Here is a 71,382-nt window from a genome sequence, read left to right on the forward strand (position 1 = left end):
GCTTGCCCGTTGCTTTGTGGGTGGCAAACTGCCGAGTAGGCTAAGTGTATGCCGAACTGTTTGCACCATTTTTACAACGGGGTGTTGTCGAACTGTTTCCCGTGGTCGAAGACCATCAGTCTTGGTATGCCGAACCTTGTGATGATGTTCTGCCATATGAACTTGCGGACCTGAGGTTCAGTGATGGAGGAGACAGCTTCAGCTTCGATCCATTTGCTAAAATAGTCTACTCCTACAATCAACCACTTCTTCTGGTTCGTAGCTGAGGGGAAGGGACCAATGATGTCTAACCCCCACTGTGCGAATGGTAAGGGGTACAGTGTTGATTGTAGGGTTTGAGCTGGTTGATGGATGGCTGGTGCGAACTTTTGGCATTTCTCGCATTTCCTTGCCATCTGCTTTGCCTCGGAAACCATAGTGGGCCACCAGTATCCGGCCCGAAGGGCTTTATGTGCCAATGTCCTGCCTCCGATGTGGTTTCCGCATATCCCGAGGTGGATTTCTCTTAGGATGTAGTCAGCGTCTGTTGGACCCACACATTTTAGCAGCGGAGCGGAGAATGATTTCCTCATGAGCTCTCCTTCGGCGCTGATGATGAACCACTTGTTGAATCTTTTCAGTTTTCTCGCCTGCAGCTTATCCTCGGGAAGTTCTCCCCTTTCTTTGTATGCAACTACTGCGTCCATCCAGCTGGGTTCGGTACGTAAGCTGCATACTGTGGTGGATAGCAAGTCAATGCTTCTCTCTTGGTGAACTTCCACGTGGACCGACCTGTTTAGGTCGATGAGTGTTGAGCTTGCGAGTTTTGACAATGCGTCTGCTTGCGTGTTTTGTCCTCGGGGGATGAGAATGACTTCAAAGGATCTTAACTTTGACGTTAAGGATTTAATTTTTGCTAAGTAAGCTGTCATGCTGGGCCATTTGGCCTCATACTCCCCTCGGATCTGGTTGGCTACAAGCTGGGAATCAGTTTTGAGGCAAACATGCTCGGCCTCCAGGGATAAGCAAAGCTCTATCCCTGCGATTGCGGCCTCATATTCGGCCTCGTTGTTAGTTGCTTTGAAGCCGAACTTCAATGCATACTCTATGCTTTTCCCCGTCGGGGGGATTAGTACAACTCCTGCTCCTGAGCCGTTTACTGTGGAAGATCCGTCAGTGAAGACCTCCCAAGTGCTTTTCGTATCATCCAGCATTTCCTGGTATGAGCACTCGGCCAAGAAGTCTGCCAACGCTTGTGCTTTGATTGTTGTCCTCGGCTGATATTTGATGCCGAACTCTGATAGTTCGAAGGCCCAGGCAGCCAATCTTCCTGACCTCTCTATTTTGTCGAGTACTTTCTCGAGCGGTTGGTCAGTTAGTACTGTGATCTGGTGGGAGTCGAAGTATGGCCTCAGTTTTCGTGCAGCTACCACTACTGCATATGCGACTTTCTCGATGAGCGGGTACCGGGTTTCGGCCCCTGTGAGTGTTCGGCTGGTGAAGTAGATTGGCTGTTGCTTCTTCTCTTCTTCCCGAAGAAGCACTGCGCTGACGGTTCCAGGGCTAACTGCGACATATAGGTACAGGGTTTCCCCCTCCTTTGGTCTGGCCAGTGTCGGCAGTTGAGCTTGGTGGGCTCTGAGTTGTTGAAAAGCTTCTTTTTGCTCCTGTTCCCATATCAGTTCGGGATCCACCTTCCTCGGGACCCCTTTTTTCTTGGCTGGTTCTGCTTCTCCTCCGGGGGGGTTCTTTGGTTTCAGTGCTTTGAAGAAGGGGGCTCCTTTGTCCGAAGCTTTTGATATGAACCTTGTTAGTGCGGCTAACCTGCCGGCTAGCCTCTGCACATCTCTTTTGGTCTTCGGCTCGGGTAAATCCAATGCCGCTTGGACTTTGTCTGGGTTCGCGTCAATTCCTCTTTCGCTCACCATGAATCCAAGGAACTTCCCTGACTTCACCCCGAAGACGCATTTTTTCGGGTTCAGCTTCATGCTGTATTTCCTCAGATTTCCGAAGGTCTCTGCCAAGTCTTTGACATGGTCTTCCTCCTTGATGCTTTTTACGATGGAGTCATCCACATAGACCTCCACATTCCTCCCTTTCTGGTCGGCGAAGACATGATCAACTAGCCTCTGGTAGGTGGCTCCGGCATTTTTCAAGCCGAAAGGCATCATTTTGTAGTTGAACACTCCTGCACTTGTGATGAATGCTGTCTTTGCCCTGTCGTCGGGGTGCATGAACACTTGGTGGTAGCCTGAAAAGGCATCCATGAAGCTGAGCAGTGCATGGCCGCTGGTGGAGTCCACCAATTGATCTATCCTTGGCAGGGGATAGCAGTCTTTGGGGCAGGCTCGGTTCAGATCTGTGAAATCCACGCACATTCGCCATGAGCCGTTCGCTTTTTTGACCATCACCACGTTGGCCAGCCACTTCGGATACATGCATGGTTCGATGAATCCGGCCTCTTGCAACTTTTTCACCTCCTCAGCGATGGCTTTGTTTTTCTCCGAGGAGTAATTCCTCTTTTTTTGCTTGATTGGCCGAGCTTCAGCGTTGACGTCCAGCTTGTGACAAATCAGCTTCGGATTTATCCCTGGCATATCTGCTGCTGACCATGCAAAGATGTCTTTGTGATCCCTGAGTAGTCGGATCAAATCGATTCGGAGCCCCGAGCTTAGGCCCTTGCCTATTCGGACGCTACTGTCTGAATCTTCTTCGAGGAAGATATCCTCCATTTCTTGATCTGGTTCGGGAGATAGGGTTTCGGGGCGGGCATCAACTTCTGCGGGAGATAAGCTGCTCGTGCTTGCTCTTCTCCTTTTTGCCTCGCTTTCCTCTCCCGTAGCTCCTTTTTCTTCCTCGGGGCCGTCCCCTAGTTTGGGCTTTCGGACAGCAGTGTGGCAGGTTCTTCTTGCCACTTCTTGATCACCTCTGATTCGTTCGGCGAATCCTGCATCCGAGACGTATATCATCAGCTGATGGTATGTGGAGGGGACTGCTTGCATTTTGTGAATCATGGTTCTTCCCATGATTACGTTGTATACGGAATCGCAATCCATCACCAAAAATTCGTCCCGAAGGGTTTTTGCTGCTTGGCCTTCACCCACCGTGACTGGCAGGGTGATCTTTCCTCGAGGGATAGCAACGGATCCGTTGAATCCGATCAGAGGATAACTGACTTTCGTCAGTGCTTCCTCTGGTTCTTCGAGGATCAGCTGCTCGAAGCAGTTTCTGAAGATGATATTGACGGCACTTCCTCCGTCGACTAACACTCGATGTACGTTGTGGTTATTGAGGTCCATGGAAATGACTAGAGGATCGTCATGTTTGTACTGGACTCCGAAGCAATCATCAGCAGTGAAGGTCATGTTCGGGGGGTGTGGCTGGTTGTCTCCCACCGCGCTGAAGTTGACCCGATGGGAGAGGGCTCTTAGGTGTTTCTTGCTGGCTTGGCCAGACTTCTGTCCCCCGAACACCACTAGGATGTCATTCTTCTTGTGCCCTGTTGCTTCGTAGACCCTTTTCTGGGGTTGCTCGTGTTGTTTGCCACTTGCGGCCTTTTCTTTTTCCTCCCTTCGGTCTAACAAGTACTGTTTCAGGTAGCCTCGGCGAACGAGGTCCTCAATGTTGTCTTTCAGCGAGTTGCATTCTTCGGTGTGGTGACCGAAGTCATCATGAAACTCGCACCATTTGTTCTTGTTTCTCCGAGCTGGGTTGGACTTGAGCTTCCCAGGTAGTTTCCACTTTTCATCATTTCTGTTGAGGCTAAAGATTTCTTTTCGGGGCAGAGTCAGTGGAGTGTAGTTAGTGTATCTGGGTTGAAGTTCACCCCTTCTCCCGTCTTTCTTCGGGCTCATCTCTCTAGCTCCTACTTTCTCCTTCCCTTTCCTTGAGCCGCCCTCGGGCTTGCTCTGGGTATTCTTTGTGTCTCTCGGATCCGACGATCCTTTCAATCTTGCAGCGGCCTTGTTGAACTCTTCGGTTCTGATGAACGCATCAGCCATTTGGAGCACGTCAGCTATTCTGGAGGGGTTCTTCATTGAGAGTTCGTCACGGAATTTCCCTTCCTGGAGCGCGTGATTCAAGGCGAAGATGGCCACGTCTGGCTGCAAGTTTGGTATGTTTGTTGATTCCTTCATGAATCTGGCCATGAATTCTCTTAGACTTTCGTCTCTTTCTTGTTGGATTGAGGTCAGTTCTGCTGTGGTTCGCTCGGGGCGATTGTTGCTCACGAACTGTGTGCAGAATCTCTTTTTCAGCTTTTTCCAGCTCTTGATCGATCCCTTCGGCAGCGATCTAAACCACTCTCCCGCCACTCCGGTTAGCGTGGTTGGAAAATATTTACACCAACATGCTTCGGAGTAGGGACTCAAGAACATTTGCTGCTCGTAGGAGATGACATGATCCCTCGGATCTGTGATTCCGCTATAGGTTAGGTGTGCTGGCAGTCTTACCTTCGGTATTTCTTCCATGATCAGCTCGTCCGAGAAAGGGGATGACGTGGGAGTCATGATTCTTTTCCCGAGTCTAGCCCTGATGCCTTCGTTTGCCGAGGTTCTGTGATTAGAACGTTCGGGCGTACGATGGGGACTAGGGGTTCGATCATGCCTCCTGTCTCTTCTTCTTTCTCGGCTACTGACCTCGGGTCGTTCGCCAGATCTGCTTGACTCACCTACCCCGAGTCTCGTATGGATCGAAGGTCTTAACCTTGAGTGGACCGAGGGCCTCAACCTGCTGAGCACCGAGCTTCGGATCCGAGTGTTACGAGTAGTCGATTCGCTTTGGAGAGCTGTTGGAGTAGGCGATGGTCTTGCAAACCAATCTGGCTGTTGTTGTGCCCTTTTTTGGGTGTCCCACGTGCTTTCCATCCATCTCGACGTCAAGTGTGTTCCTGTCAAGGGGAGGAGCTCTCTTTCGGGTCTGGACACTTCTACACTGGGCTGTTCGTTCAGCCTTCGCCTGGAACTCCTCTCTTCTCTGCGGTCCTTTGCCAATCCTTGCTGCTTCTCATTGAAGAGGAAGTTTTGCATGATGGTCATGGCCGCAGTGAGCTCTTCCCTAGTTGGAATCGGAGGTCCTGCGTTTGTGGCGGTCGTAGCTCTGCTTGGCTGTGACCTCGCCATCGATTGAGGGTGCTCCTCTTGGTCAGATTCTGAATCTGACCGCACCATCATATCGTCATCATTGTTGTTAATAACATCATTAACCATTTTCGCGGAAAGAGGTGATTGATGTCTTTCAAAGGCTTTGAAGTGTTCTTCCCCACAGACGGCGCCAAATTGTTCCGGTGTTGTAAAGATGGAAACAATGGGCTTCGAATGAAGGCCCTTTCGTATGTGTTGAAGATCTTGCTTGTTTGAATGAGTAGAGTCCGAATTCACCTGCACAAGAGCAAAGTCACTAGCCTCGGGGGTGTTTCCGAGGAAAGCCCATCCGATGCCTAAGTAAGAACGATGCTCGGATTCTAAAGAGAAGTTCTCTAGAAGAGTAGTCTTAAGGCGGTAAATTGGACGTACCTTGAGGTGTGAGCCTTGGCGGCCTATTTATAGTGTTTGCATAATAAATGCCCATAGGTCATTTATTGCTTTTGGGCCTTGGGCCTTGATGGATGGCTGACTAGCCATTGGTAGGTTTGATGCTGTTTGTTTAGAGCCATTGGGCTTTGGACTTAGTGGGCACAATTGGGAATCAATTGGGAGCCCAAACAGACTATATGAGTCAATCATATATCCGATATTAAATTACACAATTATAAGTCATGTAAGACTAGGATATGGAGGATGTTTAATTATGGGGCATACAAATTAGCTGTTTTTAGATTTGATGTTTGAAAAAATTGGCTCCCCAACAAAATCTAAAACAAAATTTTGATTTTGATATTTGTCATTCATGATCATGCATGAACTTGTATTATTGATTAGAGGGGTGAAGCCAAATGGTCCCTATAATTAAATGACCACTTTTGCATGTTTTATTAAATCATGCCCAACCTTCTTTAGGAGAAGTTATTAGCAGTAAGTGTAGTTGAAAGTAAGAAATTAAGATGAAAGAATATTCCATTTTGGATGCAATAAATGTAAAAATTAAAGCACCTTAATTACTGAGTTTTTCTTCAGGTTGACTTGATAAAATATCCTTTGGTCAGTATGTAAATGGAATCAAACATAGACCACGACATATTATGATCGATAGACAAGTGTACACAAGTGGTTTATAAATATATTTGTCGTGGGAGTACGGGCTAAGCCTCGTGAGATTGACCCTATCAATTGCAAGGAAGTAAAAACTCAATGCTGTGATGTTTTTGTAAAAACGTAACAGTAAAAAAAAGTAATGAAATGGTACATTTTTTTAACGAAACGGTACTCTTTTTAAAGAAATGGTAACTCTTTTTAAACAAAATAGTACAAATAGTCATTTTTTAATGAAATGGTACATGTTTTTAGTAACCATTTTTATAAGAATTCCACGACCACGTGTGTAGCTGAGTTGGCGGGTATATAATCCCGATTATATATGAATTACCAATAATATAATGTACTACTCCGTACTACGTATGATTGATGACACCAAAAACGTTTATAAAGAAGCAAGCTAGGGGTTTATAAATTCATGATGAAAAGGGCAAATGAAATATGTATGGGCTTGTTTTTACTTTGTTTTAAAGATTCGATCACATTTCTGATTTCTCACATGCAATGTCAGGCACCTAGTTAACAGTTACTAAAAACAAGTTGGTGGACAAAGTTTCATGGTTTGACAGATGGAGCTACATATATTTTTTGATTAGCATCCAGGACAATAATCATACGGAGGAGTATGTAACTTGATTCATTTTCTTGCTGCAATTTAAAGATTATTCTAGCTGAAGCTGACCATGCATGCACTATTGCACTTAATTTGCTTGCTAGCTACCTAGAATATCATTTAGCGCACCACTACTTTATCGGCCATACCCTTTTGCATCATATCATTGTCGCTTTAGGATTCATGGTTACTCAACCATCCATATATTATGATACGGAGTATGCAGTACGCGTATGTGTTAGCTAGTTTATAGGCTCGCCCTCTAACCACCCCTTACACATTTCCCACTAACTATATTAAAAAAAACACCCACTATCAACTAACACCTATTAAATTAATAAGTCAATTGGGGTTTCCTTTTCTTCAACCAATTCGGTCTACACCGATGCGAGTATTAAGGGACCGAGGGAGTACTCTGTAATTTCTATACACGAAGCATATGATTTCGTATGTCATTTATTATACGTAGTACATGGTTTCGTATAAGATTGTACCAGCTATTCCACATGTAATATATTTATTGTTATATTGATTTTGTAGGTACTAATGCGATGAAAATGTACACAAAATGAATTAACCATACAAGTAATTCCAATTGGATACACTTTTTTGGTACGATATCTAGGGGGACCAAATCAATAATAATCTAATTCACGAAGCAAATGCCAAGTGTAACTTCGCATAGGGTCCTTTAATTTGCCCACTTGACCAAAAGTTTGTACCAACAATAATTATAGTTTAATTAAAGGATCAGATCATTTTAGTATTTTGTAATTGAGTTTTGAGGCTGCTCATTTTAACCCTTAAATTAATGACTGAATAACGTGAAAGTCACTCCTAATGTTGGACCAGTGTCATTCTATATATACTTCCTCCGTTCCGCAATAGATACATCGTTTTTCTTTTGGACACTATTCATTAACTAACTTTGACAATTATTCTTTCACATTATGTAAAAACAAATATAGTCAAGTGAGATCTTGTTAAATTCGTATCAATGTGAGGATTCCAAATATCATTTTTTTATATAATTTTTATTTATACGCAATTAGAGATATTAATGTTCAAAGAAACATGTTTGGATACGTGAAAAAAGAAATGATGCAAGTATTGTGAAACGGAGGTAATAGTAGTATGTACGTATATTGTATTACTCTCTTTGAACTATGGGCGTTGTTTGGTAAATGACTTATCGTACGTATATGTGCAATACCAAGAGTGTGATCGAGAGGTAGAAATAGACATTGTCTCCTTCACTTTCTTAAGCAATATGAATAGTTCAATGAGTATATATATAATATCCCGATTTATTAGTTGTTCTATTGGGTGTTGTTTTTTTTGTGAATTCTTGTATTTCTAGGCCAGATTACATTTTCAAAGTGATAATAGTTCAAGACATAATACATATCGGAATTTATAGAAAATAAAAGGAACAATTAATGAATACTATACGCGTTTTATTAACCAATATGAATATGTGATTATTATTTCAAGGAATATTAATGTTACAATTGAAAAAAGAAAAAGACAATGAGTAGTACACATTGACCATAATTGCTGTTTACATTGACCATAATTGATGTTTGAATAGGAAGTAAATAGAAGCAATAATGTAGCTGCTTAAACAAACATGAAATTCAATTCAGGGGTAATTAAACAGAGAAATCAAGGGCACTTGGGCCTTCCGCCACGGGTGGTTAAGCTTCCGTAGCAAGGACAAGCTTCGTAGTTGCCGTAAGTACCCGGTGGCACGCAGTGGCACCTTTTACAACAACTTCCACACGCCCTTTGGCATAAGTTTGGCCTCTTCGACTTGCTGCACCTTACTAAACATGACGCGTCACAATCTGCCAAATTATTCACGGTTAAATTAAGTTGGGGCCGTACGTAGTAGGACATGAACAAGTAACTAATTAAGGAGTAGTAGAAATGTTACGTGTTGAAGCTAGTAACATAGACGAGATGTATCACTTTATCTTGAATTTCCAATTTAATAACGTAAAATGTGTTACGTTGTTAATTTAAATTTGTAATTCATCGGTACTAATTCGAGGAAAATAGCATGCATGAAATAAATGGTGTGCGTTTTGACCCAAACAAATTCAACTGGGAAACGTACGTTAAGGGAGGGACGGAGTAATATTTCTAGGAGAGGCGTAAGGAAAATAAATTACCTATCGGTCCAGCGGGTGCGGGACTTACCGCGCCACCAGCAGGCTGCATGGTTAAACAAATGGTTAAATCAGTCAATTAATTAAGGTTATAAAGTGGAAAAAAAATGCAATAGTAACTCATTTACAAACGATATCACTTCTTGATACTTTGCCCCTTAATTTCATCCTTGGCGTACGCGCGTGTAAAATATTTTAATCGATAAGGTTCTGTTTGGTAGGGCGTAAAAACGTTTTCATGGAAAATAATTTTCCCCTTTTCAATCATTTTACGTTGTTTGGTTGGGTAAGAGATGAAAAACAAATTTTCACGACTCCCTCAAAGATGGAAAACGCTTTTACATTTGAAAGGGAGGGAAACCACTTTTCCTTATTTCCTCCTTACCTCCCCCTCCTTTCTTCCCCTCAATCTTCACCATCTTATCATATTTTCCTTTAAGGTACCAAACAAAGGAAAACTAGTTTGGAATTGTGTTTCCCTTGAAAAATATTTTCAATGAAAATTCATTTTCCAATGAAAATGTTTTATGCCTTACCAAACGGAGCCTAAGTGTAAGTGTGATCGTTAAAAATCAGTTTTAATCGGTACAAAATAGCCGGTCAAGAAAAACAAGGCCGCATGTAAAAGCATGGAGAGGCAAATAACTCATGCTTAAGGGCTGGGCGGGCCTTTTCTTGACAAAATCACTAGCATGTTTTAAATATTAAAAAATAAAGATGTTTGATTGGAACTCTTTTAAATGAGCAAATGGTGCAAAATATTTAAACCCTTTAACTTGGAGTTTGAATTTATTATACATCTGGGTGTATACTTGTAGAATACACATATGTGTACGTCGTACTTACCGGAGGTAGAGCATGGACAAATTGGACAAGAAGAGCTGAGAGAAGAAAGATGGCAATTAGAGCCTTTGAGGTTGCCATTGCAATAATTCTTAACAATTGAACAAGAATAAAGAGTATTTTCCAATTTGTGTTTGATACAAAAACTGACCAAAACCATGCTTATTTATAGGCCATTTTGATGATTGTACTACTTAGGAAAGGACGAAAGGTAGCAGGTGACGTACTCAAGTTGCATTTTGGTACGACTTTATATTATTTTTAGTTGTTACAAGTAATTAAGTCACTAATCACTAGTTTCATTATTAAATTACTCCGTAGTTCGATCCGTACTTATCTGGATTTCAGTGTTCACATAATAGTGTGTACCTTTACAGCATTAACATTTGAGTACTTAATTGGACTGCTAGAGACTTCAATTTTCGATTATTTTTACTCAAAACTCGAGCCACTTCGTCTTGTTTCAATTTTCAACAACTTTGTTCAGGAAGATGTTAGTTGTACTTTGTGAATCTTTAACATTAATTTTTGGTTTATTAGATCTACATTCTTATGTGAAACGTACTTTAAAACGGAATTTGGAAGGAGACGGTGGTTTGTTTTCTTTAAAGTAAGGAAAATAATCCTGATTAGTTCTCATCGGTCACATAATTTTTAGTTCAATATTTGAGGATCAGACACTTAAGAGTAGGGGGGAAGTAAGGGAATACTACCTCCAATTACTCTCACCGGGTAGGAATTGAATCTTAAACTTCTAGGATCCATAGTAAGAATCTTACCAAGAGGGTCGGACCTTGTTTGGTAGGAGTTGGTGGATTATAGAGCTACATGGCTACGTACACTGAAACTCATCTAAAAATTAGATGAATCCATAATATTTCTCTCCTCTCTTTAAATTAATAGTGAAAATTAAGATCTTAATTTATAGTTATTGCAACAAGTTTTTAAGCAAATCCCCTTCTCATACAATAACAAAAATTGAGAGTAAAGGTTATGTATATACAATTATCAATCTCTATTAATGTTTCTTTGTTGTACCAGCCGGTTCACCCTAAGTGTTAATCCGGATTCGGGGCGAGTTCTGAGTTCAATTGTTGTTGCGGGGGATCGAACACGGGTCCTCCCTACCAAGTTCAGCCTCAATCTCTATTAATGTGTCTACCTATTAAAGTCACGGTGCTTGATTGATGTCATATTCGATATGTTTATATTTAGTTGTTACGTTATTAATTCAAATTATATTATCAATAAAGAGAAATAAAGAAGTATTCGGGACGAATCCAGCATAGGGTGTTCCATACTCAATTAAACACTTCGCTCATTACTCATTAGTAGTAGTTGGTGTAACTCTTAAAATACTCAAATGTAAAATGACGACTAAAGCCAATAAACAAAAGGCGGCCAAAAATAGATTCTTTGAACACTAGTAAAAGTCAAAGAAAGTAGAAACCAATCCAGCTATGTACTTAATGATATTGCAACTTGGTTGGATCGAGTATAATATACGCTTGGATACTTGTACGATATTCATGTCTTTTTCTTGTCCAGGTTACTGAGGACAGAATGTAGATCAATTATCTTGGTTTTCACCATTTTAATATCTTCTCTAGAAGTTGTTCAACCCGTCACCTTGCTACTATAGGGGTCTAGCGGTCTAGGGTATTACGGAGTACTATCGATTCGAATCCTCTATTACGCTAGCTATTGTATCTCGGTTTTTTATACTTCTTCTTTTTATTGCCCCGATCAGATTGTTAAATTGATTTTTTCTTACTTTATTTTCTGATAGCATAATTATTGTGATATGAGTTGGATTAATAGGATTGTCAAATGACCAACTCAATCAAAAGTTTAAGCTGATGGCCGGTTGAAGCCCCAAGATTAGTTTTATACTCTATCAAGGATGAAGTTTGATCAATCAAGATTTATTTTCAATGGACAAAATGTATTCCGAGAATTTCCGGTCAGGTAGCCTTTGAGATTTTATTTCGTGGTTATAAATTTATAATGTTTTGTCGGAGCTAAGCAAAACTTGTATATACACGGCGAGCGTGATTTATTGTATTTAAATAATTTATGTGTAGCTATCTCAAAGTATAAGCTTCATCCTACCTAGTGAAACATCCTCATCGACGTTACAAGTCAAACCCTGCCTAGTGAAACATCCTCATCGTCGCTAGAGGTCAATCCAAAGAAATATAAGTCAATTGATCTCTTGAGTGTAAAACCTTAATTAATGTTATGTAGCAAAGCAAAAAAAACGCATATACGACGAGTGTATAGATGTATTGTATTCAATATGTGTAATCATCTCAAAGCAAAAGTTCCACCCTACCTATTGAAACATCCTCATCGCCACTACAACTAGCTTTTGATTTTGAGTTTTCTTAGTGGCCTCCACTTTATAGTTTATACTTTGATTTGGTATTTGAAACACTCCATCTTAACTCCTTAATTACTAGCATTAGCCAATTAATTAGGCTATGTTCACGTCACCTGTTATGATCTATTCTGAATTTTTCTGATATGATCTGGTCTAATTTGGTCTAATTTTAAGAGTGAAAAAAAAGTAATAAAACAATAAGAATAAGGGAAACAAAGCCTATTAGTCTTTAGTTTCCCAAACATGCATTTGGAATATATTGCAAGTAAAAACTTTAATCAGTTTGAATCAAAATGGACCCAACAACAACCATTAAATTAGGCCATAAATTAATAGATTACGCAGTAGTATGCCACAAAATAAACTAAAAGTTGGTGCAATAAAAATAAATAACCGAAAATATCCTAATACGACAAAACCTCAACCAAGTACGGAGTAGTGTGTAAAAAACAAAAACAAAATTATACCAACAAATTCGTATCAATAAAGTAGTTTATTGACATCTAATCAGTACCAACTAAGCACTCTTAATTTTACTCAAACCAAAAACTCGAAAAAGAATTGCGCTAGTCCGAAATAGGTGTCAAAGATTGTGGTTATGATTTTTTCTTATCTGGTCACAGAAGGCAATACAAAATACAAATGGGAAAGGAGAATTCGCATTCTAGACCTAACATACACCAAACCCTTAGTAATATTAACTATTGGGGGTGCGTACTCTTCACCTTTTAAAAAAGTTTCAGGTCTAACAAGTTCGGATAAGTTGCAATCAGGTTTTATCAAGTCAATAAGTTTCAATCAGGTCATAAAAATTGGCTCTCTTCAGTATACACTCTTAACAATCAGGTCTAATCAGATGTAATAAGTATCAATTATTTTTGATTAGGTTCTATCAGATCACTCAAGTTTAATCAGTTTCAATAAATTCATCCGGCGAAAAAAATGCAATCTAGGTCATGAGGAGCTCATTATGATGGGATGACTAGGAAGGAAGAACCCTCCTACAAAGACAAGCATTATGGAAGTTTTGAATTTGGTGAAAATGATACTACTCGATATTGAGGTAGGAGGAGTTTCCAGGAATGTTGCAAGCTGGCAAAAGCAAGGATGGATTACCTGGAGTTTAGCTGGATATTGTTATTCGAGTACCAACAAACAAATACTAATGAAAATAGTACTCCTCCTCATATGTTTTCATTTTATTATTCCTACTCACTACTGCCCAACTGATCCACCTACTCATCCACTTTTTTATTTATTAATTATTGCCACTCAAATCATCACTACGTTACTCTCACCAATACCTTGTGTCAACACAATTTCACACAAGCTTAATATCTATGAATGTTCGGGGATCTATGAAACATTAAGGGTATCATCTACATGTGAGTATTGGACTAGTTATCTCATATTGGAGAAATAGAGAGATATTGACTAAGCATATAAGATTGGTAGGCTACTTCATCTATCACCAACTGGTTTTAGGATAGAACCCCATCAAACTTACATGTGGTCAATCTCTTCTCTTGTACGGGCTTGTGTTAGGCCCAGTGAGTTTATCAGGACCCAGGTTTGTTGGGCCTTTCATAACTGGGCATTTCTAAGCCACTGGTTAAGGGACCACATGTGAGTTGTCCCACATTGGAGAAAGATGAGAGAAAATACCACCTTATAAGCTTGTGGAGTCACTCTCACTATTGCCAATTCATTTTAGTGTGGAACCTCCATTGAACTTATAAGTGGACCGAACTCTACTTTATTCAGATGTGAGTTATTCCACATTTGTGAGTTATTTTCTAAAGAACTCACCTATGAATGAGGTGTTTGTTTTTTGTTTACCTTTAACAAAAAAAAAATACTTCGTATAATTGTTTAAGGCTGGATAATCAATGCCATAGTTTACTTAATTATTTACTTTGACCATGGGAATCCAAGTACTTAAAAATAATGAAGAATCAAGTACAGTACTTAAGTTGTTACAATAAGTAAGTACATGCAACTATGCAAGGGTCAGCTAGAGCTGATATCAACGTTGACCAATGAAAATGAGGAGTAAAATTGAACTACTCCGTAAGTCCGTAGTACATTCACGTTTCACTTTAATTTGAATTCCGTAAGCGAAATGACTCGTTTTTTTTTTTCTGGTGGGATGACATTATACTACGTAGCACGTACATACTTCATTTGAGTTACACCTAAAACAGGTGACAAATATTCGGATCATATGTTAAGTATGAGTCACTTTAGGTTGGCAACATCTAGTTAATAAATAAATCAAATTGGAATGTACGTTCAATCCGGTATTTCGGTTAATATGATCGCATTTGCATCATCTTCAAATCTTTAATCAATTAATCAATATATGCTACATGGAGTATTATTGAGGAACAACTACGGAGTAATGTTATTTGGAGTATTTTTCCATACTTCACATTGTTTTATTTTAATCAATATTTAGTAACGTTATTCAAATAAAATTCAGATATGGATTAGATTTTTTTTCTACACAAGAAAGTTTTACCAAGTCTTATATATATGTTAATATATGTTTCCCCCTTATTAATACTTATTACGCTTACGCATTATTAAAAAAGATTATGATATTTTTTAATTTGTACTTCGTTTTTAAGAACTTTATAAGGTACTCTACATTTTGTTGTACTCTGTATAGTATAATAGTGAATGGGCCTTTTTTTTTATCTATGTAGTGCGAAGTATTATAAAGATAAATCAACTAATCACAACCTACAAGTAAAAACCAAGGTCACAATGTGATAGATCACAGGCCGGATTGATTCCTCCCTTCCAGTTTTGTAAGTTGTAAACCTTGTAGCTAAATTAGTTATAAAAAAAAAACACATGTTTTGGCAACTAGCTTAGTGATTGTGGTAGCTAATTGGCATACAACTCATATTGGCACTAATCTATCAATATCATGATCAAATTGCAAATAGATGAGTTTCTTGGCTAAGCTACGTACAATACAAAATTTACGATGGCATGCATTATTCTTATATATCATCAATATCTTTAATTCGATTGACCTAGCTATTTATGAAACATGCATGTCTATTTCCAGTAAAGGCTAGCTACTCACTAAGCTAAGGTCCAAATTAACTAAGGCAAGGAAACATTGATAATAACAGTGCACAAACTAACAGACAAACTCTAGATAAGGGATGAGACTAAAAATCTTTCATTTTTGGACCATATATACGTCTCTAAGCTAGGTCGATCGTCCCGCGCTAATATGTTTCCACTTTTAAACCTCATCTATAGCCTAATATCAACAATATTTCTTACTACGTACAACACTAAGGTTTAAAAGCTAGCTACTAGCTAGCAGTTACTTCAATTCAATGGTAATTAACTATTACTACCTCCGTTTCATTATAACTTTCACACTTACCAAGTATTATTTTCACATATATTATTAAGATAAAATTAAAGAAGAAAATTTTGTTAAAAGGTGGTTGAATATATATAATAAAATATGGATTATGGATCAAGTAAGATATAAGGTGCAGTGTAAAAAGTTGATGAGTGTGTATAAGAAGGAAATGATCTCAGTGAAAAGTTGTAAATGTTATGGGTAAAGGGGGTAAGATAGTAAAATTTCATATCTAAAAATAGTACTAGCTTCGTACTTCCTCCAATTTTTAATACTCGCAACGTTTCAACTTTTTACACTATTCACATATTCTACTTTGACTATTATTGATTATTTTTAAGTAAGATAAAATATAATCATGTAAGATCTTGTTGGATTCATCTCAATGTGTACTTCCAAAATATCAATTTTTTGTATTTTTTACTTAAAGAGAATTAAAGATATTAATGATCAAAGCTGTGCATTGGCATTCGTGAAAATGATAAACGTTGCGAGTATTAAAAATCGGAGGAAGTATAAACCTAGAACAAAGTAAAGAACGTTATGAATAGATTAAAACGGAAAATATGATCATTTTAAAACGGATGTAGTACACATTACGAAATACTATGTACGAACTACGAAGTAATGGTATTATGTCGATTCGATCACTAGAAGCTACTGTGGTTAACAAATAACAATACGTACGTACATGTTGATGTTGGCCAAAAGTTGTCCCATGAATGACCATTAAATTTTACAACCGTAACACCAAATTAATTACGGAGTAGAACAAAATTAAATCCATATTTCACCAACTCAACTTTCCTCCTATAAATAGAGTCCACTTCTCAACTCTAGCTAGCTCATTATAAATTCTTACTCCTCATTTACTACTATAAGAAGCAATTAAATTTGTTCTGCAATTAGAAATGGCAATTTCCAAAACTTTAATTGCTTCTCTTCTTCTTTCTCTTCTTGTTCTTCAGCTTGTGCATGCCTTGGAATCACAATCATCCTCTAATCAACTGGTATTACTATTATTGCCTTCAATTTTGATGGTTTATTCTATAATTCTTTTTTAATTGTTACAAATTTGTTGGGGCTTCTTTCCTTTTTGGAGTATAATTAATTTTATTTTTAAACATGGTTTTAATTTGTTAATTAATTAACACAAGAATTTTCATGTACAATTTTGCAGAGTAGCAACAGTGGAAACGTCTCTGAAAGTAAAGTGGGTGAGTTTTTTTTTTTGTTTTTTTTTTACTATCTCTGATTTGATCTTCATATGGTTATTTTAGGCAATATTTCATGTAATTGAAGTTTATTTTTTTGTCCGAATGAGCAACATGACATTACAAATTACAAATTACAAATTACAAATTACAAATTAAATGAGGAAGGGATGATTTGAAACGGTGACCTATCGTACTATACACAAGGCCTCGATCAAGAAATGGAAGTTTATGTTAATTTGTCGAGTACATCAATTCTTGCATGTTATTTCAAAACTAGTATTGTTATTTTTATGGATCACCTTGAAAATAAATTATGTGTAGATCCAGGGTCGCCCAATAGGCAATTTCTAAGAAAACATAATAGTGAGACTAACGAGGAAAATGATTTTAGCACACCTTATTGCGAGTAAAGCACAAAAATTGTCTCTAAATGACACCTTATTGCGAGTAAAGCACGAAAAATTGTCTCTAAATAACACCTTATTGTGAGTAAAGCACGTAAAATTGTCTCTAAATGATGTGCTAAAATCAATTTTTTAGTGTGCTAAAATTAACCACAAATTCGTATTTACATGGGGTGTACAATAAATATTGTACATCGAAGTTAAAGTTAACGTAAAATGCTTAAAAGTTACCCTTATATATGTAAAAGTTATCTATTTTTAGTAATAATTTTTTTCATTTTAATATAAAAAGTTTCTTAAAATCACTAATAATGTATAAAATTAATTATTTAACCCTTTAAAAATGCTTATCTATCATTTTTTTTTAATAATATAAAAGTTAAAAAAATTGGGTAAAAGTTAGAGAAAACTGGGTAAAAGTTATGTTAGTGTACAATAAATTTATTGTACAATAAATTTATTGTACACCTTGTGTATGCAAGACCTTATGAAAATTAACATGTTGTGTGCTAAAATCATTTCCTTACTAATGACCATACTCCGTGTGTTTTAAGGAATATTCTAAATTTTGAGAAAATATTTTGTTGTAAATTTTTAAGGATATACTTGTTTCATGTAATTTACTAAGGAGTACGTATGTAAAGGGTGAAATTGGCATGAGAAGAGAATACTCCGTAGAAGGCAAGTGCAGGGGGGATATTAATTATTAAGGGCATGTTAGGTATAAACTTAGGAAAGGAAATGAAAAGGAAATAAATAAGGAGGGGAAAGGGTAGAATTAGCTATTGACAATACTAAATTAGGTCTCATGCACGTATGAATATTCGAAAATTATTACTCTTTTCGTATTTTATTAAAGAATACACCTTTCATAAACAACCATATTTTATTAAAGGATACACTTTTATTTTTTGGCATGTCATGACTTTCATTCCAATTATATTAATATTTCTCTCTTTCTTGTGGTCCCTACACTTATTCACATCAATAAATAATTCACTCATTACCCCACTTTAATCTTATTTTAATAAATTCAATACACTCTTCAAAAAAATACATGCCGGTCAAAGTGTATCATTTAATAAAATACGGAGGGAGTATTTGTCCTTTTTTGTTATAAAATATTTATCCCTTAAATCTAATTTGTAATTAATAAATCTCGAACGTACTCATTTTATGATCTAATACTTGGTATGCAATTTCCGCCCTAATATATACTAATATTTGAAAACACAACTTGCAAGTGAATGAGCAATTTAGGTCAACCAAATAATTGATAATTAACAATGACGGGATGTCTCGCCTAAAGAATAAATAAGTTGTATACTCCCTCCGTATTTTTTTAAGAGATACACTTGGTTGGGCACGGGTCTTAAGAAGAATAAAAGAAGTGGGGTTGGGGTAGATATTTTAATAAATAAGTACATTGGGGACCATGTCCTTTTGAACAAGTGGAGGTGGGGGTGGGGTGGGGTGGGTGTAGTTGTAAAATTATTTTTTAATTGGATGGTGGGTCATAAAGTGTAGTAGATATATTATTTAATTAGGTGGTGGGGTTAATAAGTTACCAAAAAGGGCAAGTGTATCTCTTAAAAAAATACGACCGGAAAAGGCAAGTGTATCTCTTAAAAAAATACGAAGGGAGTATTAAGTAATGGGTAAATGGTACTCCGTACGTGCAGATTGTGATGCAGCATGTGGAGTTCGGTGCAGCGCGACAAAGAGGCCAAACCTGTGCAAGAGGGCGTGCGGGAGTTGCTGCAGCAAATGCAATTGCGTACCACCAGGCACCTTTGGCAACTATGAATCCTGTCCTTGTTATGCCAGCTTAACCACCAAAAATCAAATGCACAAGTGCCCTTAATTTCATTCTCACCACTTGTCTGCTCCACTCCGATCCGATCTGATCCGATCCTTTTTTTTTAGTAACACTCAAATTCATAGTATATAGCTAGTGGTACGGTACGTATATCGGTATATGTTTAGTGTCTTATTGTTGTACGAGACTAGTATTTTGTTTTATTTTATTTTATTTTATTCTGTCTGGACGGAGTATGTACTACTCCGCATTTTGTATGATAGTGGAGTGGTGTTCAATAATGTGCCATTTGTATTTATTATCTCTATTTGGACCCTTATTTTTAAGGGGAATTTTAATGTTATGTAATGTACCACTGTTTCGGAGCTAGCATGAAATTATTTCTTTGAGGTTGTATCATTGTTTCATTTGGTTTTTTTGGTATTTTTCTCTAACTTTGAGCCTTAAATCTAAAACTCTCCCATCAAAACTTTGGTAGTGTTCATCGCCTTTCTTTAACAATCAATTTTATTAGCAATGTTAATTAATTAACTTAGTTAATAAATTATCCGCATCTGAGGCCGATATTCGTAACGTGTCAACCTAAGTTAGATATATGAGGCTGATATTCGTCATGTGTCAACCTTAGATAGATACACAAACTAACGTGGTAAGGACTAAGGAGTAAGGAGTAAGGAGTAAGAACCTAACACACTAGTCATCAAAGAACTCCTGAGTTCTTTGAACTTTTGGTGTCCCAGTTACACATCTTATTGCATCTTTACTAATGTGTTTTATAAAATTAACTCATACATTTTTTGAAAATGATACATGTATATCAAACAGAAACTATTAAATATTTCTATTAATCTAACCAACTACGTAATCCGTATAAACACATTTTATAAAATTACAATATTCATATAAAATATCACGCATTATGGGTAAACGGTAAACCTCCTTTCATTGAAGGCCAAAAAATATCAAATTTTGCACCCACCAAGCCTTGATGCGAGCTCTCAAGCAATATTGCTCAAGGCAATTGTTTCTTCTTCCCTTCCCTCCAAATTTGATATTCAACCAAACCACCCAAAATCAACCATTCTCCACTCTATCTTCTCTCATAAATCTCTGCAATAAACCTAATCTTCTCAAGCAATTCCATGCAAGGTGTATCCTCCATGGCCATCACCAAAACCTCTCTCTCTCCTCTGAACTCATTGAATCCTACGCTAATCTTGGCCTCCATAGCCTCTCTTTACATGTTTTTAATTCAATTTCCAACCCAAATTCGGAAATTTACAACAGGGTTCTTCAAATTCTTGTAAAATCTGGTGAATTTAGACAAACCCTTTTGTTATATGGCAAGATGGTGTCAAATTCAATGTACCCAGATGAATTTTCATACGACTCTGTTCTAAGGTCTTGTAAGCGTGTAACCGATGTTCATTGCGGTAGAAGGGTACATGGGCGTTTGTTGAAACTTGGGTTTGATGTAAATGAGCAAGTGAAAGAGGGTTTAGCTGAGTTTTATTGTGAATTTGGTGAGTTTGAAAATGCACGTAAAGTGTTCGATGAAATGCCTGGTAGAGAATTGGATAACTGGAATTCTCTGATAGTTGAGAGTTTACAGAATGGGAATCCTAGGAATTGTTTTGGGGTGTTAAAGAAAATGATGGAGGAGAATATTTGGCCGAATTCGGTTTCTTTGATCAATCTGCTTAGAGCTAGCACAGAACTGAAATCTTTGAAATTAGGGATGTTGGTTCATGGTGTAATTGTTGTTAGCGGCCTTATTCCAGATTTAGCTGTAAGCACCGCATTGTTGACTATGTATTCCAAACTAGGTAGCTTAAAGAATGCGAGTTTGATGTTTGAGGTAATGCCCGAAAAGGATCGTGTCGTGTGGAACTTGATGATTTCAGCATATTTTCGACATGGGCATCCGAGAAAATCCATGGAGTTATTGGTGAAAATGAGTAATGAAGGAATAAGAATGGACCTGTACACTGCACTTGCAGTCTTACCGTCAACTATTGAGTTGAAATCACTTGAATGGGGGAAGCAAATCCATGCCCATGGCATCAGAAATGGCTTAGATAATCAAGTTTCAGTTCAGAATTCTTTGATAGATATGTATAGTAAATGTGATAGTCTGGAAGCTGCCAAAAAGGTTTTTGATTTGGTAGTGGAGAAGACTGAGGTTTCCTGGAGTTCAATGATTAAAGGATTTGTAATCCATGAACGATATTTCGATGCTCTGTGTCTATTTGCCAGAATGAAATATGATGGATTTTCGGCTGATTCTGCAACAGTTGTGAGTGTCTTGCCTGCTTGTGTGAATGCTGGTGCATTGGAACAGGTGAAATATATTCATGGGTGCACCATCAAATACGGTCTGCTCTCTGTACCTTCTGTTAATACAGAACTTCTAGTGAGTTATGCTAAATGTGGATGCATAGACATGGCAAGAAGGTTATTTGATGAGGAAGAGGTTGATTATAAGGACACAATTACTTGGAATTCGATGATAAGTGCATATTCTAAACACGGAGAGTGGCAACTATGTTTTGATCTTTACGAGCAGATGAAAAAATCATATTTCAGACCAGACTCTGTGACATTTCTTGGATTACTAACAGCTTGTGTTAATTCAGGTCAAGTTAATGAAGGGTGGAGAATATTCAAGGAGATGACAGAAACCTATGGTTTTCAACCTAGCCAAGAACACTATGCTTGTATGGTGGATCTGTTGGGTAAGGCTGGACATATTAGTAAAGCTAAAGAGTTAATAAACTCGATGCCCATCAAACCAGATGCACGTGTATGGGGTCCGTTGTTAAGTGCTTGTAAAATGCACTCTGAGACTGCAGTTGCTGAGTTAGCTGCTGAGAAGCTGGTTGAAATTGAACCAACAAATGCTGGGAACTATATATTGATGTCTAACATATACGCTGCATCTGGAAAATGGGACAAAGTAGCAAAGATGAGAAGTTTTCTTAAAAGTAAAGGGCTGAAGAAGACTCCTGGGTGTAGTTGGTTGGAGGTTCATGGAAAAGTGCATGAGTTTCGAGTTGCTGATAGATCTCACCCGAGATCAAATGATATATATTCCATTTTGCAGTATATAGAACTCGATATTGAGGACATCATAAAGGAAGGCCTACAAAAGCCATGGGTTGTTGCAGATATTGAACATTAGACAAGAGAAAGACAGTTGTGTTTGTGTGTAATTTAGGGAGGAACTCTTGTCCAATTTTCGGGATTGCATGTTTTGACTCAATCTCAAGTGCTTTTATTCTAAAATTGCCGCTTATTTAGTTAGGAAATGCAAGGTAGAAGAAATGAATTTTTTTTCAGCAGATGCTTGACTGCCTGATCTTGTTGTGCAATTTGTTGATCAATCTAGCATTCCACAATGTTGCAAGGTGCAAAAATATCATATTGAATATACATACATGTTGAAGTTTCTTCTAAGGAACCATTTCTTGTAATAGCCAGAAAAAAAAAATCAGGGATAACCCCCTGTGTTTCTTTATCTAAATATCACATATTCTTCTTCTTTTCTTGCCATTCCAAAATTTCATCATTTTCCTCAAAATTGGATAATTGTGCATAATCTATTAATCTGTACAAGAGCTGCATGTAAAAGTTGCACTAGACATTTTTAGGGTGCATTGGGGAGCAGTACTCGCAGAGTCGCAGATGATGTCAAACTTCAAAAAAAAGACACAAAATGTAGATTCATTCTTCCCCTTTGAACTGTTGCAACATCATTTTGGAGAATATACTTTCAAGCGAATAACCATACAGGTTCTTCTAGCAAGTAAGATCACTACTTCAAATTACCTGCAAAAGGAAGAAAGGAGATTCATTGCCATTACTCTGTATTTGGTTGTTTTTTATGTTTTCAAATATAAAAATTAAAACACAAACCTTTTGTACAAAGCTTTTACATCTTTCCTTAGCTGTGGATTCTGCAGGAAGATATCACAACAGTCATCCAAATCAACGGATTCAAGTTCCAAATCCTCCTTTTTGGTAAATTCATCCCATTCAAACCACATTTTTGCTATAATCTCTTTCTTGAAACAAGTCTTGTGGTCGTCCTCTTCAGGAGAATCAGCTGCAACCAGTCTGTAAGTAAACACCTTTTTCAGCTGTCCTGGCCTGAATGCCCGGCATACTGCTTGCCAAGACACAGAAGGATTTGGAGGAACATCAAGTATTAAAATACGCGATGCTCCAACAAGTGATATTCCTTCCCCACAAGCTTTAATCGATCCAAAAAACACCTTAGCATTAGGCGAGCTGTTAAACTGTTCCATGGACCATTCTCGGTGTTCTGCAGTTGTTTCACCTGTTATCATGAATATCTCCTTACTGATATTCCAACCCATCTGATGCACTGCTAATCTTTCTAAGAACTTCAATGGCAGAAGATACTGACTGAAAACTAACAACTTCTCTTTCGCAATTTCACATAAACGTACCACATTAAGGAAGAACATGGCTTTAACCCCATCGATTAGATTCATTTTACTGATCATTTGATCCAGTTTCTCATCACTTAAAATCTTACTTTCATTTGTACTATCATTGTTGCTTCCTGAGAACTTCTTCAGCTGCGGATGCAAATATATAGCACTCCCTAAAGAACTACTTCTGAACTTTCTTTCCTTCAATTTCTTCATCTCATCAACTTCAGTCTTTTGCTTAGGACTAAGATTGAGCAAGACCGTAAAGTCCACCAGTCCTGGTAATTCATCAAAAGAATCCCCTTTATAATAGTGAAGAACATGGCTTGTCATCTCACGTAAATCTTTTATGATCCCAACTTTTCTTTGTTCATTATCATCATTAGTTAGTGTATTCTCCACCAGGTCATAAAATGAAGAATCCCCTGTTCCTGTCAACTGTTTTCTGACCCCAGAAATCTTAACTTTGCTCATAATCCGCCTAACTATTGCACGACTACGTTCTAACTTCAGAAATTTTGGCTGAACTAGGTTAAGAATGTTGAAGACTTCTATGACATGATTCTGATAAAGCGTGCCAGAAAGTACAACTTTCCGAGGTGTCTGAACTTGGGTAAGTGACTGCAACATGTCAGTATTTTTATTCCTCGGTGTGTGGCCTTCATCCAATATCAGAACTGTAGGAACTCTCACTAATATCTCTTTACAAGCAGCCTTTTCTTTGCTAGTAACATCACCTGTGACAATGGAAGAGAACTGCTGATACCCTAAAAAGAGAATGCTCTTCTGTTGTGCCCATTGCTTCAAAACATTCAGCTGCTGTGAACGATTGGCTGCCTTCATAGAGTAGAAATCATGCAAGGGAATATCATCGAGTTTCCACCTATGAAATTCTTTTTTCCATGTGCCCAGAATTCCTTTGGGGAGGATTACTAATGGTCTAGCAGAAGGGTACTTAGCGAGATAGCTTTGCATGAAACATATCATCATGAATGTTTTTCCGGAGCCAGGAGCATGAGCCAGAATGCAACCATGCGGATTCTCAGTTACCAAATTTCTAAGCAGAAAATTGAAGCCTTCTATTTGATGTGGCTTCATCTGTTTAATGTGATCTGCGTGAGCTAAAACTTCAGTTACAGCAAGATCCATGTTCAGTAGCTTACACCAGTCAGGAAGAGCGTCATCTAGCTTGTTATCTTCGATGTTCTGGGATTCATTTCGGTAACAAGACTTTGTTCTTGTTCGCTGTATCAGGAAGAAAACTAGATCAGACAGTAACAATTTCAAAAATACATGTAAATACAGAAGAAAACATGAAGATGTTTGTCATTACCTTTGGGTAAAGGAACTCAAACATATCCTGTATTCCCTTTTGCACAAGTCCACACACACGGCAAACATAACCAATATCATCCTTCAAGATAAAAGAATGGTCACAGTCATCTTCCTCTTCCTTTTCATCTTCATCAGAAAGATGATTCTCAGGAAATTCCTAGTGACATAAGAAACTGGAATCTTCAGACACAAATAAATGGTCTTATCCTCTTACCTAGAACGATATTAGTTCCAGACACTTAATACTCAGGGTTAAATTCTCACATTGATGTACTTAACAAAAGCACAGGAATCAAATACCTTGCAAGATTCCATTGCAAATTCCATCTTCTTCCATATAGTGGCTGCATCATCTTCATCATCAATTTCGGATTCATCTTGAGTTGCAGTATCTTCTTCAACCCCTATGTATGTTCCTTTGGTGACTTCAGGAGAAGCATGTTTGACTTCTGCCTGGCTGGATGTTATGGGGCCTAAATAACCAAGGGGACTGTCAAAGGGAATACATTTGCCTCTACATTGAAGTTCAAAGAAACAACAACATGAAATCTGTGTGTGCATTGTATGTTTGTCAACTAAGCCTATGCATTGAAGTTTCTTAACCTGATAACTGACACTGATTGCATCACCTGTAGAGAACAAGAAATTCACACCACGCAAACTACATAGACATTAGACACGGGAAAATATACATCTTGAAAATGCGAAGTACTAACTTAAGCATTGTCTGTAAGGGCTACATGCATTTCAGTTTCTTTCTACAATAACTTCTTCGACAGAGATGCAAAACCTTATTTTATAGTGATAATATGCCAAGTCTATTCTGTATGAAGTGTAAACCACCTAAAAAACTTCTGAAAAGGATTCAGACGAGAGCATCAAAGAAACTGAGCACTTCACAAGATGCATCAGACCATGCCTTTTGTCTCAGAAGACGACAGTGAACAGATAAGAAAATGGAGTTGTTCTTAAGTCATGGTAGAAGAAAATAAAGCAAGGTAGTACTATTGTGCATAATGCCATGTTCAGAAATCTATATGAATGCAGACAGTATATGCATCACGGCACTCAAGCACAACCTTGACACAATAGGAAGATTTCATAACATATTTTCTGTACTATCAGCAATAATTTTGAATAGATACATATGGCTTGGAATAGAATGCCTACTTGGGTTTCTACCTCCTGTTTCTTCTCCAGTGATCAATTTGTTTCTGTCAACGAACAATGGATAACTAATTTGCTGACTGCTTCCAATCCTGGAATCAGTACGAGGATGCAAACCCATCCGTTTTTCACGTAGAACTGACATTCTCAGAAGCCTGGAATGTTTTTGCATTGCTGTAATCGGATCACTAAATTCAGTAGTTCCATGATTGACAACTGCCTGAACATGACCCAAAGTCATCAACCTTGAAGGTTGCATTTGCTTCATCTTCTTCCCACGAATTATTGTCGCTCTCAAAACTCTAACACTTCTGTGACATCTTGACTTTAAGACTTCAGATTCAATATTCTCACCGCCCATCCTGCTATGCATGATTTAATACTTACTGTGAACCTACCATCATATAAGTATTATCTTCAGTTACATTTAAGTCATACAAGTATCATATGATATATACACAAAGATTACTTCAAAGTATAAACAAAGGGAAGAACACAACTAAAGAGTGGAACTGATAATCTGATATCTGAATTTCTATCAGCCAAATTCAGTAAAAAATCTTTATCGGTACATTGGTCAACGTAATCGGTTCTCCCATATCTTATAACTACTCCAACCTTCTTTTGAGTTACAGAATTCTTTTCTTTACGTGTTCCCGCAAATCCTTCTCAAAATACGCATCTCTGCTACACCAGTGTATCTGGTATGATCTTTCTAAATCCCAACTCTTGGACCTTATAAACAACGCCGGATGTCCTACTCTACATTTAAACCAACCAGACTTTATCTTGTGAGGCACATCTTGGTCCTTAACTCTATTCCTCTTTTTAACAGACACAAGAGATTACAAAAAAAACTCTTAAAGACCTGTTTGGATACAGGGTAATGCATTAATGGGGTAAAAATTTAAACTAAAAAAAAAAAAAGGTAATTAAAGGTGAAGATGAGAATGAAGTGGTGGCAAAGAGAATAAACTAGTGCCGGTAAGAAAATAAGAAAACAAGAAGGGGAACAATTACCCTCATTATTATAGGGGGAATAGTTACTGACCAGCCCACAGGGTGATTAGTACCCTTATTTGGAGAGTAATAGGTTTCCATTTCCTCTCTTCTCCTCACAAGACCACCACTTCTCATCACCCCATCTTTATTTTTCTTAAGGTGGTTTGATTTTTATTACCCCAATTAATTTATCATTAGTCTACCAAATACAACACTTTCGTTTAATCAAGGTACTCCTTCCATCCCAAATCAATTGGCATAGTTTTTTTTAATTACTTTTTACCTTTCTCTATTTGGACTGATAATTGATATCCCCACTAACTTCACTCCTATAACATATTCACAGTAACTTTTCAATTAAAATAACAACAAATAACCCAATAACTTGGTCTTTTTCTTTTACACTGGATGAAGAACTGACCTGGACTGATCGAACTTAACTTATTAGACCTAAACCGAAATTATGAAGAAAAAGACCAAAAGAACGCAGCCTTAAACAATTCCCTTTCCACCCTCTCCGCAACATTTAGAACTTTTTGCTTACCAGTGAACAACTTTGACCATTCGTAAATTTAATTTAATGGTGAAAGAACAAATACCATAATGTGTGAATAATGTAAAACCCAAATGCTGCAATAAGTAATTGTGTGAATCAACGTGGATGAAGTAACAAGTTAACAACAACAAAAACAATTAGAAAAGGACAACCATCATTCCATGAAAAGGACAACAATTTTTGTTTATGATAAACCCTATGTAGGTCGAATTACTCCTATAATTAAAATTAAAATTAAAATTTAAAATTAAAAAAAATAAAAAAACAGTGAATTTCGAGTACTCATCTCCGTCCATTTGCTTGCTAATTGTAAAATTGAAAAGTTAGTACAAATTAGCAAAATGTGTTGAGTTAACATGCCGAAAAGATGAAGAAAGCGACATAAATTGAGAGATATTAGTAATCCGCACTCACCAATTACTACCAAATGCGTCAGTTTCTGGAGTTAACCAAATGCTTGTAGTTTTCGAGAGACAGAGTTTAAACTGCAATCATAAACCTAAATTTAATTGAATCGAAGAAGAAATTCATGAAATAATATTGAAGTGAAACAAAAATGATTGACTCTTTTATGCTTCAGACGTTACGCATTTGACATCAGCACTACATAAGTCTATATAATAATATAAGTATTTTGGAATGTTATTGATTCGTTTCACATAAATATGGTAAAATTGGTAGTAAATCATCATTTCCTTGTTCATTCTTATTTACTTTACATAAATTTGTTAATGGAAATTTCTGGTTAATTATACGCTTTTATATTTGATGCCTTTCAAAAGGTTTTGTGCGCACAAGGTGTACAATAAATTTATTGTACACAAATATAACTTTTACCCATTTTTTTTGTAACTTTAACCTAGTTTTGATTAACTTTTATATTAACAAAAAAAAAGTAGATAGAAATGAAATGATTAATTTTATACATTATTAGTGGTTTTGAATAAATATGTTTTTACTGAAATGAAAAAATTTATCACTAAAAAATAGATAACTTTTACATATATAAGCTTAACTTTTAAATATTTTGAGTTAACTTTTACTCTGGTGTACAATATTTATTGTACACCCTTTGTAAATAAGAATTGTGGATGCCCTTATATGCACTCAAGTAATTAGGAAATTTTTCAAAAAAGTTTTCGTGAGCTTTCTTCTCCCCCAAGCTGAGAGGGTGTACGTTAAGGGTGTTTACTAACGTGCGCCACCTTCACCAATGGCGAAGAAGAAGAAGGCTAGCTTGATTGTAACTTCACCAATGGCTTCGGAGGATGTTTCCGCTCAGTCTAACCCTAGAAATGAGTCTCTTTTGGTTCCAGAAGGGGGCCAAAAATCGAACCCATCTGCTGCAAATAGCGCGACGAACTCTGAGAATGAAGAACTTGTTTACTCCAATCTAGTGCACTCCTCGGCTGGTATGATTCCTAAAGCTCTTCATGACACCATTATTGCTTTGAATCAATCGTTGGGGCTCACTGGGGAGGGGAATTTGATTCCTCAGTGTAGTACGGACTCTGTTTTTCGAAACTCTGGTCATGTGGGTGTTATTGGTCAACCATTGAAGCATCAAGCTTCTCCTAGTGGTTCGACACAGGTTCCTAAGGAGGGGGGAACTGTTAAGGAACCATGGGTGAATCTATTTGTTGGGGCTAAGCTTGCTTCCAAAGGAGCTCCCCTGGAATTTGTGACACCTTTGGTTAAAGATGGGAAAAAAGTAGCACAACTGCAGCAATCTGAGCTTGCCACTATGGCTGATAAATGGCAAGCTTCTTTAGTTATGTATGTTGTAGGAGAATCACCAACTTTGGCCTCTGTAAGGAGATTTATGGCTGCTGTGTGGAGTGAAGTTGCTACTCCTCAAGTGTTTTTTCATGATGAAGGGTACTTTATCATTAGATTTGAGTGCATTGAGGATAAGAATCGCATTGTTGCAGGGGGTCCTTACACCTTTTATGGTAAGTCAGTGATCATTAAGCCATGGGCAACAGATTTCAACTTCTATGAGGAGGTTCTCAAAGTGATTCCCTTGTGGGTTAAATTTCCTAATTTGCCTTTGCATTGCTGGGGGAGTGATTCTCTCAGTAGGATCAGTAGTTTGTTGGGGGTTCCCTTGTGTGCTGATGAGTGTACAACAAAGCAGGAGAGAGTTTCATTTGCCAGGGTTTTGATTGAGATGGATATTACTACTGTGTTACCAGACCATGTTTGGATTGAAGATGCTAGGGGAGTTGTGTTCAAACAGGCTGTAGTGTATGATTGGAAACCCCTCTATTGTAAAAAGTGCAATACAGCAGGCCATGATTGTACCAAGCCCTCTAATGTAGCTCCTAAACCAGCTGTAAAGAAGATTTGGGTGGCTAAGCCAACTCAGCAGCATGTTTCAGCCCCACAGCAACAGACAGGGGGGATCCTTACTCCCCATCATGATCCACCTGTAGTTCAAACTAGTGGCCAAGATTGGAACATTGTAACAAGGAGAACTAGGGGACCTAGCAGGATGAGGAATTTGAGCCCTAGTAATCCTTTCACTGTGCTTTCTGGTGATTTGGAATTCAAGGAGATCTCTGGAGAAATGGATAGTGATGGTGTGATTGTGCAGAATACCTCACATGAACCTCATGAAGAAGGTTAACTTATGTACTTGGAATGTGAGAGGCTTTAATGATCCTGTTAAAGCTTCTGAGGTAAAGCATCTGTTGCAAGTTAACAATGTTAATATCATTGCTTTATTAGAAACTAGAGTAAAAATAGCTAAATTTCCTAGGTTGTCTTCTAAACTTGGTAGACACTGGAGTTGGGAGAACAATTATAGCTTGAATCCTAGAGGCAGGATCTGGTTGGGTTGGCAACAATCAGAAGTTGATCTGTCAATTCTGCATACTCATGAGCAGTTTTTGCACTGTGTGATTAGGGATAGAACTGGTGATATTTCTTTCTTCTTTACAACAGTCTATGGTTTGCATACCATTGAAACTAGGAAGGATCTTTGGCACTCCCTTGTGCTTATTCTCCCTAGTGTTGGTTCTCACCCTTGGCTCTTATCTGGTGACTTTAATTCCCTCTTGTCTGACACTGATAGGATTAATGGCTCTCAGGTTTCTATTGCTGAAACCAAAGATTTTAATGAGTTCATTTTGACTGCTGGTCTTTGTCCCCTACAAAGTGTGGGTCACTATTTCTCATGGCATAAAGGTTCTAGTGATGGGAAAACAGCTAGTAGAATTGATTGGGGGCTTGGTAATGCTGGTTGGATCCATAAGTTTAGTGGTGTTCCTGTTCAATATCTCAACTCTTCCATTTCTGACCACTCTCCACTCTTGGTGAACTGTTTACCTGATAAAATGGAGGGAGATAAACCTTTTAGATTCCTGAATTACCTTGCAGATCATAGTAAGTTTGCTTCTCTGATAGAGAATAGTTGGGGTACCAGAGGGAAAACAGGTTCTGCTATGTTTAGTTTGTGGTCTAATTTGAACCTTGTGAAGCACAAGTTGAAAGCTCTGCATTCTGAAGAGTTTGCTGGCATCAAAGAGAGAATTGAAATGGCTAGATCTCAGCTAGAGATAGTTCAAACCTCTCTTCAAACTACTCCTTCTCCTGGGTTGTTTGAACAAGAGAGAACTTTCACTGATAATTTGAGGAAATGGCTTAGGGTGGATGAAATTGCTTTGAGGCAAAAATCAAGAATTCAATGGCTCCAAGTGGGGGACTCTAATCACCATTTCTTCTTCTCTTCTGTCAAGGAAAGGAATAGGCAAAACAGGATTACAGTTCTGTTTGATGATTGTGGAAACAAATTGGTTGAAGCTGATGCTATTCAGGGTGAAATTGTTGGTTTTTATAAAAAATTGCTTGGGTCAGCTGCTCAGTCCTTGCCTGCAGTTCACATTCCTACTTTGAGAAGTGGTAGTACTCTCAGTATTCCTGCTAAACAATGGCTATCCAGAGAGGTAACCACTTTAGAAATTGACCAAGCTCTTAAAGGGATTGGTGATGACAAAGCCCCTGGCCTTGATGGGTTCAATGCTGTTTTCTTTAAAAGAACTTGGCATGTTATTAAGACTGATGTGTATAAAGCTGTACTTGAAGTTTTCAGAACTAACACTATGCTGCCTCAATTCAACTGTACTTCCATTACTCTTGTCCCTAAGGTTCCTAACCCTTCTAAGGTTAAGGATTTTAGGCCTATAGCTTGCTGTACTGTTATCTATAAGCTAGTGGCAAAGATTCTCACAACCAGGATGCAGAGTGTTATTGGTGATGTTGTGAATGAAGCTCAATCTGGCTTTATTCCTGGCAGGAAAATCTCTGATAATATTCTCCTAGCAACTGAGCTGATCAAAGGTTATACCAGAACTCACATCTCTCCAAGGTGTCTCATAAAGGTGGATTTGAAGAAAGCTTATGATTCCATTGAGTGGTCTTATCTGAAAAGTGTTATGGTGGAACTTGGGTTTCCTGTGTGCTTTGTGAGGTGGGTTTTCACCTGTATCTCTACTGTTTCTTATAGCATTTTGATCAATGGGAAGCCATCACAACCCTTCAGAGCAAAGAAGGGATTGAGACAGGGTGATCCAATGTCTCCATTTCTCTTTGCTATTGGTATGGAATATCTTACAAGACACTTACAACAGCTGCAGAATTTGCCAGATTCCAATTTCCACCCTAAGTGTGAGAAGTTGGCCCTCACACACTTGATGTTTGCTGATGATCTTCTTATGTTCTCAAGAGCTGATACTCTGTCAGTTGAGATGCTTTTTGCTGCTTTCAATAATTTTTCAAGAGCTTCAGGTCTTGAAGCTAATTTGGACAAGAGTAACATTTACATTGGTGGGGTTTCTGCTGCTACCAAAGCTGCTATTCTTGATGCAGTTCATATTCCAGAGGGGCAATTCCCCTTTAGGTATCTTGGTGTTCCACTCTCTACTAAAAAACTGGTTTATAACCAATGCAGAACTTTGATTGACAAGGTGGTGGCTAGAGCTAAGTCTTGGACAGCTAGGCATCTCTCTTATGCTGGTAGACTTCAGTTGGTTCAAGCAATCTTGCTTAGTTTGCAAGCTTTCTGGTGTCAAATCTTTATTTTACCTAAGAAAGTGTTAAAGGAAATCCAGAACTTCTGTAGGATTTTCCTTTGGACTGGTCTTACTGATCCTTCCAAAAGATCCTTGGTGGCATGGCACTCTCTTTGTCTTCCTAGAAGTGTTGGTGGGTGGAACCTTAAGGAAATGGGGTTATGGAATAAAGCTGCTGTGTCTAAGCTGCTTTGGGCTCTAACTCACAAAAAAGACAGATTGTGGAGCAGATGGGTTCACACCTATTACATTAAAAACAGGCCTCTTTCCACTCAATGGCCAGCTACAATCTCTTGGTCACTGAGGAAGATTCTGGATTCTCACACTCTGATTGATGATGTTGGTGGATGGGATGCTGTTATGCAGAAAGGGAAATTCTCCATTAAATTGATGTATAAACATCTCCTTGGTGTTCATGACAAAGTTCCCTGGAAAAGAGTGGTTTGTAATAATAAAGCTTCCCCTAAGAGTGTGTTTATCACTTGGCTTGCACTGTGGAACAGACTTCCCACCAGAGATAGGCTGCTAGCTTGGAAGATTGTCACTGCTAACAGTTGTCCACTTTGCTAAACCATGCCTGAATCTACTGGTCACCTATTTTTTGAGTGCTCATATTTTGCTGCTGTGTGGGGAAAGATCCTTCAACAGTTGCAGTTTCACAGAAATCCTGCTCCATTTGATCAGGAACTTGCTTGGATATTGAAAGCTACTAAAAGAACTGGTGATAGATATAAATTGCTGCTGATGTTCTTCTCTGAAAGTGTTTATGGCATTTGGCTTCAGAGAAATGAGATGGTGTTTAACCAACAATGCAGAAGCCCTGCTGATTTAGTGCATGATATCCAGTTTAGGGTGGCTTGTAGGGCCACTGACAGTCAGAAGCTGCTATGCTGAGTTTGTGTTAGAGGTGTCCTTTTTTGCTAGTGTTTAGCTTTGTGCTTGTTGTTTTTGGTGTTCTGGTGGCTTGTGCCTAACACTGTGCTAGTTCTTTTACTAGCCCTCTCCTTTTGGTAATAAAATAACTTTATTTGCCAAAAAAAATTGTGGATGCCCTTACTATCTGTTTGATATTTTAGTACGCGAAATGACAAATATGGTATTGGAATTACTACTTGGGGGTGTTTGGTTCGTGGTTTTTAGGTATGGGGTATGGGTTTAGAATGATTTAAATCATATCATGTGTTTGGTTGGAGTTTTTAAGAGTTTTAGACCATACCTAACCTCCAAAGTATGGGGCTTAGAAATCTAGAGGAGGTGGGTATGACTCATACCTTTACTTCACGTATCAAACAAAATGAAAACACTCATCGCCAAATCGAACCAAACACACGGTATTAAGAATCAAGTTCCAAATCCATACTACCTTGATATCATTCTTGATTCCAACCTCATACTAGTTTGCGAACCAAACGCTCCTTAGTAGTTTAGATTGAGGGTATGTCGTACGATATGTCAGAGATATGTATTCTTTCTCCTCTGTTTCTATGAGTAATTTGTATTACTTTTGTGGTTCATCCGCACTAAAAATTGCATTAGAAAGTACGACATTTTACCAACTTTTGACTGTCGATTAAGCAATTGTACAGTAATTTAGGGAGAGATAAACCGAGATGTTTAATTTGTCTTAACTAAAATCATTAGTTAAAAACATAGATTTTAATCCATTTGAAGTTCTCTTGGAAATGTTATTTCTCATCATGCATGTTTTTATTATTTTACCCAATCTTATATTAATGATGGGCATGGAGATAATTCAAAAACGACAATTACAAAAGAGCGAAGAGAGTAATATGGAGTAGTTATTTCACCAATATATTCGGAAACCTCAAACAACTGACTTACAAAAGTTTATACAATTATCACTTGTTTGGATTGGGTAGTATGTTTGGTAGAAATTTGGTAGCCAAGTTTCATATTCACATCTTTTGGAACGAGAATGTGAATAAATAAATTCACGTGTCGTTGTGTCACACAATAGTTGTTCACTCCAGGTGAAGAACACTTTCTTCATAGTTCATAGTCCTCAGAAAGCACAAAAGTCGAAAGGAATGATCTTTCACAGTTGAAATTCATAACGTGAGATTGAACTCTACATAAACTGAGAGGTGTAAGACAAGAAATCCTGATTCGTGTAAATAGGTAATACAGGCACAAGCACATGAAATACCAGTAATCTATGAGATATATATGAGTTTCTGATGCTATAAAATTAATGTATTTGTCAAGTAAATAACGTTTTAATTCAACATTCATACAACGTTCTCCTTTCATCTCTAACTTTTACACAACCCTTAGTGGATAGGGCTATAGTCACACTAGAAGCGCATGATAGCCCGTATGGAGTGCAGAGACGGTTGAATAAGCAAAATAAAACCATCCATTGAGCTTCCAATAACATTTTTGTTGACGCAGTCTCCTATAAACTGTAGTTTACACAACTCCTGATGGAAGGCGTAGGACAAGTTGCCCTCCAAAGATGCTGTAAGAGCCACAAAGATAGACAGAGTTGTCATTATTAATTTCACCAAGAACAATTAGTCAAAATAAGAGCAACAAAAAAAGTCTGGCTTAAGAATGGCAACCTTTGAACATAATAATAACAGAAATCCGCCAGAATGAAAGTTTGCACAATCTCCGAGATAAGAACAAAAGATGGCCATAATCCATAGCCCAAAGCAGTTAGAAGGTGCCCACGACTGTCCAATACCTGGTGAAAGTGGCAAAAATAGTTATTGTTATTGCTTGAATTACAATATACTTCATGATCAAGAACCTCTAGAATTCGTGCACTGTATTTCTATGCCTTACAGGTTTTTTGGTGGAAAAAGTATCATTATTGATATTTGTTAATGATGCCAAGCACTTGGACACGTTTTAGGTGGAGCGGTTCCTACTTATTAATCTACAAGTCTGTGCAGAAACATTCACAACAACTGCAAGTAGATGTAGACATGTAGTGCAGGCTCTTACTTTATGTTTAGACGAGGAATTTGGAAGAAGAGTTCAGGACAGGGAAGATACTGTACAGATCCATAATCCTTCCCAGTTTAATAAACCAAACCCTCCAAATATTGAAAAAACTCTGGAAGGAAAAGTGAGAAACCACTTCCCTCCTCTTCCCTCTCCTCCCCTTCCATCTACCGTTGCTAATAATAAATAATGTTAAGCTGACTATGTGAGATGCCTAATATGGGCCAGACCTTTTAAATCCTTGAATGAGCATCTTCTGTATGCATCTAATGAACAAAAACAAGTGAGCCCAAATTAAAACTGGGATTGCATGAACCAGATAAGTTTGAATGGAAAAGGTACTACAAACCCAACGCTTGAACGGACAGCACACCCAGTTAAGACTTTTAAATAACTGTACCTATTGGATAGAAAATACCAGAAGGGAAACAAAAAGAACATCTGATTCTACAACATACTAGCACTTAGGCTCTGTTTGGTAGGGCGTAAAACGTTTATTGTAAAATGATTTTCCATGGAAAACATTTTTCAAGGAAAAACACAATTCCAAACTAGTTTTCCTTTGTTTGGTACCTTAAAGGAAAATGGGAGAAGATGGTGAAGATTGAGGGGAAGAAAAGAGAGGGAGGTAAGGAGGAAAAGTTGTTTCCCTCCCTTTCAAATGGAAAAGGGTTTTCCACATTTGAGGGAGTCATGGAAAATTGTTTTCCATCCCTTACCCAACCAAACAACGTAAAATGATTGAAAAGGGGAAAATCATTTTCCATGAAAACGTTTTACGCCACGGAGCCTTAGTCAGTTACACAACTGGGATCCTGATACCATGACTCACAAGCCACAGGAAGCACCGGAACCACTGTTTCCTAACTTGTGTTTCTACGCTTAATGGTCATGGGAAGATAGTAGATCCCACATTTGTTCTCACCTTTTCCAATTTGACCTCTTGTACAACTATTAATGTTTTCCTAACCAAAGGAGCCACTGAACTTTGCAAATGCAGAATGGACGGATGGTTAAGAGAAATTCGAAGCCATAATGAGAATATGTCAGGCCTGAATCATTTTATGGGACCACATAACAAGTTGGACAGCATAAAGCACTTTATAACTAGGAAAATAACCAAAATGAGTGAGCCCGCTAGTATCTACCCTTCGTCTACATAACTTCCCAGATATATATATATATATATATATATATATATATATATATATATATATATCTATTTCAAACTACCCCGGTACCCCCTAAGCAACACCCACTAGAATCTTAAAAGCCAACTTACCATTGCAGGACACTGATTGAGAGGAAAGAGAAACGGTTTTAAGGTGCTTAAAACAAATCAATCAGTACAAGTGATCCACAAATTTCATACTCCCTCCGTAATTTATTAGGAGTCACATATGGCCGGACACGAGTATTAAGGAAGAATAGTAGAATGAAATAAAATAATACTCCCTCCGTCCCGGAATACTTGACCTGTTTTCCTTATCGGGCCGTCCCTTAATACTTGACCTGTTTCTAAAAATGGAAATATTCTAACAATATTATATTATTTCTCACTCCACCCCTATTAACCCACCTACCCCTTACTCCATACAAAAAATAATTAAAAATTCAACCCCTACTCTCCCCCAACCCCACCTCTTTACACATTTCCCACTAACTACGTTAAAATAATACCCCACTATCAACTACTACCTATTAAACTAAATAAGTCAATTCAAGTCCCTTAAACTCTGTGCCGGTCAAACCGGGTCGAGTATTCCGGGACGGAGGGAATAAGTAAAACAAGTGGGGACCATATTATTCTGGTGGGGTGGGTTTATGAAATGAATTGTTTAATGTGGTGGCGGGTTATAGGTAAATTAGATATATTATTTAATTAGATGGTGGGTAGAAAAGTTACTAAAAATGTAAGTGTTACTCCTAATAAATTACGGCCGGAAATGGTAAGTGTGACTCCTAATAAATTGCGGAGGGAGTATCAGTGAAGGCTTGTAGAAGGAAATTTCAGGTCATGAATGTGGGGGCAGATGATACAACCAGGGTGTAGGGAAATAATATAAATCCTACACTATAATCTTGGTGGCACTAGAAGGTAATTACGGGAAAAGAAACACAGCTTATTATTTCCTCAATATTTTCCCTTTCTTTAGGCAAGCATTTTTCAACACCTATTTATTATTCTAATCAATGCCTTTGCTTTGACTTTTTTTTGAACTTTCCTTATTGTCTCTCATTGTTAAGAATTGGGAGGGAAATTTATGTGAATTTCCTCATTTAAGTTAACATTCAAGGTGTTCAAGTTGATATCAAACCTGAAGAACCCAGTGGGCACAGCTCAAGAATCTTGCTACTCCTAGCGCAAACACATAATGCGCTGTAAATGGTTCAACGATCTGAAATAGAATGAAAACAGAATGAAAGAGTCAGGACCAAAGAGTATCTAAACAACGAAATACGTAGTATTTTGGGTAACCTTTTCCAAGATGCCAGACCTTTGTATTTTGCATAACCCGAAGCTGCGGCAGCACCGAGGCAGCTTCTAAATATACACAGAACGCCCACAATGTTCTGTTTAAAATATTGTGCGAAGTTGATGGATGAACAGCACATGCTAAAATAGCACATGGTAGTAACTGCAAAATATTGGATAACGAAAAGTAAAAATATTAAAAGCAAAAATAATGGGTGGAAAAAAGGGATATTCATGGAAAATAAACAAATGGCAGAGTACAGCAAAAAATAAGTGCAAGATGTACAAGGCGGGAAGCCTGGGTTCACTGGGATAAAGGCTAGAGGAAATATCAAAGTTACCCAAAATACATCAAAAGCCCTACATCGAGGCTACAAGTCACAACTGCGTGTTTTTCCTATGTCTGAAGACAAAAGGCTGGAACAAGGGGCTGCATACCAGCCCTTGTGGAAATACACTTACATTAAATGTGAAATAGGAGCATGTACATGGTATCAGCACAGGCACCATAACATATCACCAGAGATGGGTTCAGAGCTACTTCCGTATTATAAACTACATGAAGTAACAAATAAGAGTAAATCAACATAACTCACAGCCTGTAAGGTATGTAGAAAAAATGGTGGTTATGAGTTATGACAATGAATTTATAGTGCGAATGCACAGAGAGCCCTATGCCACCATCCCAGGCAATGCCTGTCTACCCCCAAATATCTCTTTTCTTCAAGAATTTCCATTACCAGTTCTAGAGGTGGTATTGAGTGGTAATGGAATTTTATAAATAAAAGATTCAAAACGCATGCTTAAGGATGGAGCCTCATTACCATGGGTATTGGCATGGGAAGTTCCTTACAAATTTTAATATAAATTCATTAGAGTGACCCCCATTTATTACCACCTATAAAAACAGGCCATCACAATGAAGGTGAACAACATCCTTCTATGAACTTAACATGCTATATTGGAAGTTTGGAACATATAACTCAGATTGTAATTTAAGCATAGCCTCTAGGTGGCCTACCAATGGGCTGTCTTTCCTTCCATGCATAGCTAGAGTGAAAGCTAAAAACCTTAAGTCAACCACATAACTGACTAAAAATGAAACATATTACCAATTTACCATCGAAGTTGTCTCTACTAGTCAGTTTATCAGTTAGAAGACTTGCGAGGATTGAAGGGAGAACGGGGAATCTCTATTTCCATGAAAATCCAAGGAAGGTTTGGGGCTTATGAGGTAGAAATTGGGAGAGAGCAAAAAAGACTATTTAGCCATCAAATAGGAAGGAGGAGTATATTAGCAAGAGTATTCAAGTAAATTTGCTATTTATACCAACCTATTCCCATCCCTTGCCAAACAACATAATGGTAATAATTTAATTGTATTCCCAATCAGAAAGATAATGGTGCAGCTGTGCAAGTAATCTCAAAGTAGTTTCACTCACCACATAATATAGAGCAAAGTTGTCCTTCTCCTCCATATATGTTGACCTCAAGTTAAATCGAATCATATATATGACCCACAATGTGAAAACCAAGGTAGCTGAATCAAGTAGAGTGTGAATGTCATATTCCATGACAAAACTGCAATACAGCCTAACAGCTAAAAAGATAGCCGTAAGCTCCTGCGACTTTAGTGAGAGTCCTGCAATTCATCCAAAGTGAAAAAAGTTAATTCATAAACCAGAAAAGACAATTTCAGCCACGGGAGGGTGGAACTACCTACGGCATTTCAAGTTTTCAACAGAAGTGATTCTATTACTTGGAGAAGATACTGAAAGATTAAATTCAAATACCACGTGGATATTTAGCGCCTACCATGACTGCTCTTCTTAAACTGTTAACAAATAAATTATGGCCTATTGCCAGAAAAAACACCAAACCTGCTTCAACAACGAAGGGGGCAGATGGAAGAATTAAACTCATGACATGGATCTCATATATGTATAGAGGTACATACAACATGCTCTAATATACTGGAACAAGCACAAAATTGGGGTCTTTTAGTCCCTAAATTTATTTGATACTCGATACTAATTAAATTATTTTGAACCTAAATAATTCTTCAATGGGAATTTTAAGCGTCAACATTCAATTTAGTTCATCATCAAAACCATATACTCCCGCCATTTTTTTTATTTTATTATTGCACCATTTGCAACACAATCTCTTTTACCAATTTTTTTGTGATTTATACATAAGGAATTATATAGTCATGTGTTGATCTTATTAGATTCGTCTCGATATATATTTTCAAAATACTTCGTATCAACTTTTTATAATTTTTAGATAATGCATAATAAGAGATATTAATGAATAGAGTTTGCATTGGCAAGCGTGAAACATCAAATGGTGCAATAATTAAAAAAAGGGAGGAAGTATTATTAATGATGATTGGTGAGTTTTGATTATAAATAAATAAAAACAATTGTGATAAATGAGTATCGATTTAGTTGACTTTTACATTTTGCTTTAATTAATGACTTTTAGGTACATCTTTTTCTGGGGATATATTCAAGTGTGTGTGATCACTTTGTCTCGCTGTAGGGCCTTCTGAAAAAATAGATGCGATTTCACATAGAGACACAACCCGAACTGATATGGTTTAGCATAAGCAATTGAAGCATGTAAAAGTCAAACTAACTTGAGTTCTCAATATAAATGCTTTGAATACAAGAAACCACCGTCATTCCAAAAAAAAAACAATCTTCTTTGTTTAAAAAATGACTAAAATATACGGAGTAAGACTTCAACACATCTGTAATTTTTATCCCCACAATTAATTTCCCTCTAGAATGTACTACTCCGTACTAACAAAGTGACAAGACAATCAAGGAACTTAATGGATTATCCATCAAATAATTTGATGTATACACACACACAATAGAATCATAAGTCCAAAACCAAACACTTATCTCCTCAAATGCACAATTCATAAATATTCTAAAAGAAATTTCTTAATGTAACATATACTTCCTTGACTTGTTGCCTTAATCACCCAACATCTTCATTCTCTAGAAAATTTCACTCAAGATCCAAATACACATACACTCAAGAAATCTAATTTCAATACAACTTACTCCACCAAAAAATACATGTTCCTTTCACTGAATCCTCCGATATTCTCATAGACTGACAACTCAAAATACTCATTGCTTTCATCATCAACCATCTCCATTTTTTTTAATTTAGACACCCAACCATACACACATTCAAGCAACTTAATCGCAATACAACCTACACATTCTCTTTTCACTATAACCTCACATGTTATCAAATCCAGACAACTCAGAACACTCGTTGTTTTCATCATCAAACCACCTTCATTCTCTTGAAAACACTTTTTTCTCAATCCAAATATACATCATTCAAGCAACCTAATTGCAATTTTCTATACAACTTAACAGCCAAAAAATACATTTTGTTTCCTATATATCCTCAGACATTCTCAATATCAGGAACTCAAAATGTAAACCAACTTGAATTTGCTCTTTTCTGCGGCTTACACCAATCTGAAAAGGAAGGAAGTTTATACAAAAAGAAAAAACAGCCAGAAATTCCCACATCCTCCACAAGCAACAAAAGGAACCCCAAATTACCATCATTAAAAAAAGAGACAAAATTAATTCCTTTTGTTTAATTAATACATCAACAATCGAAATTTTCAGAAAACAATTCCAATTACAAATGCACCATTTACCTACCATTTCCCCCAAAAAAAATCTTTGGAAAAAAAAAATCCAATCTTAATTTCGTAATTGATGATGAACTCCTACAGCTAATTTTTCAATTCAGCTGGAAAAAACTAAATTACAGTAAATTAAAGCCAAAAAATAGTACCAGCACAAGTTTTCTCCTTGGTTAGTTTATAGATGAGAACGGCGATGCCAATAACATGAACAGCTTCGGCGGCGACAAATAAATTATCGTGGTCGCGAACCACAGCTCTTAGCAAAACCAACGCCGCCATTCCGGTGACCACAGCAAGAAATGCCTTCACCTTCGGCGGCTGCCTTCTTAACCAAGCCATTATAGTGTGGATCGTCCTTCTCTGCGGCCTCATTTCTTCAAATTTGGGGGATTTTTTCGATCTCTAGGGTTTTTCGATCTTCTCCTGCTATAAATTAATGGCGGATTCAATTTTGATTTAGGAACGGAGGAGGAGGAGGTGGTGGAGTTATGGTGGTGTGTTGATTAGCTAAAGATCATATATTTAATCCTAAATAAATACATATAATATTATAATAAATATAGTAAGGATTTTTGAGAGATTGATGGAAATGATTCAATGAAGGAGTTTGGTTGAGTGACTTGGGTTGGACTATATTTCTTGATTGCAATTTTTATTTTTATTTTTATATTTGGTAATTTTTATGATTAGATTCTTTTTTTTTTTTAATTACAATTTGAAATTGGGATAAAGGGAGGAAAGCGCTTTAAAAGAGAAAAGAAAAGGGGAAAAGTGATTTTTGTAAAAAAAACAAATTTCTATATTTAGATTAAAATGTAATTTTGAGATAAAAATAGGAAATTGGCTTAGCCTCTTTTGTGGGGGACTAGATGGCTAGTGTGTTTGGAAACTATGAGAAAATCGCGGTAAATTTGTACTATGTATAAATTTTAGGAATCCTTAGTTTTAGCAAGTTTGATTTTTGGAAACGGATTTTTTTTGCAAATAATTGGATTAAATCTTTTATATTTATCTTGTGTTGTCCTTAGACATGCATTTTACGAGCAACTTATAAGTGTTGTAAAACAAATCAAAATCTAAAATAAGCATTCTTCTCTTTTTCTAATATAGATATAGATTTCCATATTAACAAACCAAATAAGTTAAAATTAAATATTTTTCTTATATTTCTACAACTTTGCTTCTCTATTGATATGGAAATTAAATATATTTACTCATATTTCCACATTAAAATATTCTTCAAAATAGCACATATTTACATGATGATGTACATTATCATGTTATGTATCGTGTAGTGGGTTTGAAGTATAGCCTTGCTAGGACTCATATGTGACAAGGGGACTGAATGCTAGAAAAAACGGACTATAAAGATTTTGGTTTAAGAATCATAACGCTTTACTTTAGAAGTGAAAGAGAATGATTCATTCAAAACGACTTATGGTCCTTTAGAGTTTAGAGTTTAGACTAGAGTAGCCAACTCCATGGAGTAAGGCACTAATATTTGTTATCCCCCCCCCCCCCCCCCCCCCGACCCTGTAAGTCTGTAACAGTTCAAAGTGGAACATTAAACAAGACCTCGGATCCGAAATGACCCAAAATCCAAAATTGGTGAAAATTTTACTAGGAGTTTTTTTAAAAATAAAATAAACTGCAACACATGAAGCCTCGTGATTTCAAAAATGTAGAACTACAATTCTCTGTCCTTTGTTTTCTTTCCCAACCAAACTTTTTATATTTTCCATTAGTTTAAGTTATTTTTTGATAACTTGTTTTCATTAGTACTTCATAAATGGTACTGTATGTAATATTTTATTGTGCTTTCTTTAATTTTTTTTATTAACTTTCTTTCATTAATACTTTGTATATTGATCACATTTTTTGTGTAAATACTAGGTAGTTTATTGTGTTTATTTTATTTTACTAGATTAGGTCCCGTGGACGCACGGATATTTGAAAATTATTATTTGACTATCTTTTTTATAAAAAGTTTAATTGAATTATGTATCCCTTAAATCTATTGCGTAATTAATAATCTCGAATGTACTCATTTTATCATATTTTAACTTTACGAACTTTTATATAAGGCGGTCTTACACAAAAGACCACATCTGTGTCATATAAGTTAAGCAATGAAACCAATGAGTTAAACAACAAAACCAATTAGTTAAGTACTGAAACTAATTAGTTAAGCACTTAAACCAATTAGTTAAGCAATGCAACCAATTAGTTAAACAATTAAAGTGGTCTTTTCGGTAAGGCGGTCTTACACAAAAGTTGTCGTAACTTTACTTACTATGTATTTTATATTTTATATGTTTAATATAATGATCTGACTAAAATATTTGATATATTTAATATGTAATTTAGTCAAAATATTAAGGTCCCCATTTTCTATTATTGATATGACAGTTTGACTAAAATATTACCAAAATTTTAATAATGGCATATTCCATAATTCTATATATTTTTTTTCCATATATAAACATTTATACAAAAACAGAGAAAACAAAAAAGGAAAAAGTAAATATGTCTTTTTAGAAAAGAGTTTTTGGCGGGAAAAATTTTCACCAGGAAGTGACACGTGTCATTCCTGGTGTCTCTTTTAGTATATAGTAATAGATTTGCAGCTTTTTAAAATACGTCTTTTTCTGGGCCTATTGGCCTCTACTTCGATTTGGCCGGCCTAACCCCTAACTGTTGTACCCGGGTACTGCTAGCTCTGGCTGTACCCCCCCCCCCCCCCCCAAAAAAAACAACGCGTCTGTATTGTTTGTTCTTTCTTGTTGTACTATTTGGTCTTTCATGTTGTTTTTAAATTCATCATAAAATTGTTCATAATTGTTGTATTGTTTGTTCTTTCTTCTTGAATTTTTATGTTCTTTTTTATATTATTTGTTCTTTTTTGTTTAATTATTTGTTTTTTTTTGTTTATTTGTTTGTTCATAATAATCATCTGGTTAATGTTCATAATGAAATTAAGCTCTTCATTGATCTTTTATGTTTTTACAAGCGTCTTATTGTTTGTTCTTTCTTTTTGTATTGTTTGTTCTTTCTTTTTGTATTGTTTGTTCTTTAATGTTGTTTTTTTTTAAATTGTTCATAATTGTTGTATTGTTGTTCTTTCTTCTGGAATTTTGTGTTCTTTTTAATATTGTTTGTTCTTTTTTGTTCATTTTTGTTTATTTGTTTGTTCATAATAATCACCTGGTTAATGTTCATAATGAAATTGTTCATACGTTTTGTTTTATTTTTCATACCTTTTGTATTCTTTGTTCTTCTTGTTCTATTACTGAGCATCTTTTAAACCCTTGTTCTTTCTTTTTAACCTATATTTTTCTTTGCTGCTTATCATTTTCAAATCAGTAAATGTTCATTTTTAAATTAGTTGTGATCATCATATCAAATTATTTACTATGTTCATTTTCAGCCTACAACAATGAGGAAATTGAAATAGTAAAAGTCAAACAATTTATTATAAACAATTACAAGATACATAGGGCATCCCATCATAAGGGATTACAAGATTTTCTTAATGGAACAGACTTATTATAAACAATTTATTACATAGGGCATCCCATCAAGTCTCACAACTTAACAGTTAACACTAGCACTTGTGGATAATATAAGCTATACTACACTATGTTTTGTTGCTTGTAATAACTTCATTAAGCCCCTTCTCAAATTATTATTCAGGTAAATAAAGTGAAGGAGACAATCCATGTTATGCTACTTGTGACCATATAAGGTATTTACATGTTCGAACCAAAATCATATATGAAGTACGGAGTAACATTTTGGTTAAAACCGTGAAAGTCAAATATTGTGTTCAAATCACACTTCATACATTCATTCAAAAGTATAAGAACTCGAGACTACATCAAAAGCAAGATTCAAGATTGAAGATATAGAAAAATAAGTGGGTGATTGAAGTACAATTTTACATAGGCAATGCCTAAAATGTTCATTTTTTGGTAAAATATTTTATTTGACATGTTTTAATTGCTCAATATATGTAAATATATGTTCAAAGCAATACCATAATAATGAAATAACTATGTTCAATTTAAAATTAGTAAATACTCATTTCACAGTCAGTGGATAAATGTTCATTTCTAAATTGATTGAATAAATGAGGATTCCCAAATAATTAGATAAACGTTCATATTCAAATGAGTAGATAAATATTACGGAGTAATTTCCAAATAAATAAATGTTCATTTCCAAAATATTAAATGTTTATTTCCAAAATAGTAAATGTTAATTTCCAAATAAATAAATAAATGTTCATTTCCGAAATAGTAAATGTTCATTTTGGATGGGGGTACAGCCAGAGCTGGCTGTACACGGGTACATCCAAAAATTTGCGAGCCGGGCCTGCAGCTACCAAGTCAAGAGTACCTACTCTTTTGTCAAAATTAGTTCTAGGAACCTGGGGTCGAATCCCAACCACATGGGTTTTGAGGAATCCTGATCTTGCCAAAACTAGATTGTTTCATACTTTCATTGACCATTCACAAGCAAAAGCAAAAGCCAAAGGCAGAAATATTGGGTTCATCACCATATTGGGAAAAACAATTTTATTTGGAGGCAATGGCCTTTTTTCCCCTTACCATCTAATTTCACCATATATCAGCAGTGTATATATCAAGCAACCAAGTGCAATGAACCCTCCAAGGCTCCAATGCATAACACTTGTGTGTTGGATGTGCACTATGCACCTAGTTGCAAGTATAATTCATGACCGATCACGGGGTAGGGGATCACCTAAGCAAGAAAAGTGCATGTACAAAGAAAGACATAAAACAAAGAAATACCAACTCTGGTTAACAATGAGCTAGGAACTACACCCTAACCTAATTAAAAGAGAGAGGTTCTTGAATATTAGGTGGTCCATGAAGCTGATCTTCTCATGACAGGCTTCATCTGTTTATCTTCCTCAAGAGAGATCATACCCAAATGTGAAGGATCCTCGAGCATCATCTTTGCCACTAGATAACCAGCAATGGACCATGTCTGGAACTTCCTGGCTTGCTTCCCAATGTATCGCCCCTGCTTCCCATCATAATACTCGGGCCAGTTGTCTTTCAATAACCTTGACTCAGCAAGTTCTATGGCACGTCTTGCTATCATCGGGCGTCCAGTTTTGATGCAAGCAGCTGTTAGGAGCCATATGAGCACTGAATCACAGAAGTTTGCAGTTTACATTAGATGTCCTTGATAGAGCTTAAGAAGAGTAAGTTCATTTTTGTTTTTATTTAAAAACAAATAAAATAATTCTGCCACCTAATATAGATCTTGTTGACAGGGACACACGTATAACCTAAATAATTTATGCCTACCATGTCTAGACAGTAGTTTTTAAGAACAAACTGGAAATAACCATCATCCTGCTCACAACCAAATTGTGTCCTAGTTAAAGAAGTAAGCAGAGCAAGCGAGAGATCAACGCACTTCCAACTCCGCCTTCCACCCACAATACGCGAGTAGAAGAAATCACATGAACTCAACATGTGATGTCAGGGTCCTACTTTCTTTTTGAGGGAATAGCGTATATTAATCATGCAGTCTTGTCATACTCCAGTTGTTAAGACCAGCATATTATGTCTAGGGGGCCAATCCCCTCCTCTTCTAAAGTCTCTATACTTCTGTACTGGCCTTTGCAAATTGGAATGACATGCACAGAAAATGGTGCTCTCCAGGTGAAGCACCTAGTGTCAGAATGATTCTCCGAGCTCCCATGTAAATGGAATAAACATAGTACTATAAGACCCGGAAAAAGGAATTAAAGAGTGTACCTGGCCAGGATCCCCCATTGTGATAGCTCCATCGTGTATTCTTAGGGTCACATCCTGTAATGATGCGCCAATCATGGCTTTCAATGGCTGGATAGCAAACTTTTAGTGGCATCTCACCGACCAATTCTTCCCACCTTGCTTCTATAAGATCCATAATAGCTGTGGATTGTTCCGCTGTGGCCAAGGACGAAAGGATTGCAATACAGTTCCCCAAGCAGAACCAACGGATATCCATTTTCGCAGGACTCACATTTCCAATGAAGTAGCCACCACGATTTGGCATGAAATCAAAGACCCATTCTGGAAGAGAATCTGGCATCACATTGAATTTGTTTACAGCAGTATGAGAGTACTCTTCTGTTTTGTATCGGTATATATCATTAAGCTGCTTGAAGTCCATCCAATAATAACTTCTCATGTGGTAGCTTAAAGCATTGAGACGTGTGACTATCCTCTCAATGAACTCCTTCCCCTCAACATCTTGCTTGAGCAAAAGTAAAGCACACCTTAAAGCCATGAAGAACAGGGCTTGGATTTCAAGTGGATATCCATAAACACCCTATACCACAAAATTCAGGAATATCAGGACATACAAATAGGAACATGGTAACAGTATAAGCAGTCTAAGAACAATTCCTCAGAGGATAAACAGCATACTTGCATAGCTGCATGGAATAAAATGGGTGTAGGAATTTTCCTACTTTTATGTGAAGCTTCTACAAACTCAAAATCTACAATGATGTTTGCTTCAAATGTCAAACAAAAACTACAGTAAAATCTGGAGAAAACATGGAATATAATAACAGTATGACTTTCCGGTTTTTTGAAAAAATAGAGTAGGTACAATACGGAACAGCTTCGATGTTCACATCTGCTTGGCCAAAATGTCAGTTCCATTATCTGGTAGAGTTTGCATCTATGCAGAGCTATCATACCTAAGTTCTTACATATAGCTCTCTATACCACATGTGCATGTGTCTATGAGTTCGCCAGAGAGTAGCTCATATATCTCATACAGTGATTTTTATTGTACAGGGCTAAAGCATAAATTAGACCTATAAGTAATGGAAATTTACCGGAGTTCAAGACAATATCACATTCTAATAGGTATGCAAATTTCGAACTTCACAAAAATACTAACATCCATGCAGATCAAACCAAGAACTCCTTAGATCATTCAGGAAGTTAATTGCAAGAGAACAAAATACTTCTTGGCATAAGATCCAAAATAATACTTTGCTATGTTTTTAACTTAGGAAAGGACTCAACTTCAACCTTTCGGGTAGCGAAGTATGCAGCACAGTGAAATTCAGGAAGATATTTTAAACCTTAAAATTTTAAAATAGTATCTTTGACATATGATAAAAGAAAGAGAAAGAGAGTGCCTATTTGTAGTTGCAAGATGTACTGTGATCTGATTTCACTTCTTGTATGTCAAATCCTTTTTGACATCATAATTCAGTGGCAGTTCACGTAGTACTAACTTGACAGAGAGCATATTTCAAAGAAATTGGGTCTTGTAACGTGGTTGACTGAGCTTATCAGCCAAGGACTACTATAGCTAATGAACCAGGGGCAAGAAAATGAGGCCTAGAATGTGATCATGAGTATCTCAATTCATTTGATTCTGTCAAGCCTTTCTTCCAAGACATGGTCAATTATGATATCATGATCCTTGTTCCCAAACTAGAGACCAGTAAAACAACTCTCCGTTCTGTATCCTTTTTTGTCATATTAATACAATCACAAACCAAAACTATAAGAACAGTCTCATGAAGTGACTTCATCCTCTGAAGTTCAACAGTCGAATTCGGTTCATGATTCATGAACTGATATGGTCCTGCTGTCAAAAGAAGAATATAAACTAAATTCAGATATTCTAAACAAATATAGACCATGATTCGTTGTGGGAGGGGGCCTCTACCCCTCATTTTTCTTGTTTTCCTTACCCTATATACATTTAAACTACCGCAATAAAGCATTAGTATAAAACAAACAGATAGAACTCTGCAACAGAATGAACTGATATGGAAGCTCTATAAGACGAGTCAAATGGAACTAGCCCAATCAGCTTTAATCCAATTTACAGTATACCACCTTTTCTACAAAATTACAACAGCTCATATTCAGATGAGAACTGCACAAAAGGCTGAATTTTCTCCTCATCCCACTGACAGTTTCATAAATAAAAGTCATCGATCTTGCACTAGAAAAACACAGTAATAAGCCATGCCAGCGAATTACCAAAAAAAAAATGACAACAGAAGTCAATAGAAACAGCATAGCAAGTTTGTATGAGCAAGAGCTTACCATTCTGCGATCTATCATGCAACAACCATCAGCACAGAGGAGAGTCGGAAATGTGTCAAAACCCTCGGAAAGACACAAGCTGAGGATGAGGCGCATGCCCTTTTGGCAATCTGGCATTTCAGCTAATGAACAATCTCCCGTGCTTTTTGTGTATGCTCGAAGCAATATGATCCACCAGAATCCTGAATCAATGGGGGCAACTCTTCCTATTGCACTTTCGCCAAAGTCTGCGATCAAAGTCTCATGGTTTCTCACTGGATCATGAAAAACTTTAAAGCTAGCTGGCATCACTCCTTCCCCTAGTTGAAAACGGTCTATCTTTTTCTCCCATGATTGAAGGCGGAGAGTTTTCAGAAGGAAATTTTTAACAATTTCAGGTTCTCCGTTCATCAAAAAAGCCAATGCACTCGGAACAAAATCCCTAACAAAGACCTATTAGAGAACAATGTAATTAGACCTTTTTCCCAATTACTTGTTGGCATACCTTACAGAAGGTTGAATTCTCTTAGAAGCAGAAAAAGTTGTTACACAAGAGGAAGTGCGGCAGAATAAACAATTTCTCAAGAGTTGAGTACACTCTCTTATCATGGAACCATCAGAATTCCCGATGTAATTAACAAAAACAGTCCAAAACTTCAATTTAGAAGATTATTTATGAGATTTCCATCATTAAGCTACCTGAATATAGTTCAATATCTCACAGGATGAAGACAAAATGCAGTTAAAATGACAGATATAAATTAGGTATTTACCTGATCATAGTTGCATTTTTCCTCCGAAGTATCCGAGGCTGCAATAGTCCCAACAGGTTGACCACGAAAGTGAACCAAAGAACGTCTCAATGCATCCCAGGCTTCACCGACAATTGGATGAGGCTCAAAGCTAGAGCGTGACCTAGGGGTACTAAAACCAGACCTCGGGGTGTTGATACCAGATCGACGACCAGAGCAAACAATATTTTCTAGATGATCTGCTAAGCGGCTCATATTATCAGCATTTCTAGTTTGCACCCGAGGTGACATAAGAAAGTCATTAAGAGACCTTTCATCAAGGGATCGTTGTCTGTTCTCCAAAGTCAAGGTGCGTGGCTTATCCAACAGCTTTGATAAATCAGATTCTTCGGTGTCATCTAAGGCATATGATACATCAAATGGGCTTATATTTCCGTTTTGAGGAACATCAACTGACATCCCCGACATTCTTAAAGATAATGTTCAAGAGTAAAAAGCCTGCATTCGAAACCAAGAAAATGTACTTCAAAGTTCAATGCTAAGCTTCTAACAGATCACTAGTCACACCAACAAGCAGGAACGGGACAGTCAATGTATGGAAAGCATCAACCACACTACAGAAGCAAACCAAAGTTACCATACCCAAGCAGATGATCCACAAGCAAAACTAAATAGCACCTTTACATGGCAATCCATCATTGCTCAAGACCAGAAACTTCACCTATGATGCACACTACAGAAACAAACCAAATTCAAGCAGGTGATCCACAAGCAAAACTCAAGAGCATCTTTACATGAAATTCGCCTATGATGCTCTTAATTGCAGGAAAAATCGACCACTTTGACAGCATATAAACAACTTCCACTTACAACCAAATCAGCAATTACATTAAACTTAGCTATTGTAAAAACTTTCAGTTGATTTCTGTTTGCAATATCAGAATTAAGAACATTGCCTTAAATGCATAAAACATAATCCTCGTGAACCACCCATTTCTCCAGAACAAGAAATCAAACTAATTTCCTTCCTTTTACGACATAAGTTGGGCCCCCGGCCAATCCTCACTCTACAACTCCGTCCTTTCTTAGGTGAACTAAAGTGTTGTTCCCGTGCCTTCCATATATAGACCCTAACATTTATACACTTAACTTCATGTCAACATACTAACAACCTCATCTACTGTAATTGATTTTTTCGCTACTTAGGCTAAAATTGACGAACAATCAATACCATAAATACCTTTATTAGCGTTTATTAGTATGAATTTCCAACACCCAGATAACAGTCCTAAATTACAAGTTACAACCCATATCCAAATCCTCATTTTCAGATTGGGATCAATTATTATCTCAAATTTACACTTTAACATCATTTTTAACGAAGATTTTGATAATTCCAAGGAAATCGTCACAATATGAGATCAATCAATTGCGAAGCGCTGTTATCAAGAAAATTCATAAAATTACAGAAATTTGCATGTATGAAAATAACATCAAAATCAAATCATAGCTAAACATTAGAAAATAATTCTGCATGATATAACTCAAAAAAGGGAAAAAAAAAACAACAAAAATCAGGTGTTAAAAAATGACTGAAAATGAAATCAAGATTATTATTGATTTGATTGAGACTGACCTCTGGAAAACAACCCACAACTTCACTTGAGCAATAAATGGAGAGAGAGAAAAAGAAAAAAGAGCAAAACAAGGTGAGATACTGTATTTATTTATACTACAAATTTCTATAAAATTATCAAAAATAAACAAATAAAAATTGATGGGTAATTCAGAAAATGATCAAAAAAAACCCAGAAATCACCGGTTGCGCCGGTAAAAACAAGAAAGAATTGACTGGCTGCTCCAATTTTTTGATTGTGAGATTGGACAATATGCCCTATGCGAAAGGACAAATTGCTCTCTCCTTGATCATTCTTTTATGTTGTTAGGGAATAGGGAGTGACACTCTAGTTTTGAGTTTTCAGAAAGACGTCTTTACATGGAAAGTGACATACACACAAAACAAAACAAAACAAAACAAAACAAAACAAAAAAAATTAACCTAATTATTGCTTGAAAAGACGTTTTTATATTATGGTGATGCTTGTTTTTCGTAGGAAATAGAGAGTGCTATAAATGGTCCACACTCTTAAGTCCAAATATTCGTTAGTCATTTTAAAATATGGTTGAAATTAAGGATTTATGTATGTAAACTTGCCAAGTTAGTAGGTTTAAAATTTCATTTTTCGTTTATAATTTATATTGCCCTTGTTGGCATGTGGTTCATTTGTACCAAAATAAATGCATATATCGAGCTTTGTATATGTTTCTTAAGATGAAATTGTTACCTGTCTTTTACTATGAGATTTGGTCCATTTTTTTTGTTAATGGCACTTAATATTACAATAAGCCTATAATAAATTTTCTAATCTATAACATTTATTTAGAAATAAATCACATTATTTTGTATTATTAACGCTTGATTACATGCCAAAGATGCAAAAATTATTTTCCTTCAAAAAAAAATATTCAAACATATCTACTTTATGAAGCACAATATGTTTGGAAAACACTATGAAATTGTCTCCTAAATACAACATTTAATTTTATGCTTTGTAATAAAAGTTGTCTATTCTCCATCAACCCGTCCTATCATCCTTTTTGTGCACGATGATCAAATAATTCACCTTCTTTTTGAGTTTTTTTTTTTGCAACTTTCAATAATCATCGTTGTGTAAATAAATGTCTACGTTTATCAAGAATTGGTATCAGGTTAATTTCGATAATGCTACAATTACCAAAATTTAAAATATAATAATATATCCAAATGAATATTCAACAAGTTCATTTAAAAGTTCAAAAAATACCAATTTTTTTTTGCTAAAAATCAGTTTTCTTAAACACCGCCATTGGTGTCATTGTGTCAACATATTAACCATTTAGAATATTTGTTTTATTAATTGAGGCAATCTTTTAACATTAGTTTACATATTTGGAAAAAGGATTAGGATAGATTGGTGGATTAGGGAATTTCAAGCTAAGGTTTAGGAGGAAAGCAAGGTGTGTGTGCGGTAGACTGACCAGAGTATTAGACTCACAATATTGTCCAATTTTTTTAATTTATACTTCCTCCGTTTCTGAAAGTTCTTTACGCTTTGGAATACGTGACCATAACATGAAAACTTTGACCGTAAATTCTCACTATTATATACATCAAAACGTTACATGTAAGATCTTGTTAGATTGTTCTCAGTATGTATTTTCAGAATATCAACTTTTTATAATTTTTCCACATACGAAATTGGATATATTAGTAGTTAAATATTGTATTGGAGTCCGTGCAAATAGTAACTGTAAAGAACTTTATGAAACGGAGGTAGTAAGTAAAAGAGACTGAGGTTGGGGTTTTTGCAGCTGGAATCACGCACGTGTACGGCTCATGCGACCCAACACTTACGTCAATGACGACTCTTGTCCTATCTTAATATCGAGTTAAAAGAAACAAAAAAATTCTAAGTTATCATCATTTTTATTGTTTAGGGTTTATGTTTTTATTTTATTTTTACAGTTTGGAGGTCTACGTTGTACTTTCCACCCAAAAAACAATTTCTCTCTGTTCTCGAATATTAGCTCCTTTTAAAATCTTGACACTAACACTATTCACAATGGAAGAGAATCTTCTAATTTCTTTCCAATACGTACTTTAAAACATATTCGTGTGAGATCTTATTTTTTCGTCTTAATGTGTATTTTAACAATATCAAATTTTAATATTTTTCTAACATACGTATTTGGAGATATTTATGTTTAAATATTGAGTTGAAACGAGTAGAAAAGTCAAGACATGACTAATATTTAAGAACGGATAGAGTATTTGTCATTGAAAACTTAGACCTTGGGTTAAAAAATTGGACCCATGGTTAAGAAAATTGAGATCTTCAATTATTAAGTGTTAAGATATGTTAAGATATTAGATATTATTCTGTGAATATTCTGTAGAGTCCTAACTATGGTAAGTTACTTAATGTGTACCTAGGGTTTAGGTAACTGAGTTGTACTATATATACGTGTGTTATTAATGAGAATAATACGAGATTACACAATATTTGACATGGTATCAGAGCCTAGGTTAAAAACCCTAGATTTTTTTTTTCCGCACGAGTTTGAGAGAGTTTGAGAACAGCGAATTCCTTCGCTTGTTGAGTACTGCGTTCTGAGGAGTTACAAATTCCTAGGGCATAACAATGGGTAATGACGAGGAGCCACCACAAAAGACAATCGCCGCCGCCGTCGATCTGGACTACTATCTTGGGTCAGGTGACGGCCCCGGTATTGTCATCACCCCTGTAAAACTTCGAGGAGCGTCGAACTACGATGAGTGGGCCAAAGCGGTTCGTCGCTCGATGATTTCAAAATTCAAATTTGGTTTTCTTGATGGGTCTGTGAAGGAGCCCATTACGGACGAGACGAAGATGAAACATTGGATTGCGGTCAATTCGATGGTGGTGTCTTGGATCACAAACACCATTGACGAGAGTTTGCGTTCGAATCTGGAGGACTTTGATATTGCTCACGAGTTGTGGAGTCATTTGAGGACGCGGTACTGCGTCGTGTCGGGCACCAGGGTCTGCCATATTAAGATGGCTCTGAGTGGTTGCAAGCAGGGCACGTCTGAGGGCGTCATGGAGTACTATGGCCGCTTGTCGAAGGTATGGAAGGAGTACGTACAGTATGCACGAGTTCCCAGGTGTGTATGTGCGGGTTGTACGTGTAATATAGCGAAGCAGGTGGGGGACATTCACGATGAAGATCGTCTGCACTATTTCCTAATTGGCCTGGATGATCACTATGAAGCCATTCGTGCACAACTGTTAGCACGATCGCCGTTGCCAGGACTCGACGAGGCGTACCAGACGGTTATGAATATCGAGACCATGCGCGCCAAGGCTGCGAGAGGTCCGGAGAGTGTCATGGCGTTCAAGGTCGAGACTAAGGCTCGGTCGAGGTCGGGTGATGTCAGTGGCAGATTTTGTGGTCATTGCAATCGTGAGGGTCATAAGGAAGAAACTTGTTATCAGCTGATTGGATTTCCTGAATGGTGGGATGAGAAGAAACGAGGTGGAAGAGGGCCTGGTCGAGGAGGCAGGACGTCGATTAGAGGAGGCAGAGTAGCTCGTGGGGCAGCGTCGTCGACCAGTGGTGTCGCTCGTGCCAATGCCGTGAGCAATGCCACAGGAGGGGCGACAACCACTGTGACGAGTGGAGACGGATCGCAGGGTGCAGTGACGACAACCAATCATGAGCTTGTTGGGGTGACGAAGGAGCAAGTCCAGCAAATAGTTGACATCTTGTCACGACCTTCAAACAAGTTGCAAGGTAATCTTGATTTACGATGGATTGTTGACAGTGGGGCATCACGTCATGTGACGGGTGATGTTTCAATCCTGAGAAATATCAAGACATCAAGAAATCAACAGGTTGTGTTGCCGGACGGTCAACCTGCAAATTCAAACCAATATGGTTCGGTGGTCTTGGAGGATGGTTTCGTCCTCGATAATGTTCTATTTGTGCCTAAATTGAACTGCAATTTAATTTCTGTAACTCAATTAAGTGACGAATTACATTGTGCTGCTCAATTTACTAACAAAATGTGTGTTCTTCAGGACCGCTCGACGAGGATGGTGATTGGCGTAGGTGATCGACAGGAAGGACTATATTTTTTCCGTGGGGCTCCAAAGGTTCGTGTGCTAGCAGTGGAGTGTGTGGTCGACTTGTGGCATCAACGGATGGGGCATCCGTCGGAAAAAGTGTTGCAGTTACTTCCTCATGTGAGTCATAAGATTAGGAAGAATAAAACAATTTGTGATGTATGTCCGCGGGCGAGACAATGTAGGGAGAGTTTTCCAGTTAGTGTTAGTCGTGCTAGTCGCACATTTGAATTGGTTCATCTTGATTTATGGGGACCCTACAAGACTCCCTCGTCTTGTGGGGCAAAGTATTTTTTTACCATTGTTGACGATTATTCTAGAGGTGTGTGGATTTATTTACTGAGTAATAAAATGGAAGTTGCATCGACATTTCTTAATTTTGTTGCCATGATTAAGTGTCAGTTTAATAGATCCCTTCGAGTAGTACGCAGTGATAATGGTACTGAATTCAATTGCTTACAAAATTATTTTCGTCAACATGGGATTCTGTTTGAGTCGTCGTGTGTTGGGACGCCTCAACAAAATGGGAGAGTCGAGAGAAAACACCAACATATTTTGAATGTTGGGAGGGCGTTACGTTTTCAAGGAAATCTTCCAATAAAATTTTGGGGGGAATGTATTTTGGCCGCCTGTTACTTGATAAACCGTACACCTACCCCGATCCTTGACAATAAAACACCTTATGAGATGTTGTTTGGTAAACCACCATCGTATGTGCCTATCCGCGTGTTTGGGTGTCTGTGTTATGCATATAATCTCCGGTGTAAAGGGGATAAGTTTGAGTCTCGGAGTCGCCGATGTGTGTTTTTGGGTTATCCGTTTGGCAGGAAGGGATGGCAACTTTATGATCTAGAGACACATGAGTTCTTCGTCTCACGGGATGTCAAGTTTCATGAAGGGACGTTTCCTTTTGTAGATGAATCGGATGTGTTGCCACTGGTGCATGATGGTCATGGGGGGCTTGACCATTGGAGTTTGGATGAGAGTGGGACTACGGGTCCTGAGACCGTGTCGTCGCATGCAGGTGATACTGCTGGGGTGTCGCCGCCTACAGGTGATACTGAGGGAGTGTTGTCGCATCCGGGAGCTGATGAGGGGGTGTCATTGACCAGTGGCGACGACAGGGGAGTGTCGTCGCCTGTGAGGGAGGAACAACAACATGAAACACCTAGTCGAGTGGATTCAGACGTCGTCTCCTCACAGACAGGTGTAGAGGAGACGACGGGTAGTGACGAGAGTGAGACAAGGCAGTGTGTGGAGGATACGGAGTTAGGAAGGGGGAAGCGTGCGAAGTTTCCGTCGACAAAGCTGAAAGACTGTGTGATACATACAATACGGGAAAAATATAGTACTTCCGACAAAACACCTACGGCGTCATCACTCTCAGGTACTCCTTATCCTATCACATATTTTGTTAATTATGAGCGTTTTTCGTCAAAGCACAGGCATTATATAGCAGCATTGCAAGAAGGGCAAGTTCCTAAGAGTTTTAAACAAGCAATGCAGCATGAGGGGTGGCGTCAGGCAATGGCTGCTGAAATCGACGCGTTGGAGGAACAGGGGACATGGACGTTGGAAGATTTACCGGAAGGGAAGAAAGCACTGGGGAGTAAATGGGTGTATACTGAGAAGCGTGATGAGGATGGGAATTTGTTGAGACTGAAGGCTCGATTGGTATGTTTAGGGAATCATCAGGAGGAAGGGTTGGATTATAATGAGACATTTGCTCCCGTCGCGAAGATGGCGACAGTTCGAACTTTCCTAGCTGTCGCAGCTGTCAAACAGTGGGACGTGCATCAGATGGACGTCCACAATGCGTTCTTGCACGGTGACTTGGAGGAAGAGATCTATATGAAGATTCCTCCTGGATTCCAGAAGAATCACTTTGACAAAGTGTGTCGAATGAGAAAGTCGTTGTATGGGTTGAAACAAGCACCTAGATGTTGGTTCCAGAAGTTGTCGACGGCATTGACGCACTATGGATTTCGACAGTCGCTGTCCGATTATTCGCTCTTTACTCTGTCTAAAGGTACGTTGCAGCTGAGTGTGCTCATTTATGTGGACGACATGATTATCGCAGGCAATAACAAGTGTGCGCTTGAGAGTTTTAAGGCATACTTGAAGGAGTGTTTTAAAATGAAAGACCTCGGGGCTCTGAAGTACTTCCTTGGGTTAGAGGTGGCACGAAGTAGTCAAGGGTTCTATGTATGTCAGAGAAAATATGCCCTCGACATCATCTCAGAGGCCGGATTGTTGGGAGCAAAGCCTGTGGACTTTCCCATGGAACAGAATCATAGGTTGGCATTGGCAGACGGGCCAGACCTGTTGGACGGTGAGCAGTATAGGTGTCTGATCGGACGTCTGGTTTATTTGGTTGTCACGCGACCAGACGTTGCCTACTCTGTACATGTCCTATCTCAATTTATGCAAGCACCAAAGGAGGCACATTGGGAAGCAGCTTTGCGAGTAGTGAGATATTTGAAGAAGTGTCCGGGTCAAGGTATACTACTTCGGTCGGACAGTGCGTTGCAGTTGGAGGGGTGGTGCGACTCGGATTGGGCAGGGTGTCCAATGACGCGTCGGTCGGTGACTGGATGGTTTGTGTCACTTGGTATGTCGCCAGTTTCTTGGAAGACCAAGAAACAACATACTGTTTCTCGGTCGTCTGCTGAGGCAGAATATCGATCGATGGCAGCTCTGACGTGTGAGTTGAAGTGGTTGAAACAACTACTACGCGACTTGGGGGTGACACACGACCAAGGCATGAGGATGTATTGCGACAGTCAGTCTGCGTTGCATATTGCACAGAATCCGGTGTTCCATGAAAGGACAAAACACATCGAGTCAGATTGTCATTTCATTCGAGATGCAATCAAGGAAGGGATCATTAGTCCGTCGTACGTGTCGACGAAGGTTCAGTTAGCAGATATCTTCACCAAAGCGTTGGGGAAGGCGCAATTTGAGTTTTTTTTGAACAAGATGGGCATTCGAGATCTACATGCTCCACCTTGAGGGGGGATGTTAAGATATGTTAAGATATTAGATATTATTCTGTGAATATTCTGTAGAGTCCTAACTATGGTAAGTTACTTAATGTGTACCTAGGGTTTAGGTAACTGAGTTGTACTATATATACGCGTGTTATTAATGAGAATAATACGAGATTACACAATATTTGACATTAAGGCATCAAAAAGATAAAATTTTAAAAAATAAAGTACGTTAAAATTGTAGAAGTAAAACGTCTAATCTGCAACATACCAACTCTCATCCTCTTCCCTCCCATAAATTAAAATAAAAGTAAATCATTCTCTTATTTGATTGCAAACTCATCAATTTATTGTTTAGCAAATCTAATCTAACTAACTATACTAAAAGAGAGGTCCTAAAAGCATAACTGACACGTGTCACTCTCACATTAAATATTTTCCCGCTCATTTTACATCCCTTAAATAAATAAATTGATTATGTAAAATAAAAGTTCTATTGAAAATAATTTTCCTTAGTAAAAGGAACTAATATGGAATTAATAGATACAGTTGGAGCATATGTATATTAAGATTTTATTTTTTGGTGATAATAGAAGATTTTATGAGGCACTATAAAAATATATTACGCATAATTTGGTTACTTATAAACTAAAAGGCAAGTAACGGGAGCCGAGAGAAAATATTGGAGAGAGAAAAAAACATGGTTTGGGAGCGCGAGAGAAAATGAAGAGCTCTCAACTTAAGAAACTGATTTAATGTTGATATCAAACAAGAAATCGAAGCTGGTCGATGAAGGAGACCCGTCTACAGAGGCAATGGAGGAGGATACAATGTCTCATGTTTCACCAACTTCCTCCCATGGGGTTGATGGACATCGAAGACACGTTTTTTCTTATAGCAATGTGATAAGGGGGATGGGCCACACCCATTCAATGGGGTTTCAAAACCCCCTCTTCTCTGGAGATTATGATATAGAGGTCTCTGATGGTGAAAGTGTTGTGTCAAGAGACACGGATGAAATGAATTGCCCCGTAATCAGATTGTCCAAGGAAGAGAAAATTAGGCTACGAAAGCCATGGTTAAATGCTCTGATTATCAAACTTTTTGATAAGAGGATGCGCTATGAAGATCTTATCAGGATCCTAAGACTCAAATGGAGTCTAAAAGGAGATATCTCGTTAATTGACGTGGGATGTGCCTACTACATTATCCGTTTTACGAATTTGGATGATTATAATTTTGTTTTGACTCAAGGGCCATGGATGATTGGAGATAGTTATTTAACTATAAGGAAATGGATCCCCAACTTCGTACCAGATGAAGAACCTATCAAAGTCCTCACTGCTTGGGTAAGGATACTTAATCTCTCAGTAGAATATTTTGACAAGGTGTTTCTGAATAGAATTGGAGAACGTATTGGGACATTAAGATCGGCAAACACACTGAGTCTATGATCATGAGGTCAATATATTCGACTATGTGTTGAAATTGACATCTCGAAGCCGCTTTTGTCCAAGTTTAAACTAAATGGGAGAATCTGGTTGATTAAGTATGAAGGTCTTAGATAAATTTGCTTCAAATGTGGTAAATTAGTCCATAAAGATGAAGGTTGTTCTGCTTTTATCCAAGAAGACAAAATTAATGAGGATGGGTGGCTCTTAACTTCCCCTCGGTCCTTTAATAACAACAATAAAAGAACAATATGGTGCTTGGATGCTCGTCCTAAGAGCACCTAGAAAACCAAGTAGCAAAGGAAAAAATGTCAACAGACAAGCTGCTACCAAAATCCATGAGAAAAAAGGACAGGAGTCCTCTCAGGCGAATCATAAAGATGGCACGAATCAAGGGTCGAGATTTGATGTTCTCCAACGAAATAATAGTTTGACAAACATCGAAGATCGTGTAGTGGTAATTGAGGAAGGTGATGATATACAGGAGATGGATTACTTGATTCTAGAGAGGTGATTGATATGAATAATAAGGAAGTGGATACAACGGCTAATCACTCAATGTATCTTGAGAGGAATAGAGTAGCAGAGCAGTTGTCAATTCAACCTGATAAGGAAAAAATCCCGAGATTATTATCCCGACGGTGGATTTAGGTGATGATTCTGTCATTATGGAGAATAATATTTTGGAAGCTGCTCAAAGTCCTATGCAAATAGATGGCTCGTTGATTGAGTTAAATACGGTTCGATTGGACTCGCAAAGAAATTCCTCTTTCAAAGCAAAAAAAGATTCGAGACAGTTTGGATCTAACAATAAGTCAGGATTTTCCTCCAATATAGGAAAGAAAGGATTTGTTTTAAAGCAATTTTCCTTTAAGGAAAATAATCAGCAATATAGGAACAAAAATTCTCTTAGTCATAGCCCTAATTCGTTAAGGGTTATAAGAAAGGAGAATAGTGTTCCTATAGACTTTTCCTCATCTTTGACAAGTAATCCTAAGAATATACCACCTGACTGTGGACAAACTCGAAGCTACGAACACCATGAAACCCCTCCGACCTCCGATAACTTTGGAAGTTTGCATCCCTCCGGAGTTCACAACTTTCATGGAATATCGTACGGAAGGGCCAACTATGGTGACTGCCCACCCATTGCTCAACAGAGTGAACTCAACATGAGTTCGTTCCTGCCTCCGGTTCATGTACCGAAGGTATTGATGGTAACAATCCAACACCCAGTGGACTTGGTGAATCCCATGAGAGACCTAAGGGAAGCTTTTCTGAGCCTTCTTCCTAATGTTCCTTTTAACATTTATGACAGATACCCTTCCTTTCCGATGTTTAATATGTCAATTAAGATAATGATGTGGAATGTTCAAGGTGCAAGGAAGCTAGCTTTTATGGCTACGTTTAAGGAAATTGTTAGGATTAATAAACCTAACGTTGTTGCGTTGGTTGAAACGCATCTAAGTGGTAAGAAGGCTCAAAGAGTCTGTGACAGGATTGGTTTTTCGGACCAAACTAGAGTTGAGGCTCAAGGTTTTAGTGGAGGGATTTGGTTATTTTGGCGAAGAGAGGAAGTCACTGTGAACCCCATTGAAGTGCACAGCTAACATCTCACTGTTGAAATTGCCAAAATTGGTGAAACTCCTTGGCTATTCTCTGCGGTGTATGCAAGTCCAGAGTGAAGGAAATAATTCCCTTGGTCCAAGTATGCATTTAATGCTAAGTCTAATAAATGCGGTTCAGTATTAATTAACAAGTTAACAATTCAGTGAGATCAAATGAACTGAATGCCTAGCTAGAGGTCGCTTCAGTTCAAGTGGAATTAATAATATTAATCCATAACTTACTCTTGACTGAACCTGTAGGGTCACACAAATAGTACGTGAACGGATCAAGTATTTAAGTGAATATGTTATTCATTAAGTACTCCATTTATGATCATTCGGAAATGAGGGATCTCGGTTCCAGTGGGAGCTGAAATCGTCAAAAGGCAAAGTAAAGAATATTCCGGAAATGAAGATATTGCAGGAAACGGAAATATGGTTCATGACGGAAATATAAATATTATACAAGTCGTAGATGTTGGCTGAAACGGAAACATGGATCGTATTGGAAAATATAATCGGAAATAGAAATATTGTCAGAATCGGAAATATTGCCGGAAACGGAAATATTACCGGAATCGGAAATATTGTCGGAAAAGGAAATTATTTTCGGAATCGGAAATATTAACGGAAACGTAAATATTTGTTCATTCGAAACGGAAATGGATTCCGAAATCGGAAAACGAATCGGTAGCTCGACGAGCGACAAGCCGGCAAGCGAGCCGGCCCATCGCTCGACAAGCAAAGGCCGAGCGCATAACACTGAGCACGAAGCCCAGCGCCCAGCCGATGGGCCTGGAAGCACAGTGGGCCGGGCCAAGCAAGCAAGGCAGCAGCAGCATAGCAGCCCTCCAAGAAAGCAAGGTAGCGGCAGCGATGCAGCCCTCCAAGGCAAGGCTGCAGCGCGCTGGGCCTTTGGCCAGCTGCGGCTGCGGCTGGGCCTAGGCAGGCACGCGCACCAGCGTGGGCCATCGTGGCTTTGTTGGTTGCTTCCTCTTGGGCTCCAAGAAAAGTCCGGTTACTTAGTTGCCAAGTAACGTTGGGATTAAGTATTCCTAGTCCTACTAGAATTGGTTTGATTAAGAGTTTAATTAATATTACAATTCTAATTGGATAAGAATTTCAATCCTAGTAGAGTTGGTAATTCTTTTCCTAGTAAGACTCAAACTACTTATTTCCTACCCTATAAATATGAGGCTAGGCCCTCATAATTAGACACACATCAAAGATTGAAAATCATATTCTTTACTTACTTTGTGTTCAAGGGAGAACATAAAATAGCCTAGCCCGAATACATAAATCTTAAGTAAATCCTAGTTGGTTGAACTTAAGGCGGGTTCGAACGTGCTGTTGACTTTCTACGGAGGGGCAACGTTTGGGGCTCTAAAGACTTGTTCTTGTTCGGTTCGGGAGCAGTTAGGGAAGGCACGCATCACATTGTATGTAACCTAAACTATGCTAATTGACTATGTGTCAATTAATTTGGATTCTGTCTTTATGGTTTTTCCGCATGAATTATATTATTGTATTATTCATAACCTAACACAGAGTCCTCTCTTCGTAGAGACCTTTGGAGGGAGCTGGAGAACGTGAAAAGAAATTTCACAGGCCCTTGGCTTTTGGCAGGGGACTTTAATGACACTCGTACCATGGATGAAGGAATGGGGTGGGAGGTTCGGAGATGCAAAGGAGGTGTAGAAACTTCAGTAACTGATGGATACAAATGGTTTGATTGACTTGGGTTTTTTTGGCTCTAATCACACTTGGTTCCAAGGGGACTCGATTGAGACATTCAAATTAGCCCGATTAGACCGTTTATGGCTAATGAGGATTGGCGTCTCAAATTTGAAGAAGGTGCATTCAAACATCTTCCACGAGCTTGCTCCGACCACTGTCCTATTATCTTGAGTACGTGTGGCTTTGCTCCTCTCTTTGACCTTAAAACCATTCCGGTTCTAGGCTGCTTGGCTCACACATGATAAGTTTGAAGAGTTCTTACTTGACAATTGGGATAACTCACGTCCTTGGGTCCCTTTTCTCACCGAGTTGGAAGATTAACTGAATGAGTGGAATATGATATTTTTTCATAATATCTTTGGGAAAAAAATCTGAATTATGGGCAAGGTTAGAAGGGATACAAAAAGCTCTGGCAATTCACTTCATGAAGGATTTAGACGCTTCAAGCAGTTCTACTTGAGTGAACCAAGAGAAGAAACAATCTGTGAGTTTATTCGGCTAGTCAAAAATGTTAGGTTATGATACATATGACAATACATAAATCATGCGGAAAAACCATAAAGCCAGGAAAGCATATTATTTACACATAATCATTTAGCATAGTATAGATGCATACACTTTGTAGCGTGCCTTCCCTAGCTGCGCCCGAACCGAACAAGAACAAGTCTTTAGGACTCCAAGTGTCGTCCCTCCGTAGATAGTCCACAGTACGTCCGGATCCGCCTCAAGATTGACCAACTAGAATCGCCCTTAAGGTGCTTAGGAATTTTCGGCTATTAGAGCAAGAGAGTGGCTGGATTTTCTTTCAAAAACTTACCCTTTGAATACTTCAATCGTCCGTATAAATTATGACCCTAGGCCCTTATTTATAGAGGTTTGGAAAGGGAATTGGAATCCCAGTAGGATACGATTTAATTAAACTTAGAATCCTACAAGGGCTCTAATTAATTAAATAATCCTAATAGAAATAGGAGTTTAATCATACACCAAATCCTAATAGATTTAGGAATTGTGCATGGACACAAACACACACGCACGGAGCCACGAGGGCACCCGCACGTATGCGCTCGGCCCACGCAGCCCACGCTGGGCAGCATTGCCTTGGCGCGCTGGGCCTGCCTTGCGGTGGGCCTGGCGCTGCCTTGGGCTGGGCGTGCGCGCGTCCTTGCTCGCTGGGCGATGGCCTGGCTTCGTGCTGGGCCTTCGTCCGGCAGGCCTCGTCCGATGCTTATTCGTAGCTTCCGATCAAATTTCCGGTTCCGGAATTCATTTCCGATACGAACAATATTTAATATTTCCGATTCCGGAATTAATTTCCGTTTCGAACAAATATTTAATATTTCCGTTTCCGGAATTATTTTCCGATTCCGATAATATTTCCGATTCTGACAATATTTCCGTTTCCGGCAATATTTCCGATTCCGGCAATATTTCCATTTCCGATAATATTTTCCGATACGTACCATGTTTCCGTTTCCGGCAAAATCTACGATTTGGATAATATTTATATTTCCGATACGATCCATATTTCCGTTTCCGGCAATATCATCGTTTCCGGAGTATTCATTTCTTGCTTGTGACGATCTCAGCTCCCACTGAAACCAAGATCCATCGATTCCGAATATCCATAGATAGAGTATTTAATGCCATTAAATACTTGATCCGTTTACGTACTATTTGTGTGAACCTACGGGTTCAGTCAAGAGTAAGCTGTGGATTAATATCATTAATTCCACTTGAACTGAAGCGGCCTCTAGCTAGGCATTCAGCTCACTTGATCTCACTGAATTATTAACTTGTTAATTAATACTGAACCGCATTTATTAGACTTAACATTGAATGCATACTTGGACCAAGGGCATTATTTCCTTCAGTCTCCCACTTGTCCTTAGGGACAAGTGTGCATTTCCAAATTCCTTTCTCGCTCGATGCTTGCTCTTGAACATAAGGTAAGAGTTGTCATTCTTATTATGTCCAGAGGTGTTTCTCGGTTTCAGAGTTCAACTGATCAAATAAGCAGATAATCATAGCCTATGATTCATCTGAGCACGGCCATGCATTTTACAGTTTCTAGCTCTCCGAGTGGCCTTGTACAACTTTTAAGCATCTCATCCCGATTTATGGGAGGACAATCCCAATCTTGCGATCTTGAGATTAGACTTCGTTTGATAGGTGATTACCTGAGCGTTGCCTTTATAGCTTCCTTTTACGGTGCGACGGTTGGTCAACGTCAAAGTAACCAGTTCCCAAACAAGTAATCTCAAATCACTCAGGTATTGAGGATTTAGTGTCTAATAATTTTAATGAAATTTACTTATGACAGATTTTCATCTCTTACAGTAAAGTTTCATAGGTCTGTCCGATACTAGTCTTCCCAAAGTAAGTATCTATGCAAATGATTATGACATTGCCATGTCCACATAGTTCAAGAAACAGAACTACTAGTCATCTTGCATTCTAGTCGTCTAACGTTTTCTATGCGTCCAATTTTATAGAAAACTCCGACCAGGGACCATTTTCAACTTTTGACATTCAAGTTCACTTGATAGACATTTCTTAGTCACAGGACTGGTCCTGACAGTCTATCTTGAATATATCGTCAAATTTGAAGGGACTCATCATTTAATACTAAACCAAGATTAAATGGAATATGAAAAATACATTTCATATATGATAAATGTTCAACCCCAACGTTTTACAACCATGGGCCTCTAACCCATCTTTAAAACATTTCATGGAATTCAAAGCTATGCTTGATTTCCAGTGCTACAATGTGAGTGTTGCTTCTCACTTGTTGCATAGGTTTAGTTATCATGCTTTGCTAATCTTAATATCCCTTTCATCGAATGTTTTTCGAGATAGGATGATAAGATCTTTTGAGTTTGTTTATTATGTGATCTAGTCTTTCTTACTTAAAAAGTGGTTCTACGCATTTTGCAATGAAGAACCATCAAGTCAGCAGACATGTGATCCAGCCAAGTTCAGTGAAGAACTTTTTTAATGTAAACAACTCAGTTTTATTGCTTCTTAGGCAATAAGTACTTCTACTTCAACTGTATAGGTTGGTAGTGATGCTTTGGTTTGGATTTACTTATCCAAGCAGTTCACGGATATGTGGAAGACTTTCCAGCTGTATCTTAGAACATAGAAATTGATATTTAATTTCCCACGCAACAACTCATGGTCTCCAATCCATGTTGCCATTTCAAAACACGATGCTCTATAGCTCGTCCTTATCAATGGTTAACTCCAAAGGGTCTTGCTTGATCCTTTGCTAGTGTTTATGCGTGTAGCATCAATATTTAGCATATCTTTATTTCCTTGAATCAAGAACTATTCCTATGTACCTTTTCAAGTACCATAAGTATTCTTGATTTCAATCTAGTTGATCTTCACTTAGATCAATAGAGATTGGTATGTGTTCGTTATGCCTAAAGTCATACGATATGTTTTTGGCGATCCTCATATTATATCATACATGATAAATTCTTTTGCAGAATAATTCCCAATTGAATTCTATTCATGTAACTTTAGCTCATCTAGTTTCAGTAGATACTAAATCCAGCTAAATTCTTTGACATATAATATAGGTTAAGAATCTTACTTAGATCCTTTGATGTTTAACTTAGTAAATGCTTATACATAGTTCAAACATTCTTTACTTAGATTTATTCACATGGCTCGAATATCTCCAATGGAGTCTTTCGTGTTTGATTTAGTAAATGCCATTACTTAATCCAAAACATTAATATAAGATCTTTGTAAATAGATCTTAATACCCAGTATGTACTAAGTTTCGCCTTGGTCCATCATTGATGAATAATTTCAAATCTAAGTCATTAGCATTTGAATGTTATTTCACAATAGAGAGATATGTGTGTGATACACACAGGACCAATTAAGTTTTTATGTACTCCCACTAAACTTCTTATATATCTATAAGAATCATGTACATTTTATGAAACTAAAAATACTTATTAGCTTCACTAAAATACATTTCTAATTCCCAATTGCTTGCTTAAATCTGTACTTAGATTTCATAAGCTAGCTTTCTTTTTCAAGCATTTATTTGGATCCACAAATCCTATGACATACCATGTGCATAGTTTATTCCAACATTTTATTGAGGAATTGTTTTGTCATCCAATTGCCATATGTACCAATATGCAATCATTGCTTGATTTATAGACTTGAGCATTACGATTATGCATGAGGTTTCAACACAATCCACGCCGTGAATTTGCTTGTAACCTTTAGCAACTAATCTAGTTTTGTGTGTGAACACAATTTCATGTTTGATGGTTTTTATCCTTAAAACAAACTTGCAACCAATAGGTGTGAAACTATTCTTGCAAATCAACAAAATTTCAATTTTGTCATCAAAACATTGAGTATGTTTTATGGCCTCTAACCATTTAAAACATTTGAGTCTATATATGGCCTCTAACCATTTTAGGGAATCTGGGTTTCGTCATAGCTTTCTTACAGGTCACAAACTCATTAATCTACATGATAATAGTTTGAATGCAAGTTGTAGGTTTCTTCACTATCTAATAGAAGAATTGCATAGTTTCAGTGATTTGAACTCTATGCCTACTTGGGTATAGAACATCAAACAATAGAATATCAATAGCCACTTGAAAGTCCTTTGAATATTCTGTTCTCCTTGAAGCACTTGTAAAGTCTTCTAAGAGAAGTCTATTCTTTAAAGCCACTTCTAAAGTCCTTAAAGAATAAGTTCGGGTTTTCTGAAGCACTTCGAAAAGCCTCCGGAATGTCCGTTTATGTTTGTTGTTCGCCTCGAAAACTTTCGAGGTCTATTTTCTCCCACTTGTCATTTTGGAAACGAATCTCCAAAAGGACATTATTTCGAGCAAACAAACATTATGTTCTCAAAAATTCGTGGTAGAAACAATACCCTTGTGTCTCATTTGAATAAATCACAATGAAACATATATCTATACTTGGGCCTTAGTTTGTCGAATGACAAACACTAAGCTCCCACTGAGTTTTGCAACTCTCTAGATATATTTTATGAAAAGTTATTCTGAAATTACTTTTCAATAGCTTTGACGAATTTGGTTTAGTTTGGTGGTAGTTGAGCATTTTGTTTTAGAAATTATAGGAAAAGTCTTTATGATTCATCATTGATCGAATCAAGTACTAATTGACTTCGATCATTCCAACGTAGATATGCCATATCTTATGGAGCTAGATTGTGAAATTACAACACACAATCATTGATGATCATATTTGGTCTCAAGTAATCATCAACATGATCTAACCTAGATCTTTATGATTTCTTGCCAAGTGGATTTTATACTTCTGAATCTTTGAACTAGCCAAACAGATTCAACTTATATCACATTTGAGTAAATAAACCTATATTCACTCAAATCCATGTGAAATAATAAAGTCATAAAATATTTCTTTAGCTTTGAACTCTATTGTCTAGGCGTTCTAACAATAGTTCATATCTTTTGTTACTTTCAACAAGTAAGACTAGTTGTCTTAAATTGATTTAGAAATCAATGAACTTTCAAAAGTCCATCAAAATAGAGCTTTTGAATGTTAACTTGTTGATATGGTCTAAGCAACAATGCCAAAGATTAGTGAAACTCAAATCAAGGGGTTGATTTGAACCTAGTAAAGTTCTTTAAAGAGTTGTTTGTTTTAATCAAGCATATTGACTCAACCCGTAAATGACCATTTTATTCAAGTAAACAAACAAACAAGCATTGTTTTTGTTCTTCTGAATGTGAGTCTTTCTGTGTTTGAAGCAGAAATTTAGGTATGCTGATTATGGAACAAAATAGCCATTAAGTTCCAGCCTTTGAAAGGACTTAAACAAACTAGATGACCCTACAACTAATGTAGCATTGCCATGCTTCATTTCCCACTTGTAGGCCATTAGTGTAGCCTAGCTTCCATTGTTTGAGTTATTACCGAAGTAAGAACCTCATGCGGTATATGATACCAAGGAAGTTTGATTGCTAGGTCACTTCTCTTTAAACATAAACTTATAGGTAGAACCGGAATCGTAAATTCCTTTCATTTGTTCCTTTGTTTTCCTATTTCTTGTACCCTTTCTTATAGTCTTAAGAATTGAATTCTCTAGTGTTGACTTTTATACTTTGTTAGACATGTCCAATGTCATTTTATCAAAGTTCTTACCATTTATGTTGAATATTCTGTTTCAACTAGATGATCTTACCAGAAGCTTCTAAAGTTCTCTAAGCATCGATCTATTCGAATGTCTAGGAACTAGACTTATTCGAGAATTAAATGGAAAAAGGATTTTAGGTTGTTAACCATTGGTAAAGCTGAGCGTTTAAACTCAATGCTTTATGATCTCAAAACTACATTGTATTTTGAATTCACAAGCACCAATCGGTTTGCCATTCGACTTTGATACTCGAAAACAACCATAAAAGTCGATATAAGAAACGTACATTTTAAATTGCTCACTTTCTCTCATTTCCGTGAATCGTTCTTGGATTCACGTACTACCAATCGAGGAAATTTACTGTTACCTTTCTAAAAGGATTTATTGCAGTGCAAGATAATTAATTATAAACAATAATTAAACATACATTGAAGCATGCAGAGTCTAAACATTTATCATGAATAATAACTTGAAAATTAAAGAAATCATGCAATTCAAACAAGTTATTAGTATTTTATTCGAATTTATTGTTCCGGCAGGTGTGAATAAAATGATTCCAAGATCCTAAAATCATTGAAGAATTAAGCACAGTTTGTCGACTCAATCCTAAAATATTTTAGGTAAGCAAAAACCTTTTGCTAATAGTCTAGAAACTATTCTTGGTTGATAGGTACGTCTAAGAACTTATTAGGTAAACCTATCGATTTTGCCACGACATAAAAGGACTCCTTACTTATATCGTTGAGTTTCACCAAAACTAACATGTACTCACAATTATTTGTGTACCTTGCCCCTTTAGGACCAATAAGTAACACCTCGCTGAGCGAAAACTATTACTAGATTGATGTAAAGGATATCCAAGCAAGTGTATATTTTGGCATGGCACCTTTTAACTCAATTTTTAAGTTTGGAACTTAAGGCTCTTACTATGTTGGTTAGATTTTAAGTGAACTAAAATCCTTAATCATGCAACATAATCAAGCCACAATCTCATGCATAATTAAGACATATTTAAAGCAATAAATAACTTAAAGCATGCATAAGATAAATGTGATCTAGTATGGCCCGACTTCATCTTGAAGCTTCAACTTCAAAGCCCGTCTCGAAAATCTCCGTGGGAGGCACCATTTTCTTCAAATAGGATAAGCTATAATTA

The 71,382-nt window shown here is 37.4% G+C and overlaps 6 protein-coding genes across 8 annotated transcripts; 2 read left to right on the top strand and 4 right to left on the bottom strand.

The window, feature by feature from the left end:
• Positions 1-8,238: 8,238 nt before the first annotated feature.
• On the bottom strand, positions 8,239-9,959 carry LOC110786484 (gibberellin-regulated protein 11). Its single transcript, XM_021991041.2, has 3 exons — positions 9,801-9,959; positions 8,958-9,000; positions 8,239-8,630 (listed from the first exon to the last, which is right to left on the bottom strand). Exons 1-3 carry the CDS (start codon positions 9,876-9,878, stop codon positions 8,449-8,451), a joined length of 303 nt encoding a protein of 100 aa, XP_021846733.2. The 5' UTR covers positions 9,879-9,959; the 3' UTR covers positions 8,239-8,448.
• Positions 9,960-16,400: 6,441 nt separating this feature from the next.
• LOC110786507 (gibberellin-regulated protein 1) lies at positions 16,401-19,407 on the top strand. The gene is made up of 3 exons (XM_021991058.2): positions 16,401-16,581; positions 16,752-16,788; positions 18,875-19,407. The coding sequence occupies exons 1-3, from the start codon at positions 16,483-16,485 to the stop codon at positions 19,054-19,056; spliced, it is 318 nt and encodes a 105-aa protein (XP_021846750.1). The 5' UTR covers positions 16,401-16,482; the 3' UTR covers positions 19,057-19,407.
• A 142-nt stretch (positions 19,408-19,549) lies between these two features.
• Positions 19,550-22,296, top strand: LOC110786506 (pentatricopeptide repeat-containing protein At1g11290, chloroplastic). The gene has a single exon (XM_021991056.2). The coding sequence runs from the start codon at positions 20,000-20,002 to the stop codon at positions 22,190-22,192; it is 2,193 nt and encodes a 730-aa protein (XP_021846748.2). The 5' UTR covers positions 19,550-19,999; the 3' UTR covers positions 22,193-22,296.
• Positions 22,297-22,402: 106 nt separating this feature from the next.
• Positions 22,403-28,118, bottom strand: LOC110786470 (protein CHROMATIN REMODELING 35). Of its 2 annotated transcripts, none has more exons than XM_056842945.1 (6): positions 27,943-28,118; positions 25,986-26,364; positions 25,104-25,276; positions 24,802-24,960; positions 22,927-24,713; positions 22,403-22,839 (listed from the first exon to the last, which is right to left on the bottom strand). In XM_056842945.1, exons 2-6 carry the CDS (start codon positions 26,341-26,343, stop codon positions 22,836-22,838), a joined length of 2,481 nt encoding a protein of 826 aa, XP_056698923.1. In that variant the 5' UTR covers positions 26,344-26,364; positions 27,943-28,118; the 3' UTR covers positions 22,403-22,835. The 2 variants fall into 2 exon arrangements, with proteins under 2 accessions (XP_056698923.1, XP_021846718.1); XM_021991026.2 differs by having other exon boundaries at positions 25,974-26,364.
• Positions 28,119-34,753: 6,635 nt separating this feature from the next.
• LOC110786508 (uncharacterized) lies at positions 34,754-42,372 on the bottom strand. Its single transcript, XM_021991059.2, has 6 exons — positions 41,884-42,372; positions 39,489-39,688; positions 38,069-38,209; positions 37,889-37,969; positions 35,183-35,307; positions 34,754-35,079 (listed from the first exon to the last, which is right to left on the bottom strand). The coding sequence occupies exons 1-6, from the start codon at positions 42,104-42,106 to the stop codon at positions 35,031-35,033; spliced, it is 819 nt and encodes a 272-aa protein (XP_021846751.1). The 5' UTR covers positions 42,107-42,372; the 3' UTR covers positions 34,754-35,030.
• A 3,907-nt stretch (positions 42,373-46,279) lies between these two features.
• Positions 46,280-52,560, bottom strand: LOC110786509 (probable alkaline/neutral invertase B). 2 transcript variants are annotated; one of them, XM_021991061.2, is made up of 6 exons: positions 52,390-52,560; positions 52,207-52,226; positions 50,592-51,068; positions 49,840-50,271; positions 47,530-48,088; positions 46,280-46,911 (listed from the first exon to the last, which is right to left on the bottom strand). In XM_021991061.2, the coding sequence occupies exons 3-6, from the start codon at positions 51,036-51,038 to the stop codon at positions 46,616-46,618; spliced, it is 1,734 nt and encodes a 577-aa protein (XP_021846753.1). In that variant the 5' UTR covers positions 51,039-51,068; positions 52,207-52,226; positions 52,390-52,560; the 3' UTR covers positions 46,280-46,615. The 2 variants fall into 2 exon arrangements, with proteins under 2 accessions (XP_021846753.1, XP_056698925.1); XM_056842947.1 differs by lacking the exons at positions 52,207-52,226; positions 52,390-52,560 and adding an exon at positions 51,213-52,124.
• Positions 52,561-71,382: the final 18,822 nt, after the last annotated feature.

The sequence above is a fragment of the Spinacia oleracea genome, chromosome 4, assembly GCF_020520425.1.
Source record: "Spinacia oleracea cultivar Varoflay chromosome 4, BTI_SOV_V1, whole genome shotgun sequence".
NCBI classification, from domain to species: Eukaryota; Viridiplantae; Streptophyta; class Magnoliopsida; order Caryophyllales; family Amaranthaceae; genus Spinacia; species Spinacia oleracea.

Coding starts and splice junctions, on each gene's coding strand:
- LOC110786484 (XM_021991041.2), bottom strand. CDS start 9,878: ATGGCAACCTCAAAGGCTCTAATTGCCATCTTTCTTCTCTCAGCTCTT. Junction 9,001..9,800: donor TTGTCCATGCTCTACCTCCG/GTAAGTACGACG, acceptor TTAACCATGCAG/CCTGCTGGTGGCGCGGTAAG. Junction 8,631..8,957: donor CGCACCCGCTGGACCGATAG/GTAATTTATTTT, acceptor ATAATTTGGCAG/ATTGTGACGCGTCATGTTTA.
- LOC110786507 (XM_021991058.2), top strand. CDS start 16,483: ATGGCAATTTCCAAAACTTTAATTGCTTCTCTTCTTCTTTCTCTTCTT. Junction 16,582..16,751: donor AATCATCCTCTAATCAACTG/GTATTACTATTA, acceptor ACAATTTTGCAG/AGTAGCAACAGTGGAAACGT. Junction 16,789..18,874: donor CGTCTCTGAAAGTAAAGTGG/GTGAGTTTTTTT, acceptor CCGTACGTGCAG/ATTGTGATGCAGCATGTGGA.
- LOC110786506 (XM_021991056.2), top strand. CDS start 20,000: ATGCGAGCTCTCAAGCAATATTGCTCAAGGCAATTGTTTCTTCTTCCC.
- LOC110786470 (XM_021991026.2), bottom strand. CDS start 26,343: ATGCATAGCAGGATGGGCGGTGAGAATATTGAATCTGAAGTCTTAAAG. Junction 25,277..25,973: donor AACAGGAGGTAGAAACCCAA/GTAGGCATTCTA, acceptor TTGGTTATTTAG/GCCCCATAACATCCAGCCAG. Junction 24,961..25,103: donor TTGCAATGGAATCTTGCAAG/GTATTTGATTCC, acceptor TTATGTCACTAG/GAATTTCCTGAGAATCATCT.
- LOC110786508 (XM_021991059.2), bottom strand. CDS start 42,106: ATGAGGCCGCAGAGAAGGACGATCCACACTATAATGGCTTGGTTAAGA. Junction 38,210..39,488: donor ACTTTGCTCTATATTATGTG/GTGAGTGAAACT, acceptor AATATTTTGCAG/TTACTACCATGTGCTATTTT. Junction 35,308..37,888: donor GTGCCCACTGGGTTCTTCAG/GTTTGATATCAA, acceptor CACTTTCACCAG/GTATTGGACAGTCGTGGGCA.
- LOC110786509 (XM_021991061.2), bottom strand. CDS start 51,038: ATGTCGGGGATGTCAGTTGATGTTCCTCAAAACGGAAATATAAGCCCA. Junction 50,272..50,591: donor AAAAATGCAACTATGATCAG/GTAAATACCTAA, acceptor GTTCTCTAATAG/GTCTTTGTTAGGGATTTTGT. Junction 48,089..49,839: donor GCATGATAGATCGCAGAATG/GTAAGCTCTTGC, acceptor TTTGTGGTATAG/GGTGTTTATGGATATCCACT.